At 43.9% G+C, this 61,328-nt stretch overlaps 1 protein-coding gene across 2 annotated transcripts; it reads left to right on the top strand.

Moving 5' to 3' along the window:
• The first annotated feature begins 8,854 nt into the window (after positions 1–8,854).
• On the top strand, positions 8,855–38,671 carry Prrc1 (proline rich coiled-coil 1). 2 transcript variants are annotated; one of them, XM_057789179.1, is made up of 9 exons: positions 8,855–8,980; positions 16,241–16,360; positions 16,946–17,311; positions 18,658–18,818; positions 22,403–22,505; positions 26,220–26,383; positions 29,903–30,006; positions 32,930–33,032; positions 35,199–38,671. In XM_057789179.1, exons 2-9 carry the CDS (start codon positions 16,261–16,263, stop codon positions 35,406–35,408), a joined length of 1,311 nt encoding a protein of 436 aa, XP_057645162.1. In that variant the 5' UTR covers positions 8,855–8,980; positions 16,241–16,260; the 3' UTR covers positions 35,409–38,671. The 2 variants fall into 2 exon arrangements, with proteins under 2 accessions (XP_057645162.1, XP_057645161.1); XM_057789178.1 differs by having other exon boundaries at positions 8,855–9,048.
• The last annotated feature ends 22,657 nt before the right edge of the window (positions 38,672–61,328 follow it).

Below are 61,328 nucleotides of genomic sequence, written 5' to 3'. Positions count from 1 at the left end.
GGAAATAAAACTTGTCAAAACATGTGGGCATTGGCAAAGGCTTTGACTCAGAAGAAATTTATAGCTTTGTATATGTATATGGGAAGGCTCCTCCAAAAATCAATAGCCTAAGTTTCTATTTTAAGAAAATAGAAAAAGAAGAGCAAATTGATTTAAAGTAGAAAGAGAAATACTGAAAACCAAAAGCCAGTGAAATTTAAAATAGCAATAAAGGAAATCAGTACATCGGAACATCAGTTCTTTGATAATATCAATAGTGATAAATATCTGCTTAAGATACTAAGAATGAAAGATACCAGCTAATAACATCACAAATGGGGGGAGACCATCACTCCTTGTTTCATGGTTACTAACAAGTGACCAAAGGAACCTTGGAAACAGTCCTGCGCTCACAAGTCTCCTATCTTAGACAATATGAGACAACACATGGAAAGACATGGAGCCCTATCAGCAAGAGGGATCGGAGAGCATCACTTTCAATGCAGCACAGAAGTCCCTATGTATCCTTTTTAACCCTTACATCTATTAACAGCCTCCACTCTTGCTGTGACTCTCAGGATGGTTTTGCTTTTGTTTGCATACTGGTCCGTTAGGGTCTAGATTGTGGTGCAGGTTCCTTCTCCCTGTCTACACTCCCCCCAAGCGTTCTCTTTTAGACTCTTCAGCCACATCTCATCCACTTGCACTCATCCACTTCCTACATCTTTTCTTCTTCATTGTACGTTATCCCCTCTTCTTTTTTTACTTCTTAAACATAATTTTCCATAGCGTCAACGCTAGAATCTGTGGATCCTAACACTATCTCAAGTTTCCCCTCCTACCTCCCTAGTTACATCCTCATTTTGTTTTGTTTTCAAATTCAGTCCGAAATTCCTTATCCTTAGCCATCTTACTTCTACTCCCCCCCCCCTTTTGAGACTGGGTCACACTGTGTCTCACAGAGGGCTTGCCTGGGGTTCACAAAGATCTCCCTGCCTCCCCAGTTCTAAGATTAAAGGCACTTGAAACATGCCACCCCACCCCTAATCTTATTGACTGTAACTTATCCTCCAACCGTTATTGAAGTCAAAGTAGACACTGTATCAATACATCTTCTGCCCCTTCCCAGGCTCAGGAAACATCAAGAAGATGAGATGGAAAGAATAAAAGAGATAGAGGGTGGGAAAGAGTGCTATGTTGTGCTGTGCCTTCTCACACCTTGTCCACTGCATACATGAACTCACTGCCACTGTTGGTAACCTGTTGCCAGAGAAGAAATACAGGTGGCATATATACCTATTATATGATGTCCAACACCAAATGTTATTAGAGATTTGAAAATTAAAACAATATGTTAGTCAAGCCCACAATAGCGAAACACCAGATGCTGATGAGGATGGAGAAGAATAGAGGTCCTTGGACAAAGCCAGGGGGAAGGCGAGATGTTTCGGTCACTTCGGTCAATAGTTGTCGAGGAGGTCTTTCTTTAAACAAAACTAAATGTGCTTTTACCTTCCTCTGTGAGCTGTAAAAAGAAATTTCTTTGTTGAGGGGTGAGAACTATTCTTATCTCTAAGTATAAAGATTATACTTTAGTTAGGTATTGAGCTGGTTTAGTAAAGCGACTTTTAGGTTAGGTTCAGCTCAAATCTTATGAGTCCTGTGTCTTAAGTGGGTGGTGTCTTCAGCAATTGGAACTTATTTTCAACCTTGGAAGCAGACAAGGGCAACACCAATAGCCTACATTGTTTGGGGAGTCACTTGAACTACCCTGACCAATAGATGGAGATTTCTCATGCATTCTGGGTGTCTGGGCGATTTTCTTTCTTGAGGTTTGCAGCTGTGCACACCTTTCGTGCCTATTTGAGCTTTGAGTTAGGCATTATGCATGGAATGTTTATGTCCTCACTACATTCAAATGTTGAAACTCATACCTCAATTACCCGAAAGAGAGACTTGTATGATGTGGGATGGCCTTCTGTATGCTGCAAATAAGTGTTACCTTTATTGGTTGATAACTAAAGTTGCTTTGGCCTATTGGCAGGGCAGAATATAGCTGGATGGGAAATCCAGCCAGAGATACAGGAGAAAAGAAGGCAGAGTCCAGGGAGATGCCAGCATCTGCCAGAGGAGTAAGTTGCCTGAGTATTCTAGTAAGCCATGGGGCACATGACAATATACAGATGATCAGAAATGGGTTAATTTATATGTAGAGCTAGCCAGTAAGAAGCCTGAGCCATCAGCCAAACAATTGTAATTAATACTCCACCTTCTAATGATTATTTCACCCGTGGTTGCAGGAACTGGCAGGAGGTGGGGGAGAGAAACAGGTCCAGCAGGACTGTCGTGGACAGAGACAAGGCTTCCAGCTACATTTGTGACTCATTTCCATCATTTTCACACCACCTCACTTCTCTGGAGAAAAGCGCGAAGTGGGTATCCATGCAAGCCAGGCTACGCACTGAAGGACCTTCACAGAAATAGTGGTTGACTTTGTTGGGCCCACAACATGGCAGACTCATTGTGAAGAAAGTATGTAACAAAGCAGAGAGCAAACCACAGGGCTAAGACACAGATGCCAACTGTATGCACAGTCCCCAGTTGAGGATGACAGTATAACGCAGTAGGTAGCAAATGGCCACATATCTGTCATAAGCCATGACAACAAAGAAGGTGCACTCAGTAGCAGCCAGGGCACTAAACACATCTGCATCCAGCAACCAGCAAAGGAGATGGTTTTAGAGTGAGCAAGAAGATGCACCAACATCTGGGGCATGGTAGTGGTGACATAGCCCATATCCAACATGGCGAGTATACAGAGGAAGAAGTACATGGGAGTGTGCAGCTGTGTGTCCAGGTAGATCAACAGGATGATGAGCCCATTGCCCATGACTGAGCTCAGGTAGATAAGAAGGAACAAACACAACAAAGAGGATGCTGTTGGTCGTGGGGTCACTGGAGAAGCCAAGCAAGATGAATTCAGAAACTCTAGTTTGGTTCTGTCCTGGAATCATCCACATGGTAGAAGCTGTAAGAGAATCACATTCATCTATGTATCACCTGACATGTGCAGTTATAGAGGCAGAAATGGGAGATACAGGGTGGAGAGAAGTCTCGAAAGTTAAGAGCACTGACTGCTTTTGAAGGGGACCAGATAACTCAGAGCTGTGTGATGCCAATTCCAGGTGATCTGATTCCATCTTCTGACCTCCACAGACAAGACCACACATGGTACATGAACATGTATTTAGGAAATACCTATATACATAAAATTAAATATACTTTTTCCTTAAGGAAAGGAAGGCTGGGGTGTGGGTTCTGAGCATACTGTTCAGTACTTGTGAATCTTCTCAAGTTACTGAACCTCCCAATGCCTCAGTCTTCTTCATCTATCAAATAAGGCCGATGTCACTCATTTCTCATGATTAAGATGAACATCTAAAACATCCCACAACCTCCTAGAAACAAATGTGACATATGGTATGTCATATGCAGTTTCACGCTCTCATTCCACCTCTGGGAAGGCAGAGACAGAGGATCCCCAGAATTAGGCAGCTAGCTATACTAGATGAAGTGATGAACAGTGGGTTCAACTAAAGACCTGTGGGTTTGAGTGGTGAATCTATAGAAACTAAAGTTGTTTTTTACTTTGGTTCTTCAAGACAGAGTTTCCTAGTATAACATCTCTGGCTGTCTTGATACTCTAACTTTATAGAAAAGATTAGCCTCAAACTCAAGAGAGCTCTCCACCTCTGCTTCCTGAGTTTTGGGAATACAGGCATGCAGCCAATGGTCTTGCTGCAACCAAATTTTTAACATCGAGCAGGATAAATATATTTATCCTTTTAGGGGAAGCAAGAGTAAGATTTCTTTAAAGGACACTTTCCTTAGGGGGAGAAAACCCTCCATAAGTGAGAATAACAAAAAAACAAGTACTCAAAATTTATACAAGGACTTAGAAAAAACAGAAACATAAAAACAGATGCTACAATGGAGTAGGTAATCATATTTAAGGTCACAAGGAAGCTCTCTGGGAGTTGCACGAGAACACCACAGCACCAATGCTCACTCTCCTCTTCAGAGTCTCACATCCCCACATGCCTACCAGCCTGGCTACAATAACAGTAATCAAGAGTACTTGGATCCAATTGAAGGGTAAATTAAAATGATCCTTTTAGTGTGTGCCTGGCTGTGTTTATTAACACTCTACACATTTAAAGCTTTGCCCAGCAGTACAAATATCAACAATATTTCTGAAACAAAATGTAAACACATAGGGCACATTTAAACATATGCTCAAGGAAAGATATATAAAGGAAATTTCCTAACACTGCTCAAAATAGTCTAATCTAGGTCACCGCCCAAATATTAATCAGCAAGACAATGGTTAAAGCAGGATTGCTCTGATGGAAGAAATATGAAAGAGACTATTAGACATCCCCAGTCTTCACTTTCCCTGTCCCCATCCCCTCTCCTGACCAGTCTACTGCTCATAACCCTCACAGCTGTCCTTCCTTCCCCCCCAGGTCAGGAGCCCATCTCTCTTCTGACATTTCTGCATCAGTGTTTCCATGTACCTATGCCTCTAAATCTTCCGCTTCAATACAGTCTTATTTATTTTAATTTAAATAATTATTTTCATATAATATCCTTTAATCAGATTCTTCTCCTCCTCCAACTTCTCCAAGATCCTCCCCACCAAAGTTCAAATTTTCTTTTCTCCCACTCTCTCTTTCAAGAAAAACAAACAACAAAAATTAAAAAAAAATTACTAAAAGAGAAAATTAAAACAAAAAATACTAAAACAAAACAACAACAAAAAAAAAACCTCTCAAATGTGGAGTCCGTTTCCTGTTGGCCCACTACTCCTGGCATGTGGCCTGCTCTGGAGGGTAACTGATATATACAGTGACATTCTATTGGAGAACTGGTTTCCTCTTTCATAGCAGGTATCACTGTAAACTGCTTCGTTTATATGTGCAGGAGCTTGTTCACTTTCCTTTCTCAGTGCTGGCTTTGTCTGCATCAACACGTTCTCCATTGGATTGTTTCAGAATTTTTTTTCAGTAATTTCACTTTGGTCCTATCTGGACCAATTACGATCTCCCATGTCCTGTCCTTTGAGGCCAGTGTACAGGTCATTCACTGAAGGAGGTATTCTTACCTGTATATTATAGGTGAACACCTAAGTCCTGGAGAGGGCAGTTAGTTTAAGATTACAGAGCATGGGGAAGATGGGTGTGTGGTGCTGTGATGTCAGAGTCTGACTCCCTCAAAGAGCATTCACTTCTGGAGAGCTGCCAGGGTTGGGGGACTAGGCAGCCTTCTGAATTACAGAAAACCAGTCATGTATAACCTCCTATGGAGAGCTGAGAGAAGGGTGCTTAAGAGCTGTTAACATCTGAAGAGTTGCCTTAGTTGCTGCCCACTGGTATCAGATCTGCTGTAGGAGATATTTAAAAAGAATATGGATTAACAATTCCACCCCACCAATTAATGCATATGTGAGCATCCAGGAAGGATCAAATAGCCTTTCTATAATATGACAACCCTTTCAAAAATGAAGTTAAAGGCTATAACTTCTGCCCTTAATAAATTAATTTGTTTGGGGGTCGGGGAAATGAAAGCAAGAAAGGGGAGTATATACATTATCCATCCTGGACTATTCCCTCCTTGGTGGGAGCAGGCTGATCCTTGATCAGGCAAACACAAGCATACCTTCTCCCATGGGTTAGCAGGGGGACTGGCAGCTGCCATTGGAGGGAGATAGGATCTCTCCATTTCACCAGGGGGAGGGGTGTGTTCCTTGGCAGAGATGCCCAATGCTTGTAGGCTGGGTTGAGCCCCTTATCATCAAACTTGAGAAGGTTCACATGGAAAAAGACCTCTGTTAAGGCCAGTTGAGGATCTCTCCTAGTCTCTAGCGAGACAGTCCTGGCCAATAGCTCCTTAAGAGCGCTGCTGGTCCTCTCAACAATGGCTTGTCCCTGTGGATTGCAGGGGATGCCAGTGGGATGGAAAAATCTATGTAGGAAGTGAAGGCCTACCAGTTAACGACCCAACTTGGTGTCTGCCTGGTGTTGTCAGACACCAGGACTTCATTGTGCCTAGTCAACGAGGGGGGACCATGTGATGTCAACAGATCGGAATGCCTGGGTGCTGGGAGGGTATATAAGTGTTTCCCACTTGTTAAATAAACAAGTCTGCTATATCCCATTCACGGGGCTCCCATCAAGGTGTCCATTTATGTTGTGCCTTCTCATCCCCTCTTCCAGGAATATGTTAGGACCCAGGTACACAGGCTTGTTGGCCAGCCAGCCTACTTCCCTGGTGTATTCCAATGTAGTGAAAGAGCACGTATCAAGAAAGAGTTGGAGAACATCCAAGGTGCAACATCCAAAGTTGTCCCCTGGCTTCTACGTGCACACTTCTCAAGAAGCTCGAATATAAAGTGGTAAGAAAGCATACCGTATGTTGTGGCTGGGATGTGAAATGCTCCTCATGGGTTTATAAGTGTGGACACACGTTTCTAGCTAGGGACAGAGCTCCAGGTGGTGCCCAGCTAGAGGAAGCAGGTCACTGGGGAGGACCTTGAGGTTTCTTAGCATAGTCCCACTGCCTGTCTTTTCTTAGATTCCTGATTGGGGCATATTCTCCCATGACATGCACTGTCTGATGAGATGGTCTACACACTTAAACTACAAAACAAAATGAATCCTTTCTCCCTTAAATGAATTCTTGTCAGGAATTTATGGTCATAGTCACCAAAAAGGTAATGGATACATTATGTTATAAATGTTATTTGTGATTGACAAGTTCAAAATCTATCTTATATGTTTTTCATTCATTCCTGTATCTTTGTCTATACAGCCAGTTGAATAGTGAGCCCCCCAAAAGATATGTATATCTGTGATCTTATTTGTAAATTCTCTGTAAGACTTCCAAGTTTCTTCAGACTTAGACCCTCAATGCAATGACAGATATACTTAGGGAGAAGTAAAGAGAATTGAGCCACAGTGCATGAAAAGAGGGGTGGCCAGATACACACAAGGACAAAGACTGGAGGTAGTTGGGACAAGCTAAGAAACACCTGGTGCCACCAAAGTTGGAAGGGACATAATGGATTCTCCTCTAAGTTTAGAGAGTGGCCCTGTTGACCCATTCTTCTTGGACTTTTGCTGGCCTCTGGAAATATGACAGAATAAAATCTGTTGTTTTGAGCCACGGGCCATGGCTATAAACAATGAAGAGGGCCTAAAGCTAAGCCATCAGTTAACTAAAACAGCTCACCTTGTAAGACATGCCTAGCCTACACACCTTCACCCATCAGTCTAAGCCATGGCGGTCCCTCTGCTGGTCATCTTTTCGCCCCTCCATGTGCTACAGGCACACGGTGATACGTGTGATTCAAAGCTGAAATAAAACCTTGTCAGTTCTCGGCCCCTTCCCATCCATGTGGCTCCCATTTCATTCTGATTTGATCCACACCATAGGCTTTGCCATGGCCTGCTGGCTGTGTTTGACCTCACTTCCTGCTTTCATTGCCCCCATTTCTTACTGGTCTCTGGCTTCCTTTGTGTCAAAGCATATGCGCGCGCGTGCGCGCGCACGCGCGCGCGCACACACACACACACACACACACACACACACACACACACACACACTCGCCCCGGCCCACCACTCCCTGTATGTTCTTCTTTTTGCCTAGAAAACCACAGCCTGCTTTGGGATATGTTTCTGCTCAAATCTCATTTCTTACACAAAGCCTTTTCATCCCACACCCCTAAGTGGTGAACCTAAATTATGGTCCAAGTCACGTTACCCTTGGGTTGTCTTGTTGATTTTCTAGCTCATGGACTTTTTTTCCTATTCAAAGGAAAGGCTGTGCACTGAGACCTTGCCTGTCTTGTTCATGGCAGCACTGCAGCCATCAATTTATCTCTGCTAAATGAATGAAGAAATCAACACACCTTATAACTATTGAGGGTGTGAGCCAAAGGGATGGAGATGGTATCTGCTTTGAGCACCGCCCTAAACAAAGCTGTTTAAAGAGTAACCCAGTCAGCCACCTACACACATTCTGAGTGGATAAGGTAAGGAAGGGAACAACCCACGGTAGCTGCGGAGTCGAATATACAGTCAGGGAGCTGCTAAATAGTACTAGTTTTCAGTGAAGCATTGTAGAGTATTTAAAGCTGCCAAGTTCAAGAGCTGCATCGACGTCATACGTATGACTCAGTCCCTGAACGGAAATTTCCAACTAAAACGAAAGCTGTAATTCTTCCTATATTGACCGCTAGGCAGCTTGAAAGGCCCTTTCACCTATCTTGTTTTATTTGACTTTGTTACCAACCTGAATGAGTGCTGGAAAATATTATTCCCATTTTATAGATGGAAAGAAGAATAGGTAGTTCTTACAAGGGGATGCTGCAGAGCAAAGGGTCTTTAGATCCAAATTAGGACGTCTGACTGTGAAATTCTTTTCTTTTCCTTTCCTTTTCTTCTTTTTTTTCTTTCTTCCTTTTACACTTTTTCATTCATTGGTTTCTTTAACATATGTCGTGGGAATTGTTTCAGGTGCCTATAAAATAAGGAAGTGGCTCCCGGATCTAGCTTTAAAAAAAAAATAAAATAATATGCATTACTTAAGAAGAAAATCGGCAAGTAACTTGCCACCAGTACCTCTCTCGGGAGGGCAACGTCTGCAACGTGGAAAGCTTTGATCCCTGCCTTGCCGGGAGGTGGGGCTGAACAACGAGGGCGGCCGTGCACCCGGGCCGGTTCTGGGTGGGTGTGCGGCGGCGCGGCGGAGGCCGGCCGAGGGGCGTGGCGGGGCGTGGCGGCGACGTGGCAGCGGGGCGGCGCGGAGGCCATCTTGGCGCGGGACGCGCGCTCCCCCGGTCGTCCTCGTCCTCGCTGAGCCGGATCCCCGCGCCGGACACCCGGATCCCGACCCCGATCCGCGCTTGCAGCTTCCGCATAGGCGCTCGCTCGGAGCCAGGTGAGCGCGGGCCTGGCGGTGACCCGCGCGGAGCGGAGCGGCGGCGACGGACCGCGGGCGAGTCCCAGGTGGGCGGGCCGGCAGGCGGCGGAGTGCGGGGGCTCCGGGCGGCGGGGACAGGCGGCGGGCGAGCCGGGTCCATCCCTATGTCGCTCCAGCCTCAACCCCGGGTCCCGGGCCTGCACCTTCGCCCTTGTGCACGGGTGGCCAGGCCCGCGGACCTTCGCCCGGCCAGCCCGGCCTGCAGACGTGGCACAGGCTGCCCACACTGCCCAGGCCACTCGCTCCGGTGGGATGCAGCGTCTGCTCCTGGGATCCCCGCGAGTGTCCAGCGCCGTCCTGCAGGGCCCGTCACCCCGGACCCGCTTCAGCCAGCTTTGCAGGATTGCGTACTTTCTAAATGGCAGGATCTCATGTCCAAGAGTTCTTGTCACAGTAGTTTATTCGGGAGGCAGCTTTGACGCGATCCTGACACTTTTTGGCACTCCAGTGCTGTGTGAGCACTGCTTGAATCAGTGAGTGTTTAGGGAAGTTTATTTTTGGGCTCCACACAGAGTGACAGACTGCTGACCTCCGGCTGGTGGTATTCGAGGCAAACCCAGGGCATCAATAAGATCAATAGGAATAGCTTCGAATGCTCTGAATCTATCAAAAGTCCACACTCTCTTATCTCCTAGCAGTAATCGTCTATTTTCTAAAAGCAGACCTGAGTAGGTGCAAGCAGATTCGAAGAGCAGTTTGATCAGAGCCTGAGGACGAATCTTCCAAGCTCTTTCCATCTCTTTTCCCGTAACATTGATGCATTTGGACTACTTTTCTTCCTCAAAAGCTCGGTCTACTTTTGATGTTTCTGAGTTGTTTATCCTAGCAGGCTTCTTTTTTTTTTTTCTATATTTAAGAGGGTATGCTCATGTTTGCGAAGTTTATTTTAGTATTGCATTCAAGTCATTCCTCTAACAGTAAAGCTTTTAAGGGCCGAAAGAAATTGATCATGTATCTCAGGTGAACTCTTTTGCCCATGCAATTGCTGAGAGAGCGGGGTCATCTTTAAATAGGACCTGGCTATAGCAGGGGGTATATAGCTTCTGCCACAAGAATATGAGTGACAAATTAAGGGATGTGGGAACGCTGGTAGAAAGTGATGCAGTTGGTGGAGGAGCCTTTTTCTCAGGTTATCTGACTTTGTCCAGGTAGGGAATATGTCTAGAGTTAGCCTCTTAGGTGCCTTGTTCTTCCTCTCTTCTCAGCCAGACTTTGGTGGGCAGGTTCTTATTTGTTCCCACTCCTCCTCAGTTTGATCCTAGCGGTCCCCTAGTCTCCCACCTTTGGGGAAAGCTCTGAGAACATCCGTAGTTGAAGCAACCCAGGGAATCGTCCACAGCATCCCTCCTGGCTCCTCTGCAGTATTTAGTGCCGTCATCCATTCCTGCTTCGAAATGCTGGCCTCTGGGTGACACGGTGACCTCCTTTCTCCCTGTCATTCTGCTGGTTTTACTTTCTGCACGTTGGCCACATGACTGGAAGAAGGTTTGTAGTCGTTGTCCCTTTATCTTGGCGTGCCCTTCTTGGCAGAGATAGCGCAGAGCACGGTCTCAGAAACTGTTGGTACGTCGATGACACTTGCGGTTTGTGGTTTATGAACTCCAGACCTAGTTGGTGTCTCTATTCAGGTGTTTCAAGGAACTTGACCCTGCTGGGTTAGAGGGGAAGGAAGCACTTTATGACCCCACCCCAAGACACCATAAATGTCCTTAGTCTCTTGCAGAGCTCTCTGTCCTACCTGTTGACACCACCATCTGTCTGACCGATTGTGTAACTCATGCCTCGCCACACTTCCTTTATGGGCACTCACTGAGTCTTACCCCCTAAGTGTTTCTCAAATCTTGCTCCTTTCTTATCCCCATCATCACCTTAGTTTAGGCTACAGAGTCTCAGCCTGGCACTATGGATGTCTGGGGACATACGATTCTGTGGGTTGTGAGATGTGCGTTATGGGAATTTGAGCCACCACTTAATATGAGCAGTACCCTGTGACAAACAGAAGTTGACATGGGAACCCTAGGGAATATGAGGTTATGATTATCAGTAGTATAGGATATTGGCAGACTTATTTGAACTTTTCTGTACCCCTGAGTGCTCTCTCTGCCCAGTGGTCCAGTATACATATTTCAGCCAAAAGAATCCTTTTTTTAATCCCCCCCCAATGGTATTGGAGGTTGAATTCAGGGCCCTTGTGTTTGCTAGGCAAGCATTTCACCACTGAGCTGTGACCCCGGCCCAAAGGACTGTTCAGGACACAAATAGGGATTGTCAGTGACTGGGATCAGCCCAAGTCTTCCAGTAGTTGGTGGATGGACCGACATCTGTGAGGTGGAAATGCCATTTATCAAGAATGGAAGTGGACCAGCTCCAGTGAATCTCAGGCACTTTTCTGTGTGCAGGGGGTAAAAAAGGCAAATATTGGAGTTTCTTGGGGTATAATTTTGTTTATTTTACCTTTATGAAGGAAGGAAAATGAGAGAACAAGGGAGTGTTTTGTTGCTGGCTCTGTTTGGAGGGAGGATGTGACATTTGCAATGATGATGTGGTTCTGTGTCCTAACTGTGGCGATGACGGGCGTCTGCGCATGATTCAGCTTTACAGAACTGTGCACACACAGGTAACTAACAATAGCTAGAGTCCAGGGAAGATGTGCAGAGTGGTTCCTGTGGATTTCTGCACGCGGCTGTGACTGCAAATGCATAGAGCACTCTACTATGTTTTTGTCTTTCGGATTTAAAATCTCAGAAGAGTTGGAATAAAAAGACAGATACTTCCTCCAACTCGAGTGCCTTTCTGTTCATCGAAGGGCCAGCTCCTTACCTCTGTCAGGAAGGCCAGGCGTCCGGGCCCCTGGCTGGGTTTTCGTGACCATCTTACTCCCTTTGCCACATGTAGCATTTATACCTGCAGCGTGCTCACTCTTCTTCTGGAAGCCTCCGCTTTCCTTGTTTAGTTCTTTCTTTCTTTCCTTGGCTTATGAAAGTTTGGTTTATCCTTCAGAACTGAGCTCATCTCTGAGTTGGGATCCTTCTCCAGACTTGCACTTGAAATCTTTTTTCTGCCCAGCACGACTGTGTTCTTGGCTTCAGAGAATCCAGCCTTGGGGTGTATTGCTGTTGCTGTATTGAATTCATTGTTAGATATTGGTGCTTTTATTTGGTTGTGGCTTGTACGAGTCTCTAAGTTGACCAGATTTTGCTTAACACTATATTCCCAGAGGCTTGCTTCAGCGCTTGGCAAACAACAGACTTTTGCTGAACATTTGTAAAATGAGGAAAAATATCAAGAGCTGGTTTTGCGTTGGTTGTGTACTGTCTGAGTTTCTTTTCCTGTTGTATAAAACACTCTAACAGACAGTAAAAGCCACTTCAGAGAGAAGAGGGCTCATCTGCTTCATAGTTCAAGGGCATAGCCCACCTGGTGAAGACTTCCAGGCAGGAGCTCAAAGGTCACAGGACATCCAGAATCAGGATGCTGGGGAGATTGATGAATGAATGCATACAGCTGCTTGGTAGCCATGGTCACGCCAGTTGGGAAAGTTTCTGTTTTGGTTAAGTGGTGGCATTCTCCTCCAACTACAGTGACCAGCATTCTAGACTTGTTTCCTGTTGTGCTCTCTCCCCCGCTTCAGGCCCTTGTTCATGGCTGGTCAGAGAGATAGTTAGGACCAGCCTGTAGTCCAGTCTCTCACTCACCAGTCTTGGACCATCCCTGGCAACGGATGCTTTTGATCCCTACTCTAAGTGAACAGTGAGCGGTCTGTTTTCCTAATCCAGAGACCTCCCTTCCATGGGTTTTCTCAGATTAAATCTGTTCTGTTCTGTGCCCCACCCCCACCCCCCACCCCTAGCAATTCCCACAGGGACCTTATCCATTGACTTCTCATCGGCCAATGGCTGATTTAGCCTTGGGTGAGTTGTGTAGAATTTTCCCATTGGAGACTCCTCCTTTCTGATCCTTAGCCAGATGACTCTCAGAAATTCCAGCTCAGTGGAGTTTTCCCTCAGATCATATTGTTGGTTCCTCTCCAGAGGATCTGAAGAGATGCCCCAGTCCTCTTGAAGGCGCTGCATTATTAAGTAGGACCCCTCAAGGAAAGGGGTGGTCCTCCTTTTGAAGCCTGCTTATTGTTTGGAAAGATCTCTTGATTCATCTCTCCTTATGACCATGGGCCAACACTGTTCTAAACTGCCTAGAACACTGGTTCTCAACCTGGGGGCCAAACAACCCTCCCTCCTGCAAAGGTCTCATAAGACCTTGGGTGTTTGAGATATTTACACTACTATTCCTAACAGCAGCAAAATTACAGTTACATAGCAACAAAATTTTATGGTTGGAGGTCACCACAGCAATAGGAACTGTATTAAAGGATTGCAGCATTAGGAAGGTTGAAAACTACTGGCCTAGAGGGTCTGCTATCTCCTAAAAATGTGTGCCTTTTGTTTAGAAAGATGACTCAGTGGTTAAGAGTGCTCACTGCTCTTCCAGAAGATATAGGTTGGATTCCCAATATCCCTATGGTGGCTAACAACTGACTGTAACTCCAGTTCCAGGGGATCTGATACCCTCTTTCTGGCTTATGTGGGCACCAGCCACCCACATGGTACACAGATATGCAGGCAAACCATTTATAAACATAAAATTAAAGCACAGTGATCTGCCCTGGGACTAAACACTTCTGCTAAACCTACATGTCTTATCATTTTCTGCAGCATGGCCTGGCTGCACTGCCCTTTGACAGTGGTTGCTCCTGGACAGAGTACAACACATTGCACTACCAGATTCAAAGAGACTTAAGATGATGGATTATAGTCCAAAGTTTCCTACTTTCCAGCCCTTTATCTTCTTGGCCTCTGCCCTGCTCCCTGCTTATTCCACTCTGCCTCTCAGGTTCTCCTGTGAGGCATCTGCGTGGCTCACCAAATGAAGGCTGAGCAAGAAGGAAAGACAGGCCAGGGAATGAGACTTAGGGTAGTGCAGCCCATCCTTATTCAGGGAGAAAAGCCTGCAGAGAGGTCTCGGCATGATTCAGAGACCACCACCAGCTTACTCGCTGGGGTAGTTAGAAGGAAGGAGACGGGGGCAGGGAGTTAAAAAGCTTCTGACTAGAGAATGGTGAGCAGTGATAGAAAGAATGTCAGGTGATCAATAAATGTCTTTCCTGGGGTCAACAGGGCAGAGTAGCCAATATTCTATAGAGCAAGTTAATTTACTTCTAGAAATCAAATTACTGTAGTTACTGGAATTGTTTCCAATCAACCAAGATGAAGTTTACAAATGAGATGATCCTGGGGCTGCTAAACCTCCGTTTTCCATTTTTACAGTAGAAGCCCGACCAGGCAATGCCCCTTACGTGGGCATCTCCCCACTTCAGCAAACACAATCAAGATAATGCCCACAGCCGTGCTCAGTGGCTGTAACCCAGGTGATTCAGTGTCTGTCAGGTTGACTAAGGTTAACACTAGCATACACTTAAGATGAATTTTAAGATTAGTATTTTTTTTATAGAATCATATCCACCCCAGCCACGCACACCTCCTCCAGATAGTGCTGCTCCCTCGCCCCCGTGTGTGTAGGTATGAGACCTACTGCAGGGCGTATCCCTGCAGAAAACAAACTCTTCCCTCACAACCCCTGAGCCCCTCTTCCATCAGTGCTGGGAATTTGACTGGCTTGATTTTGTGCAGGTCTTATGGCCCTGTCCTGTCTAGAAGACACTGCTTCATAGCAGCTCAAGCGCTGGCACTTACAGTCTTCCTGAGCCTCGGTGAGAGGGGTGTTACTTAGCTGGTCCTTTTAGGGCAGAGCACTCCCATAGCTTACTTGCTGTGATTTCAGGACTTCCGAGTCTCTCTGTTAACTGCCATCCATTGCAAAAAGACCTTCTCTGATGAGGGCTGAGAGCCGCACAGACTATAGGTATATAACTGAGTGCTTAGGAGGCAATTTGATTTGTAAGATGTTTTCTTACAGTTGGTGTGCAGCATCATCTCTTAGGACATTGCTTTCTTGTGCCTTGTTTTCTACAGTCAACTTCTACTACCTGAGCCACACCATCGCATTTCATAAAGCTGCTGTGGACCAGGAGGCCAGAGCTAACATGTTTATAAAGCTGAACACTTCCTGATTTTTAAAAAAATTGTTAATAGGCATAGACGACATGGAATGTATTGAGGGAAGAGAGTGCATTTGTAAAGTCAAGCAAATTTAATGTTTAAAAAGAAACGTCAGTAGAGTAGGCCACGTAGAATGTTTGGTGAGGGAAGATGTGGAGTTTCAAAGTTAAATTAGATGATTGCATTTTAAGCAGTTTGACTGAAACTGGCATGTGACTCTTACCAGGACTCAAGTGGCCAAACCAGCTTGGCTCTCTAGTATTTGAAATATATAGCTTCATTAATGAAATGGCTACTGTAAAATTATTTCCAAGTTGTAAAATATGTGTATGGACTTGTCACAGGATATTGGTGCATTAGTTTCATGCAGTGTTTTTTAATTTATTTAAACTTTGTTATAAAAATTGTTGCAAAATAAATTACACACAGAAATGAACAAGACCCAAAGACTATACTAAAGCCTTAATTAATTATTAGGCTAATAATCAATAAAAAAAATTGGGAGTCAGATATTGGGGTAAGAACCTGAAAGATCTGAGAAGCAGGGGAACAGCCACTAGTCACCTACCTCTTTCCTTCCTTCCTCCAGAAGGGGCCAGAGATCCTCTCTTAGCTCCACCTTACTATGTCCTATCTCCTTATTTGTCTAGTCCTCCAAATCTCAATGGTTAATTTTGGTCAGCTAGTGGCTGGTCCTCCCTCTGACTCCAAGCAAGCTTTATTTGTTAGAACACAATCAAAATATCACACAGCACTAAAGAGTCTTTTTTCAGATACTAAAAGAACCTATTTTTAAGTATTGTATGTACGCACGTGTGTGTGTGTGTGTGTGTGTGTGTGTGACATGTGTATCTAGAAGGTAGAAGAGAGGGTCAGATACCCTGAAACTGCCGCACAGGTAGTTGTGAGCTGTCTGATTGGGCACTGGGATCTGAACTCGGGTCCCCTGCAGGAGCTCTGAGGAGCTGTGACAAGCCCTTCGTCTAGACATTGCTGTATTCTAAGGATTACAGACAGATCGCTTCTTTCTGATCATCCTTAATTGTTCTCTAACCACGAGAGCTGCCAGCCCTGTGCAAGCTTATATTTTTCTGTCTTGCAGGCCACCGTAACTGAGGGAAGATGATGGAAGAAAGTGGAATAGAGACCACTCCACCTGGAACCCCTCCCCTGAACCTTGCAGGCCTGGCCGCCGCCATGCCCTCCACTGAGGTTCACTTAGGTGGGTGTTGTGCCTAACCGCTGCTGGGTTGGAGAAGCTGGGAAAGACTCTGGTCTCTCTGAATCAGTTAGAAGACTGTTTGTTCCTGCTTTGTTAGTCTTGTCTGTGTTCAGAGAAGTAGCCCTTTAAACTTAAGCACAGCACAGAAGTAGTCTTGTAACAAGTAAGGAGGCTGACGCTCGCTACTAGCAGGCTTGCTCTCAGTCACTGCAGACCTAGCGGCCTTCAGAGTTCTCGTCTCTGATGTCCTAGGACTTTGTGGGGATTAATTTTTTCGAGGTGTTAGTGTCTAGGTTTTTATGTTCAAATCAGGGATGAAAACTGACCTTCTTGTCTAAGAAACAAAATGAAAAGGAAGGTCTGCTCTTGGACGGCACCACCCTCGAGTTGTGCTGTTTATCCGGTGGATAAGCGTGGGGCCTGCACTCAGGTACAAGCGTTGTGCATTGGAAATTACACCTTTAAAATTAATTAATAAGATTTGGCTTACCACATTAGGAATTTCCCAAGCAGTGAAAGTTTGAAAATGAGATGAAAAGCTTTTTCAGCCTCTGTGTTTTATCCTCTCTGCTTTTTTTTTTCTAGCTGCAACCAGTTCCTTCTCATCTCCCAATGTGTCTGGGATGGAGTCCCTGACACCACATGCCTATTCCACGCCTCAGCCATCCCTGCCCCCTGTGCAGCCGTCAGCACCCCCTCCGTCGGCTCCCCTGAGTGGCACTTCGGTGCCGCCCTCCGTGTCTCCGTCCCCTGCCATGGCCTTCAGCAGCCCGCCTTTATCCTCCTTCCCACCTGCGACTTCTGCCTCCGGTGCGCTTTTATCTGCGCCCCCTTCGGGTCCTCCTATATCAGGATTTTCTGTCGGTACCGCTTACGATATCACAAAGGGCCATGCCGGGAGAGCGCCCCAGACACCGCTGATGCCGTCCTTCTCTGCGCCCCCAGTCACAGGTGATCTCTTACTTTCCTCAGTATGCAGCTGCCTTTGGCGCTTTATTGCCGCGTGCCGGCTTTGAGTAGTGCTGCACTGTGCTTTGTTTACTAGACAGTGCTTGGAGGTGCATGGTATAGTGCTATTTAGTTTATGGGTGGATGTGGGCACCTGCTGCTCCTGGGGCTTTGCTTTCTCGACATTCATGATCTAGGCTCACTCTGACTTCCAGAGTTTCCCACGCTCATCTTTTTGCCACTTAAATTATTAACAGTAAAAATAGTATAACTTACTGTGTGGTTTTTGTGTGGTATAAAAATTGATATATGATTGACATTTGAGGTGTGAGAAAGACTTCTCATATTCCATGCTAATATTTGTTACTTACTGATAGGCTGCAGGTTGTAATCCAAGAGAACCAACTTCCCTAGGGAGTACATTTTATCTAGCCAGTTCCATATGCCAGAAGTGGTGATACTAGGCCATTTCTTTTCCTAGGCCAGCTACATTCTCTCAGTCCCCTTCTTTAGTGTGGTTATGGAAACAGATTATCAAGACCCAATCTTTGTTGTCTCCTGTTCATGGTTTTAGGGTAAGGAGCACTTTAGCTTTGATTATTTAGTATCCAAATTGACCTATCTATCTTTCCAAATAAAAATTTATTATGGAGCATAGACATTACATGCTTACCTGTGTTTACATGTGTTTTAAAAAGATTTATTTATTGTGTGTGTGTTTGAGTGTATGTGTGTGTGAGTTTATGTATGGCCATCATATGCGCACATGCATGCAAACAGCCTAGGAGGCCAGGAAGTTGTTTTATCGGCTACCACTGGAATTACAGATTGTTGTGAAGTCATCGAATTGACTGTTGAACCTGGGTCCACTGCAGGAGCAGCCAGTGCTGTCAGCTGCTGGACTTTCTCTCCAGCCCCAATGGGTCCAAGTTTTCCTTTGGAGAAGTAAATGGAGTATGTATGGTGATTGTTGTTGTTGTTGTTGTTTTTTTTTTTAATGATGGGCTGAGAACTCAATTATTTTTATGGATTAAGGAGATTAGAAGTCCACCTGTCATCCAGATGCTGAGTAGGACAAACAGGAACATGCACACACAGACACCTGAGTGTGTGTATGTGTGCTTGTATTTGTTGTTTTTCTGGACACTTGGTATAAACCTGTGTAAAGGGGAAATACCTCTTGAGGGATTTTTGCATTTTGTTTATAGAGGTCTGAGTTATAACTTCATCTTTAGGTGCTTCAGTAGTTCTGTGGGTGGATTTGTCTTAAGCTTCTCACATGATTCATCTTTTTATAGGAAAACATTTGTGGAATAAATGACCCAACTAAATGTTTTGCCATTGACTAGGTATTCTGCCAGCCCCCATTACTCAGCAAGCCAGTATGACATCTCTGGCACCGGGACCTGGAACCACATCAGCCATTACTTTCCCTGAGGAGCAGGAAGATCCTAGAATTATTAGAGGCCAGGATGAGGCACCTGCCGGTGGGATCTGGGGCTTTATCAAGGTAAGGGTGTTTGTCTTTCAAATCACTGTTCAGTTGTGAAACTGACAGGGTATCCAGTAGAGAAAGGCAGTACAGGGTAGGAAGGCATGCTCTGAGAACACAGTACAGCGTAAGGGAAAACAAGCCCCTTACGGCCAGATTTTTGTAGTTGATGCTTATCTTTTGTCTATGTGTGTCTACCATGTACTCATTCTCTAAATAAGAATCCAGATGGATTAGTGATGTGGGCTTTGTGTTCTTTGTCTTTTCTAGAAGACTTCATTAATGTCCTCCCAGCTGTAAAATTGTCTTTGTTTCTTGTGTATTTGGGGTCTGCATATGTTTGTATGTATGGACGGATGTGCACAGGTGTGTGTGTGTGTGTGCGCGCGCGCATGCATGTGAATGTGAAGGCCACCATAAGGGGTCTTCCTCTGTTCTCCACATTATTTTTTGGGACAGGTCTGTCACTGAAATTGGAATTTGTCAATTCACCTTGCCAGGGATCCTGTCATCTGTGCTCCGTCCCAGTGCGAGGGCTCAGACACGTGCTGTCGTGCTCTGCTTCTTACATGGTGCTGGGTTCTGCATAACCATGTTTTATTTTATCAATCTGTTATCACTATTACCCATCCGGTTGTAAGTTTTTAAGTCATTTTACTCTATTTAATTGAGAAAAATGTGTAAACATGTACATTTTTTGTTGTTTTTGGGGGTAGTGTAGACTGAACCTGGGGCTTTACACACACTGGTAAGCACTTCATTACTAGCCTGATCCCCAACTCTCTTTTTGACTCTCAGTCTTAGAAAGGCTCACCTAGTATCCCGGGCTGGCCTAAAGCTTGCAGTCCTCTTGCCTCATCCTGGCTTGTAACAGGATCACAGGCCTGCACCCTTAGGCCTGATTAACATGATACGGCTGCTGAGCCATACAGCGGTCCCTTCTGATTCTAATTCTTAGAAATAAAATGACTTAGCACTCTTGTATGCACGTCTTGCTGGGCATCTCTGACCTCATTAGTTCCGGACGAAAGCCCTGTGATGCCCTAGATCTTCCTGCATGTTGCCTTCCAGCAGCCACACCAGCACATGTGGTTCCGTCATTGCTCACACGGCCACAAAGGATGTTAATTTGAAATATTGTTTTTTTTTTTCTGATTCAATAGACAAAAACATTTGAAACCTTTTTGGGTTTTTTTTTGTGTTTTTTTTTTGGTGCCTGAGTACGTGTGCGTTTGAGAGAGAGAGAGAGAGGGAGGGAGGGAGGAGTCCTTGGGTTGAAACACAGTGGCTTATGAGTGATGTCTACCATATATATTGAGGTCCACTTTCTTGCTGTATCCAGAGCTTGTGGTTTGAACTGGCCTGGCTTGCCAACTTGCTCTGACTCTCCATCCTGAGCATTGGGATTACATATGGCCACCACACCCATGTGTGTGGGTTCTGGGGATCCCAACTCTGGTCCTCATGCTATGTAGGTGTGTTACCTTAAAAGCCAAACTCCCAACCTTGAAACCATGTTTTAATTTTTCATTTCTTTGCTATTAATTTTGGCCTTTCTTTTCTCCATGAAATTTTGTTGTCTTTATTCTCTGTTCATCTTTACCCACTTTGAAGTTGGGAGACTTGCTTCTCTAAGTGAGTTTGTTAAGAACTCTGGCTAAAGCAATGCTATTTTAAGATGTACACATTATGGCCTTTCCTATTTTGATCTGCATTTTAATTTTATTATGCTTTTTTCCTCATAAAAGTGCTTGTGTTAAGAAGTCATTTCTGTGCATCTCTTTCAGTTCTGTGTGTGGAAAGAATACCTTTACATTCCGTTTAGGTTTTTTAACCACTTCAGCTCTAACCCCGAGCAGCTCCGTGTAGCTGATGTATGTCAGTACACTGTGTACAGCAGAGATGGAATTTAAATGTTTTCCAGCCTCTTAATGGAGTATTATGAGGTCATTCCCTCAGCAACCCGATATCCCCCTTATTTTGTTTACTAAATTACACATTAGTGTCAGTCTTTGGGCCTTGTCTTTTATCCCATTGAACCTGGCTCTGTAATAGTAGCACACCATTTAAACTGTACCTAGGCTTGGTCATTCCACTGATGCATGCTGAATGCTTGCTGTGTGCTCCGGTTCTGGCTCTGTGAGCCTCTAATAATGTTTTCTCTTGACATTCACTTTGCTGGTCCTTCCCACTTTTTTCTTAAGAAAAAAAAATTTGAACTCATTCTGTCAACTTCGTCCCAGGGTTCTGCCGAGAAGCTGTTCAGTTTCATTACGTACATTAAGCACAGGTTTAAACTAAGTGGTTAACATGGTCATGTTTCAGGAATCTGTGCTTTCTACACTTGCTTTTATGTTTCACTATGCTGTGAAATCTTTTCTTATGTAGAAATGACAGCCTTCTTCCTGCTTTGTAAAGAGACTAGTTGTAATACCAAGTTCCACTCTCTGGGACTTGTCACAGTAGTAGCAAACATGATTTTGTCGTGAGGTTGCCTGACACCTCATGGTGCTGTTGGGCTGAAGAATCCGGAAGGAAAAGCCACCTAAGGAAGAGGGTTTGGGAATGGGGACAACAAGAAAAGGAGCTTGGGTAGAACATGTGAAGGACAAAGTTACGCATTAAGGCAGTCAGGAGCTATTCTGAGGGATAAAGGTGAGAAATATTTTTTACTGCCTTCATCTTTTTAAGGAACAAAGTGTGGCCTTATATAGACACATGGCTGCAGTCCTCATTTGGAACCCCGAGGGACAAGTCTTCCTATAAATGTATTTATAACTGAAGCACACTTTTCAGACTAACACTTCGAGCAGTGTTTGCTCCAGAGCCCTCCACAGACTGCCCGGCCTGCTTTCTATGCGAAGGGAAGAAGCCAAGAGCAATACTTAGAATCGTAGTAGGAGTTTGACACTGATTGACCTCATTTTACTCAGAGATTCCAAAAATACCATTTGCATTTTTTTTTAAAAAAATATTGGTATACAAATGCCTGAGAAACTTAAAAAGAAAAGTTTCCTGTGTTGGTCTCGCCGGTAACCACAGCTGTTGTGAGCATGGTTACAGTAGCCGGCCGTGTTTGGGAGGCACCATTTCACAACACTCTTTCCCAGCCTTTGGCTGCCACGGTTTTTCCACCTCCTTTTCTGTGATGTTCCCTGCTCCTGGGTAGTAGTGTGGTTAATTCAGGTATCCCATTTAGGGCTGAGCACTGTGAGTAGCTGTGCAACTCTTCAGTGACAAACATTTAAGCGTAGATGTGGTAGAGGATCTCCAGGCTCTACCTGGAGGAGTCATTGGCAGTGAACAGTAGCTGAGGGACGGAAGATCATTCTTCTTTAGGAGGTGACCACTGGCAAGTTGCCTGTGCTCCAGGGGATGTCCCCACATCTGTGCACATATATGCAGCACTAACTGACATGAAGTTGAGAGTAGTGTGTTGAGACATGGGGGAATTTGGAGAGGGGAAGGGAGTAGAATGATAATACTTAATTGTTTTCATGTATGAAATTCTCAAAAATAAAGTTTTAAAAAAGTTCTGTCATGTTTACGAAAGTCAAGGTATTCCTTGCTTGAACTGAACATTTGAATCTTGCTTTGTCCAGGGCGTTGCTGGGAATCCTATGGTGAGATCTGTGCTTGATAAGACCAAGCATTCAGTAGAGAGCATGATCACGACGCTGGACCCCGGCATGGCTCCCTATATCAGTATGTATAGAACTGAGCCCAGTATCAGCCACGTTTCTAAAGTGTTTGTCAGTTTCACTCACAATTGTAGTTTCAGTTCATTTCTGTCATGCAACTGATAGAAATTCCTCCTGTGCTCATAATTCAAATTCATTCTCAGCCTGAGTTTTGTGTAACTGATTTATCTTTTGCTTAATCATCATCATATAAGTTTTAGAACTTCATAGTATGAACTTTGGAAGAGGGAAGGAGTAATTTGATTGTGGGTGAACTTTTCTGTGTGTCCCAGCAGCTGCTCCCAAATAACCATATAGAGACTTAATTATAAATGCTCAGCCTACAGCTTAAGCTTGTTACTAACTAGTGTGGCGTTGCATGAATAATAAAAACCCAGAGACAGTATTGGGATTCAAGCTGAAGATCAGAAAAGCAAAGCGACCTCTACCTCAGACTGAAATAGGTGATTCTTTCTCCACAAATCTTCAGACTGAGACTGAGCGTGAGACCTGCTTCCTCCCTTCTTATATTCTCTAGTGCTGGGATTAAAGGCATGCACCACCACCACCTGGCTTCTATGGCTAACTAGTGTGGCTACAGGGATGAAAGGTGTGTGCCACTACTGTCTGGCCTGTATGGCTGACTAGTATGGCTGCTTTGCACTCTGATCTTCAGGCAAGCTTTATTCATTAAAACACAAATAATATACCATTATAAATTAGCTCTTACATTTTAAATTAACCCATATTTCTTATCTACACTCTGCCACGTGGCTTGGTACCTTTTCTCAGCTTCTTCTCTTTGTGTTCTTTTTGTCTGCAAGTTCTACCTAACCTCTACCTCATGCAGCTATTGGCCAGTCAGCTTCTTTATTAAGCCAATCATAGTGACATAAATTCACACAGTATAAAGGCATCTTCCACGTTTCCTCCTTTCTGTCTAATTAGAAAGGGTAGTTTTAACTTTAACTTAGTAAAATTATATACAACAAAACTAATTATCAAGTAAGAATTATAGTTATAATAGCTAGTTCGTTTGTATTTGGAAAATTTAGAGAAAATACTGTCTATCTTACCTTTGTGAGTCTTAAAGATTTATACCTAATTTACCTTTTTATCATAACTAAGGAAATCTTTTAATTATTTAATCTTTAATTCCCTCAAAGAACCCAGAAGGGTATAATGTTACCTAAGGACAGGGACATCTGACTACCTGGACAGTCACCCAAGTTCTTTGTAATATTGGGGCATCGTACATGCTTAGTATATCTGACCGATATTTTTGAGAAACGGAGTTTTGAAGGACTGCCCTACCTTGTCTTGGCAAAGTTTGGCAGTTGCCCTTTTTGTCCTGCTGGTTCATATTCTCAGAAATTAAGGCAAGGGCAGTTTCTTTTCCCCAAATGGCTAGCTTTTACCATAAAGAAAACAAACTCAATATGGGTTTTCTTCACTGCCCATCATCCTCTTTTGAAGCAAATTGTTGCTGTCAGGAGCAGATATATTTCACTGACATGAAAAGCCTTAGGTTATTAAACATATTGAATGCCACATTCTATAGGTCTTTGAAGTGTTTGAAGACTGTTTATCTGTCTAAATATATCTCCGTATGACCTTGAAAACATAGTTACTATGGCTACAAGTGTGATTATTATAGATAACCAACTACTAACTTGTACTTTAATTATACATTACATTTTTTAATGAGTGATATAAGCACAATGCCCCAAACAAGAGTAGAAACCATAATACAGTATAACAAAATTAACCTTAAATTTGTGCCATTAAACCAAAATCCATACTAATGTAAACTACTTTGAGATTAATAGTTGAATTAAAGTAGATTCAATAATCTACCTTTTTATCTCATCATTTTTGTATCATATTGCCGTTCTTTTTTTCTTTAGAAAGAGATCTTTGAATTTAACTCTTTTTGTCTAGCTTTTTTTTTTTTTTTTTTTTTTTTTTTTGCTGGGATTAAAGGTGTGCGCCACCACTGCCCATCCAGAATATAGATTGTGTTGTACACAAGTTAGTCAAAGATGATTTTTTATTTTAGTTTGAGCAGATAAAATATACTTTATGTTTTTTGTAGGTTTTTTTTTATGCTTACTTTATGTTTGTAGCCAGGATTTTCAGGGGATCTTCCCAGAGCAAACCTAATCTGTATCAACTTGGAATGAATTCACAGTCTCTACCCTAAAGCAGCACACTTTTTATTTCCATTTTGAAGTCAAGATATTTTTAAAATATGTAGGTTGATTTAATCCAGCAGTTTCCATAATGCGGAGTGTCTTAGCAGCTGTCGTTCATTCATCAGCAGTCAGAAAATTCAAAGACAACAGTAACATACAGGATCCAGACTCCCCATGTATTTTCCATCTTTGTGTGGATTTTTACCATTATATTACTTTATTCCTTCTTTGAATATTTCATTATTTTTAAACTATTTTTTCTATGACTATCTATATCATTTCTCTTTGTCTCACGAGCTTATGTATATATTAGACACATTGTCACATTGTAGCTCATTAAGGTTTTTTTCCCATCTGGATCTGTCTTTACTTTCTGTCTGTAATCTTTTGTTTGCATGATAAAACTTAAACCCGCCCTGTGGCTTGTTCATGGCATGCTGGCAGGGCTCACTCTGGCAGTGCTCTCGGCTAGTATGAAAGATTTGAGAGTAGGAAGCCGCATGTGGCTTCATTTTTGTGTGTTTAGAATCTTTGTGAAGCTTTCTCAGGTCTTAGGTGGATGTATGTGTCAGATGTTTGGGCGCCATTTGTAGGTGGACTTTTCTGTGTGTTCAGCAGCTGCTCCCAACAGAGACTTAATATTAATTATATATGCTCAGCCGATACCTTAAGTTTTTTACTAGCTGTCTCTTACATTATAAGTTAACCCATATTTCTTATCTGTGCTCTGCCATGTGGCTTGGTACATGGCAAATTCATGGTCTCAAAAATCAGCAAAATACAAACAAATGTAAAAACCCAAAGAATTCTTTATGTTTGTAACCATCCAAAGGACTCATAAGTTTGACTTTACTCCATGTATTTATTTTCATATTTATATATTCATACCAATCTAGTTGGAGATAATAATTATATATTTCTTCTTGTGTACATCTTTGACATTATGAAATGAGCATTTTTGGAGCTCTTGCTGTTCCATTGGGCATACTATATTAGAAGTCAGTTCTTAGAGCAAGCCCACTGAGATGGCAGGTGTTTTCCTACAAAGAAACCAACCCTGTCTTCCTCAAGGTAATGAAGCTGGTTAATGAGAAAGCATAGAATTCAGCCGTTGAACTCTCCTACTGGTACCCTCTCCTAAGGTTGTTTGACTGTAGAAGACTTGCTTCAGACAGAGTTAATGTGTTCTGGAGTGTTCATAGAATACTGAAGAACTGTGCTCCGGTTACCATAGGTGACTTGGAGCCAGTAGGAGGTGTGTGCCGGCCTCGGCTTGTGACCACAGAGAATGTGCTGAATTCCCATCCTTAAAATGCCAGGGAAGTTGATAGTTTGATCAGAAGATGTGATAAAAAGAGGATTTGTGTCTGACCTGGGTTTGAGTTCTGACAAAGTGCTTAGCTGTGTTATGGTGGGTACATACGTGTATGAGGCTTACATGTATGAGGCTGGTACAGTAAATACAGTGTAAGCTTATGATATGGTAGTAATTACCAGAAAGTTACTGTTAAATTTGGAATTGAAGTTCCCTTTGGTTTCTATAGAATCTGGAGGAGAATTGGATATTGTTGTAACCTCAAATAAAGAAGTGAAAGTGGCTGCTGTCCGAGATGCCTTCCAGGAAGTCTTTGGCTTAGCTGTGGTTGTGGGGGAAGCTGGACAGTCCAATATCGCCCCACAGCCAGTAGGCTATGCAGCTGGATTAAAGGTGAGCGTAAAAACTTTTCCAGAGTTTGGGACCTGCAGTTTATTTGCCAATAATTGTGATAAGGAGCCTGTGGTCTGTGGGGACTACTGCAGATTTATATTCTGAAGTGCCAGCTTTATCCTTAGTCAACACTGTAATGTTATGAGGGATGTAAAGGAGTTTTAATTAAATAAGTCTCAATTAGGTTTTGATTATTAGAGGAGGATGGCAGTTTCATTAAGAAAGAACAAAAAGAATAGATGATCTTGAAAGGAATCTTTGTAACTTAATATTGCCTTTCAAGTCAGTTAATGAAATTATAATATCTGTTGGGTCCCAGTAGACACACACACACACACACACACACACACACACATACACACACACTACTCTCTGTCACATTGTTACAAAGACACAATCATTCAAGAACAAATGAAGTTGATGGCATCCAAACACTGGGTTTTGAACCTACTGTACATACTGGCTTTGTGGGAGCCTAGGCTGTTTGGATGTTCACCTTAATAGACCTGGAAGGAGGTGGGAGGTCCTTGGACTCCCCACAGGGCAGGGAACCCTGATTGCTCTTAGGGCTGATGAGAGAGGGGGAGTTGGTTGGGGGTTGGGGAGGGATGGGAGGCGGTGGCGGGGAAGAGAGAGAAATCTTTAAAAAATAAATAAATTAATAATAAAAAAAAGAAGAGCCAAATAAAGGGGGAAAAAAAAAGAAGGGGAAGGGAAATCCCAATAGATTCTTTGGCCTCACCTCCCCTGTATTGTTTTGTGACCTCACTTCCCCTGTGTGGTTCTGTGACCTCACTTCCCCTGTGTGGTTCTGTGACCTCACTTCCCATGTGTGGTTCTGTGACCTCACTTCCCCTATGTGGTTCTGTGACCTCACTTCCCCTGTATTGTTCTGTGACCTCACTTCCCCTAAATTGTTCTGTACCTCACTTCCCCTGTATTGTTCTGTGACCTCACTTCCCCTGTGTGGTTCTATGACCTCACTTCCCCTATGTGGTTCTGTGACCTCACTTCCCCCGTGTGGTTCTGTGACCTCACTTCCCCTGTATCAGTCTATCATGCTTGCTTTCTTCTGCAGTAAAAATTCCTGTAAGAATTTTGAATATTTTTCTCCAATTCTCTGTTGGGTTTTCAGTTGGCTAGCTCCACTTCTTCACTTACCTGTCCTAATCAGAATACACTTAAAGCCCACCAATAATAGGCTTGCTGTGTATTTGGTTGGTCAGGAACTGTTGAGGCAGGTGGTCATCTTCTCTGTTGTTTCAATAGCCTTTTGAATAGCCAGGCTGGCCTCAGACTTGCTTTGAGGCCAACACTGGCCTTGAACTCCTGATTCTGCTTCTACCTCCTGAGTTCTGGAATTGTAGGCCTGCAGCACCATGCCTGACTTTTACTTCAGTCTGTTAGTCTCCCTGTGGCTTTTGAGTGCACACCTTGCTTTTCTCTCTAGCTTCCTCTTGGCCTCTGTCTCCATACACTTCCTTTGCTGACCTCATGTCGTCCCTGGCCTTAGCCAGCATCTTATGCTGACGCTTGCAGCTTCATATAACTGCTAAGACTGCTCGTGAATTTTGAATTTACGTAAAAATTGTCTTTTTGACAACTCTACTTGAATATCCCAAGCTCAGTATGCCTAAAATGAAACTTTCCTTTTTTCTTATATGTAGTCTCAGTCAATGGCAGTTCTGCCCTTCCATTTTCTTATATGAGAAAGCTTGACACCAGTTGTAGACTCTCCTCTTGTTTCTATTCCATCATTTGGTCTTGTTTGCAAGACAGACCATAGTTTTCTGTAGTTTTTTTCTATGAGGTTGCTGTACATCATACTAGTTATTATGGTACTCTTGCTGTGAAAGGAAAAAGGATTAGGTCAGTGTGGGCCTCTGGCCACAGTGTTTTTGGCTAGGCTATCAACATAGAAGTTTTGTTGTTGTTGCTGTTTGTTTAATGTTTGATTCTGTTTAGATACAGCTCTATATGTGCAAATAGATGCTAGTGTGTATATACATTATAATAAAGTCATAGCCAGCGGTCTTGTAACCCCTGTTGGGATGCAGTTTATTTAGCACACACGTTTTACTCCTAAAGTATTTCAGAGCCCTCCTATGCTTAGCCTCAGATAGCACTTCAGTATTACACATGGGACCATTTGAAATGGTGGCAACTTTTTATTAGGATTTTTTTAATACTACAATCTTTTCTCATTTTACATAGTTTCCCCATTACCACTCCCTCCCTTTCTCCCACTCCTCCACCTTCCCACACCCCACCTCCCTATCCACTCCTCTAAAAGGATATGACTTCCCTTGGGGAGTCAGCAAAGTCTAATACTTCACTTTGAGGTAAGACCAACGCCCTCCCCCCATATCTAGGCTGAGTAAGGTATCCTTCCAAAAAGAATGAGCTCCTAGATGTCAGTTCAAGCACTAGGGATAAGTCCTGGTCCCACTGCCAGTGGCCCCACAGACTGCCCCAGCCTCACAACTGCCCCCCACATTCAGTGGGCCTAATCTGGTCCCATACAGGTTTGCCCACTATCAGTCCAGAGTCAGTGAGTGTTGGCTGAGGTTTCTGTTCTGCCTGGTCCCAAAGAAATACACAGAGGTCTACATTAATTATAAACTGGTTGGCCTCATAGCTCAGGCTTCTTATTAATTAATTCTTACATCTTATATTAACCCATTATTCTTGTGTGTGTTAGCCATGTGGCTTGGTTCCTTTGTCAAAGAGGGATTCTCATCTTGCTTCCTCTGTGACTGGTAACAACTGCAGACTGAATCTTTCCTCTTCCCAGAATTCTCCTGTTCTCCTCACCCCGCCTATACTTCCTGCCTGGTTGCCCCGCCTATACTTCCTGCCTGACTCCTGGCCAATCAGTGTTTATCAAAAATAATACGAGTGACAGGATAAAAAACTATTGTCCCACAGCACTTCCCCCCTTAAAAAACCCAAGAACTCTGAACCTAATCTCCTTTGTTTACCTTTTCTCCTGACCAGTATCCATAACAACTTGTAACCAACATTCTAAACAAAAGCAAACATCCATAATTCAGGGTTTTTTGGGGAGGAGGGATGTGGGTGTAGTTTTCCAGGCTACTTCCTACTGACTGAGGGCACTGGTAATCTTATGGGAACCTAAAGAAAATTTAGACTTATGATCAAGTCCTGACTGGAGTATACTGTGGGGCTTGATCATCTCAGCTAGCAGTCTTGAAACTGTTCTGGATGTAGAACTCAGACATCTAGACCTCTATTCCTACTGGAGATTTCTAAGGGGGTCTTACTTGATCAAACCTTTTTGAGACTAGGTTTCTCTGTGTGTCTTTGGCTGTTCTGGCAATCACTCTGTAGACCCAGCTGTCCTTGAACTCAGAGAGATATGCCTGCCTTCCAAGTGTTGTGATTAAAGGTGAGTGTATTGTGTTAAATACCTGCATGTACTGTATAGCTAAGAATAGTATATTTAACATTAATACTGTTTTAAAAACTGGTTGGCAACCTGCGCTGCTTTTGCTCTAGGGCGCCCAGGAACGCATAGACAGCCTGCGGAGGACCGGCGCAATCCACGAGAAACAGACTGCTGTGTCGGTGGAAAACTTCATTGCTGAGCTGCTGCCCGACAAGTAAGAGGCGCAGGGCACCCTGGGAATCAACACAGCCGTGTCTGGAGTCTCTAGGTCCTCACATGGAACACCTAGAGAAGGTGCCTCCTGTTCTGAGCCAGAGTGGGAGTCTGCTCTGATAGTGGGACTGTCCCGCGCTTAGCTGGTACTCTGTCCTTACTTTTCTTTTGTAACTGAGCAGTGCAGAACGATGCCTGCCTCTCAAGCTGTGCTGACAACCACTCGATATGTTAGGACTGAATGTAGGAAATACACTGTGCATCAGCCTGGCCAGGTCTGATAGAGCCTTGGGAGTAAGCACACTGCTCCCATGTGACTCAAGTGTTGGAAGATGGGCAGGAAGACTTGATGGTCCACACAGGCTGGAGATGCATAGTACAATGTGTGTAGCTTTACAAAGCCTCCGGAAGCACAGTTCAGCATTGTTCTTGAGGGCTCTATGACTCTGTTTTTAATAGATTTTTTTTTCCATGGGAAAGCCTGTTTGGATATGCTGAGAATCTCATGGTGTTGTCTTAAATTTTTTGTTTACTTGTTGCCTAGCATTTTGTAACCATAATTTGCAAAATGTGGTCTCTACTGAGCTGGAACATCTGCCAGGGAGAGCAATCAGCTAAAAGGGAAAACATCTCGAAATGTGCTTGCCAGGTGCTTGCCAGGTAAAACGAGTAGAACCATATAGACCTGGTTAGTGCTCTTCAGATACTGTCATTCGTTCATGCAGAGTTGGAAAAATTAGCCTGTTGTCTTCTTCCACGTAAGAATAATGCCAGTGTAAATATTCTGAGATGGACAGGTCTAGACTTTGGTCTTAGTTTTGGACATGTTAAGTGCACAAAAATGTTATTACAATGTGTTAAGCATCAACTTCATTGTGGCTTGACTGGTGATGGTAGGCGATCTCTTTGTGGCTTCTGAATCTAGTGTGAACCATTCTCTGCCCTGGGAAATATAACTGTCTTGGGACCACAGTCCATCATGTTCCTCTAACCTTGTCTTATACACGGGAATTAAAGATCGAGATCCCTAGTGACCAAAAGTGATCAGCTGAGATTCTCCCCACCCCTGGCCCCAGTTGTGATCCTGTTGAAGGACTTTATGAAGAAGAGGGAAATCTGAAAGTTCCCTTAGCTGGCAGGGCCAGGGACCGAAATGGAAGGGCGTTGGGCATGTGGCAGGGATTGCAGGTTCACAGAGGGGATGGGAAAGCAGGTTCCCGGTTGCAGTGTCTGGTGGAGGTGGTACTCTTTTTTTTTTTTTTATTAATTAATTTATTTAATTATTAAAGATTTCTGCCTCTTCCCCGCCACCACCTCCCATTCCCTCCCCCTCCCCCAATCAAGTCTTCCTCCCTCCTCAGCCCAAAGAGCAAGCAGGTTTCTCTGCCCTGTGGGAGGTCCAAGGACCACCCACCTCCATCCAGGTCTATTAAGGTGAGCATCCAAACTACCTGGGCTCCCACAAAGCCATTACGTGCAATAGGATCAAGAACCCATTGCCATTGTTCTTCAGTTCTCAGTAGTCCTCATTGTCCGTTATGTTCAGCGAGACCGGTTTTGTCCCATGCTTTTTCAGACCCCGGCCAGCTGGCCTTGGTGAGTTCCCGATAGAACATCCCCTTTGCCTCAGTGTGTGGGTGCACCCCTCGCGGTCCTGAGTTCCTTGCTCGTGCTCATTCTCCTTCTGCTCCTCCTTTGGATCGTGAGACTTCAGTCTAGTGATCCAATGTTGGTCTCTGTCTCTCTCTTCTTTCATCGCCTGATGAAGGTTAATATTCAGGAGGATGCTTATATGTATTTCTTTGGGTTCACCTTCTTATTTAGCTTCTCTAGAATCACGGAGGTGGTACTCTTTAGAGGTTGACTGGACTTCTGATGTGTGTGGCTTAGAGCTTCTCAGGACGCAAAGGTGCAGTCTCCAGTTGGGTCAGTGCAGTATCCGGATGGACACTGCCCACAGCAGACAGAACAAGGCAAAACAAGGTGTAGCTGAGCTTGGCTGCACTTTCTTGAACGAGACTTTGTTAAAATAAAATATGAGATTTTGATTAGTAGTCAAGTGGAATAAATATTATTTAGTATTCGTAAGTTGAAATGTTTTTAAGATGTAAATGTTGAGACATTTCAAAGTACCACTTTAATATTCTGTGGAGTTGCTTATGCTGCCTTGTGTCTTATTTAGTGGTTTTTTAAACGTGTTATTTCCTTATTCGTTTTGTGGTTCTTTGTGCTTTTAAAATCTACTTATTTTTTAAAAGATGGAGACATTGAACAAACATAACCTTGTCCATGTGCCCTTAGTGCTTACATTCAGGGTTGTCTGATATTTCTGGGAGCTAGAATTCTGATGCTATCCCAGTTATCTTAAATGTGTTTGTGGTGCCTTGGTTTTTATAATCTATGGGTAAGTATCTGTCATGAGTGTGCTTTCAAAGTCTGGCTCCTGGCTACAACTGTGACTCGAAGATTTCACGTTCATGAGGCTCAAGCACACAGTTATTTCCTCTGAATGAGCTTATTTCTTGATTTAGTAACATTGTTAGATGGTTGCATGCTGTTGAGAGTTGGTATTACAAATTTCCCCATATTTTAGCAAGTATTGTTTAAAAATATTACCCACAAGAAGCTCTTTGCATGTTCTGGTAAGTTAGCTGTGTATTTGAGAACCCCCATTCCCGTCATCCCCACCTTAGTTCTGTTTTCTTTTTTGTTACTCTCTTTCTACCTTCTTGAAATTAAGACAATAAAGTAATTTTAGTTTTGCGTTTATGACTTGTCCATGTGCAAACTAATTAGACATTTTATTTCTGGGAACTGTAGTACTTTAGTCTGAACAGTGAGAGGGAACTTGCTTTGCCATTTTGTATCTTCACTCTCATTTTATTTAGCATGTAAACAGTGTGCTGCTTCTGTTTCTCTTCTAGATGGTTTGACATCGGCTGCTTAGTGGTTGAAGACCCGGTGCATGGCATCCGCCTGGAAGCCTTTACTCAAGCCACGCCGGTGCCTTTGGAGTTTGTGCAGCAGGTTAGTTTCTTTGCCTTTTCATGACACTCCATATTTATTGTGAGGATTATGCCCTTGATTCTTTGCTTTTGTTGTGCTTGTCGGTTTTCTGATTGTACCATGTTGTTATTTTCCTCTTTTTTATGTTCATGGCCCCGGAATCAGAAGAAAACTGGCCTTTAAATCTATTTCACATGTACTCCTTGTTTTCATTTCCCTTACTCACCTGTAGCTGTCTGGTATGGATGCAGGTGCTGGTGTGTGCCGGTGTGGAAACCAGAGGATGCCAGCCTCAGATGTCTCAGGAGCTCTCCACCCTGCTTTGTGTTATTTTGAAACAAGTCTCTCAGACCTGAAACTCACCAGTTAGGCAAGGCTGACTGGTTAGTTGTCCTAGGAATCCCCCTGTCTCTACTTCCTCTGCACTGGGATTTCAGGCAGTTGCTTTCACATTTGGCTTTTCTTAAGTGGGTGCTTAGGCCCTTGTCTTACTCGGTGGTCATTACCAGTTGAGCCGTGTCCCCAGCCCCTGTTTATCTCATCTTCATTTGTGTTATTTTATCTATTTCTCTTCTCCTTGATCTGATCATCTTTTTTTGTTGTTCATTTTAGTAACAAGTCAATATTTAAAAAGTTAAATGAAAGCCGGCATGGTAGTGCATACCTTTTAATCCCAGCACTTGGGAGGCAGAGGCAGGTGGATCTATGTGAGCTTACGGCCAGCCTGGTCTACAGAGCAAGTCTCAGACGAGTCTGGGTTACACACCTTGTCTCTGTAAACCAAAATAACAAACAAACAAAATTTGGATGAGTGCTGGAGAATTGGCTCAGTTGTTAAGAACACTGCTCTTCCAAAGGACCTGGGTTCCATTTCCAGCACCCACATGCAACTCACAGCTGTCTGTAACTCCAGTTCCAGGGGATCTGGTTCTCTCTGCAGACACCAGGTATACATGGGATGCACCTGCATTCAGGCAGGTGTAAGCATACAGGCGGGCAAAATACCCATACACAAAGTAAAAATAAAGTTTTAAAAGAATGTAGCTGATAGGAATATATCTTTAGATTTGCTGGCTGAAAACAGACCTAATGATGTACCCCTGGACAGTTTCTAAACTGATTTGTACTTAGATATATTTTATAGAAATCTTCTCTTAATTCTCTAATGAATGAAATGTACTGTGCCTGCTGTCATCGTTAAATGAGTAGTTAGTTGTTGCCCCCATTTTACAATTATTTGAAATGTAAGGACATTTGTTGGTATGGGAAGACAATTGATGTTCTCTGAGAAAATGTGTCTCTCTTTGGAGCACACTGCAATGCTGGTAGTGCAGAGCATGGCACTGTCTCTGTCAGGGTTGGTAGGAAGCTATTTGATGTAACTCTTGACTATTTGTCTTGTAATCATCTGTAGTGTTTCCAAATTGAGCCTAAGAAATGGTTTTTGTTTTTCTTGTTGGTTTCATTTATTTTCTTTGTTTTTGTTTTTGAGGTAAAGGGAAGCCCTTGGGGTGATTGTGAAGCAGGTAGAGGGGCATGCGTGTAGAGTGCAGGTCATGCTGCCTGCAGATATTCTCTGGACTCTAAACCAGCCCTGGCTGTTGAACCCTTGAATCTGTTTGCCGTTCACTTCTGTGTGAGAAGTAGTGTTCCTACAGGCTGGGTAAAGGTGGGGAGCGACAGTGCTGGTGGCTGCTGGCCTGGGTGCTGTTTGCGAGCTGCCGACTCGTATTATCTGTATCTGCAGACACTGTCTAGGAACTACTAAAGACTTTCTTAAATGCGCTAAAAACTCAATATGTAGTCTCTCTCTGCTTGGAATTCTGTGGCTCTAAGAACATGATTTTAGCAGAAACCTGTTACTAACATGAAGTGACCCTGAACGTAGAACTAGAGCTTAAGCCCTCAGCGTGAATTGTGAGAAGCTGGGGTTCTCACTGGATGTGCACTCACCCCTGTTGAAAATGTAAATTGTGAGGAGATTAGATTCTGTGTGACCCGTGAGTGTGCTGGGCTCATTAACACAGTAGGCATGTGCAGTCACCCTTGTAACTTTATACTTTTGAGGATTTGTCATAATCTGTATTAAAATAAACAGAGTTGAGACACCACGGAGTCTTCTGTAACATAGCGAGTTCCAATGCTGTTTCAGCGTGTGACAAGTAACTCACCTTCCTTTTTCCATAGGCGCAAAGCCTGACTCCCCAGGACTACAATCTGAGGTGGTCAGGCCTTTTGGTGACAGTGGGGGAAGTCCTGGAAAAGAGCTTGGTAAACGTCAGCCGGACTGACTGGCACCTTGCTTTCACTGGCATGTCTCGCCGACAGATGATCTACAGCGCGGCCAAGGCTCTAGCAGGCATGTATAAGCAGCGCCTGCCACCCAGGCCCATGTGAGACCAGCTGCTGGGAAATGGAGACCTGCCGTCACCCTTGGCTCTGTGTTAGAGGAAACTGGATAGTTCCAGAGAATCCAACAGTTTTTACAATTGTCCTTTTTAAAAGAATAAACAATTAAATAAAGGCACAGTGTCATTCCAGTAAAACAGAAGAAGTAGGTCCTCTTTTCACTGTCATGATTTCATACGTCCTAGTTCCCCAAAATATACACACATATTTACAGCACAATTCAGTATACCAGATTTATAAAGCAGAAATCCATGTTCACAAATGGATGATTGTTCTTGGCTCTTCTGGTTTCTTGAGAACACGTCTGTGTTACTTGCCCTGTTAACCCTGTTGTCATCTGTGTGTGCACATGCTCTCAGGTTTGGCGGTGAGCAGTGTACATCCTCAGCAACGGACCTGACATGCTTGCTGGGGCATGGGGGTTTGTGCACAGTTCCTTGTGTTTTATAGAATATGGGCCAAATTAACAGAATGGATAGTTTTGTCATTATGTATGTATAGTTTAGAAGTTATATTTGTTTCCTTTTTGTTTTAAACTTTGGCATTTTGTAGATTCATAACTATGAACATCAGAAAATAACGTTTTTTTTTTCTTCATTGCTATGTGAGAACTAAAGGGCAGATCATCCAAATCTATTTTAGATCAGATATGTATTTGTGGTTTTATTGTTGTTGTTGATATTTTTTTTAAAAAAATTTTGTGTATTGATGTTTTACTTATATGTCTATATACCATGTGCACAGTGCCCAGGGAGGCCAGAAAAGGGCATCAGACCCTGAAACTGGAGTCACAGATGGTTGTGAGCAACCATATCAGTGCTGGGAATCGAACCTGGTTCTTCCAGAAGAGCAATCAATGTTCTTAACCCCTGAAGCATCTCTCCAGCCCTGGTGTCATTTGTGGAAGTTGGCACTTTCACAAATTGGCTGTCATGACAACTGTTCCTCCTGCATCTGCCCACCGTCTCCAGACTCTAAGAGGGGATCCCCTTCTCTTGGGATGGTATGTGTTTTCTTTAGTGAAAGTTCCTTTTTATTATTATTTGAGAAGTTCATGAAGTATGTTCTGATAACACTTGTCTCCCACCCCTTCCCCTCCATGCTCCCCCTTCTTGTCCTCTTTACCGAGTCCAGTTTGTACTGCCCAAATAGGTGTTAGGCTGTCAACCAGTTGACCTATGAGGGACTACATCCTTGAAAACTGACTATCCCTCAGAACCCATCAGCTGCCAATAGCTCCCCAGTTTGGGGGCAGGACTCATGGGCTCACCCATGCTGGATGTTGATCAACTGGATCTTGTGTGTGTCTAAGGTTGTTTCCTGGTTTGCCTTAAGCACAGCTTGACTTTTCTAACTGTGCTCTTCTGCCTTTATTTCTTAACGATGTTTTCAAGGGAATGATTTTATATTCGATGTAGTTTATTTAATCCATTGCCTTTAGCAAATGCTTTTTTCTCCCTGAAATAATATATTTTACCATTTGGGGATTTACATAAGTCAAAATTAAGTAAAAAATTTTCTTACACAGTTAAACTCTGTATATGCAATTCAGATATCTTCGTGAAGATAATTTGGTACTGAAATGTAATTTAACTTTCTTTTCCTTGTTGATACAGTTCTGTAGATGCCAGAGTTAGTCGACTCTACGCTCATCCTCTGTCCTTCCATGTACAGTGTGCTGTGCCGTAGTGCTTTCCAGTAATGACATGATTTCTGATACTTTTCCAGAAGGAGAATTATTACTTTAGAGGTGGGTGTTTGTTAATCCCCAAGCACTGTGTGTGGTGCTTAGTTAGACAGGAAGGAAGTCTGTGGCTGTGGTGATGTGCCTGGCCCAGAGTGAATCGGCCACAGTGACTCTCATTGCTGGGGTCTTTCTTTACCACTTGCTGCTGTGCTGTTTTTAAGAGCTGTTTGGGTCGGGGGATTTAGGCTATGATGGAACACTAGCTGATGTCAGGCCCTAGGGTCAATCCCTGGAAAACACACACACACACACATACAAGACAGGGGGAACTAGTAGCATTTGATGGGGCATTGCCTGGGTAATAGTATTTTATTATACTCCAAAGGCAAGTTTTACAGACCTTGAAGGTACCCTATTTTTCCCTTGTCTGATTGAGTCTGCATTACCTTAGTTACTGTTTCGGAGGGTCATTCCAGTAGAATCACTGGGGTCACTGACATCTTATTGGGTGATGGTTTTCCTTGAGTCCTAAGACTTATGCCATGGCTTGGTTGAAACTGGATAATTGTTGTTACCTAGTCTGCCTACTATGAGGGAGGGAGGAGAAGGGAGGCTGATGGAAGAGAGAACTGTTTGATCCAGTCTGATCTCTTTGTAGACAGGTTCTCTGGCCTAGAATTCTCTTTGGAGGATGTCAGAGCAGGCTGACTCTACCGGCTTGTTTCCCTGACCCTTGTCTTCTAGGATTCCCCTGCTCAATCTGCCTGGTGACTTTTAGGCCTGAGCGGTCCAAAACCCTGGTTTCCTTCCCGGCCCATCTGTCCCTGTGCCCTTTTCTCCTCCTGCCTGTTTTTGTGTCCCTTCCACGCTGGCATTTTTAGCGAGTTTGTGGTGGTGGTTGCATTTATCAGTAGGAAAATAAAATTTAAGATCAGCCTCTCAAGACTGCTCAACTATTTAGTTCCAAGGGTTCAGTTTTTGTTGCTCTCCTTGTTTCCCTCTGGCTTTGTTTGTTTGTAACAGTGCTAGGCAGAGCCTCATTTACTCTGGGCAAGCATTCTCCTGAAGGGCCACAGCCCCACTTCCCTCCTCAGCTGAATTTGAGACAACTCTGGACAGAAACTGTATCAAGGGCTTCTGAAGTTGGAAACATTTTAGAAGCTGGAAGTTCTTTCTACTGATTTCCATGTTGTTTTTCATTCTTCCTCAGTCTTTAGAGATAAGATGCTGCCATCTTAAGTATAGGCAGGTAAGAAAACAAAGGAAAGCACACACTACACCTGTTCTGAATTATGCAAATTAGCAGTTACTCAGGGTCAACTCAATACTTCAGCCTGCCTGCCCTTTAGTTTACTTTTGTTATTTGGCAAAAAGAAGAAAAAAACAAAACTAAAACTAAGGACAGTGATTTGTGAAGCCAAATTGATAATCTGTTGTAAAAGTTGTTGAGTTAAACATAAATTATTATGAAATGTAGATTTTTTTCCCTAGGATATTGTATTCATTTTATAATATTATGTAGAGTGATATATTGGATAAAATCAATTTTGTAAGTATGTAAATATGTCAAAAATAAATACTTTGAGTTCTCAAAGGTGTGCAGTGATTTAAATGCTAATTTGTATTAATATATCAGAAGACCACATACTCCTTTTTGACTCTAAGTTGGTTACCAGCTTCCACACATGACCAGATCTTAAGCTCCTTTTTTTCTGGAGAAAATTTTAACATTCAGATGCGCCAGCTTCCAACCTGGAGGCCGGGGAACTCAGTATAGAGAGAAGACCTGTTGGAGAGACAGGAAGTGATGTGAAGCCAGGGGCTCATGAAAAGTCCCGGTGCCTCAGCAGAACTTCTCCTTTCTCCCCATACCTGTCTTTTTTATTTTATTTAGTCTTATTTTTATTTTTTGTAATTGTTTTAGGATCAGCAATATCAATTGGGGAGAAAGGTACGGGGTTTTTGAATTTCACCCATCTCCACAAGTCTTTTATCCTTACCATGGTCAGTATCTACTACCAGAGTAGTCCACATCCGTCTTTGACATAGCGTCATCTCCCGTAATTTACCGTAATTTACATTTAGACTCATTGCGGTAGGTAAATGTGTGACGTTGTATCACACAGTATTGGTACTGTTCTGAAAACCCAGGGCTTTGCCAGTTCGCCCCAGTTCTCTGCCCACTGGCAAGTGTGAACCTTACTGTCTCCTGAGCATGTCTCTCGCTGGATTGTCAGAGTTGAAGTCTGTGTCGCTCCCAACAACTATATCCTCCCCACCTTCCCACTCACCCAAATCTACACCCCTTTTTCTTTCTCATCAAAATATAAACAGGCAAAACAACAACAACAGCAACGAAAAAAACAATATGATAAAACAAAATTAGAGCCAAAGAAAAAGCACAAGAAACAACACATTCCATCAAAACACAAAATCAGAAATCATAATATTTCTAAACAAAGATCTTACAAGGTTAAATACAATAATGAGATAAAGTATTATGAGTCAAAAAACCTGCCACCACCACCACCACCACCCCCCCAAAAAAAACCATTAAGTTTATTTTCTGTTGGCTGTCTACTGCTGGGTTGGCCCTTAAGTGTGGTTTGTGTACCCAGTGGGACGCCAATGGAGAAAACCAATTTTCCCTTTGTGAGCAGTTGCCTATTGGAGATAGTTTCTGGGTCAGTAGAAGGGTCTTAAGGTTTTTACATATATCTAAGAACTCTAAATGGACTCACTAAATAACTGGGGAGACCAAGCCCCAATTAGACATCTCTCATCACCAAATGAAGTATCCATTGTCAGGAATGGATTACATCTGATTGAGTTGTTGACTAAAGAGGTCCCGTGGGAACCTGCAAGCGACCCAGACAATTGTCAAGGCTGTGGCTCTACACAAGTTGGCGGTGAGGCTCTATTCCTGACGACACCTGTGGAACTGAACGCATGGAAGTTGACCCGGTGCTTTCCTAGAGCCTTCACCCCAACTGACTAATACTGACAACTAATCTCATTTTCTTGGCTCCTCTGTGCCCCTTTCATCCTCAAGACAGTGAATTGTCCAGCCAGGCATTGCACCCTGAATCTGACGCTGTGAAAGAGGGTAGTGTGTGTGTGTTGTGGCTGTTGAAGCCTCTTTCTTTCTCAACGCTCCTCTTCGGATAGATGATAAGTGTGTTGGCAGCAGGTGCTTCGGAAGCAGGATGAGAAAGTAGCCCTTCGCTTATACACTTTTTTTTGTTTTTTGTTTTTTTCCCGAGACAGGGTTTCTCTGTAGCTTTGGAGCCTGTCCTGGAACTCCCTTTGTAGTCCAGGCTGGCCCCGAACTCCCAGAGATCCACCTGCCTCTGCCTCCGAGTGCTGGGATTAAAGGCGTGTGCCACCACCGCCTGGCCTACACTTTTTTTTTTCTCAACTGACTTGGCTCTGGTGCACGTATACGTATACCTATAGGAGGTAAGAGGAAAAAATGATGAAATGACCTATTCATAAAAACTACACTTCCGCCATTTTTTATATGAAATCGAGGCATGGTAGACATGTTTCTATGAAGTAATACTTGACCACCGAATAACCTTCCATTAGTTAGAATAAAGGCATTAGTTTATGTCAAATGCAGATGGAAATGTACGTGTGTATAAGGGCTGTGGAGAAAAGAGATCTGTTCAGTGTGAGCTCGGACCTAGACTTTCCAGCCTTTATTTTTACAGGAAGATTAAATCCTCTTTGCCTTGTACGTGTGTATATTGTATATGAGATGGACGGACAGATAGGTGGACAGGTATAGGTATACAATAGCTAGCTAGATGGCCCTGCCTCCTCTTACCAGCTGCAGCACTGGGCAGAGTGGCCCCAACACCTTGCTTAGGCAACACGGCAGAGCTTGCCCTGGTGGTATAGATGTGGGCCAGGAGAGCAGGAGAAACAGCTCTACCCCTCACTGCTCACTAGGGTGAGCTAGCCTAGCCAGGGTAGTGCTGGGGGGCTCATCTGGGTGTTGAAGATGAGGGAAAACTGGGGGCTGACCAACCCATCAACCACCAGACCCAGAACTAACCAACCTATAAACCACCCAGACCCAGAGCCAGGTCTATGACTTGACCCATCCCATCATCTATCCATCTATGATCTGCTGGAGCACATGAAGGGGCCAGCCCTGCAGACCCAAAGCTGCAGGATCTCTATGACACAGGACAATAACAGGATATCCAAGAGGAGCCCTAGTGTGGGCCCAGTATTGATGCTGCAGCAAAAACCAGAGACCTCAAAACCGGACCAACTCTTTGTAATGAACACTCGCGAGTAGCGATATATGAACTCAGGGATTGTGTATCGCACTCTGTCATGCTACAGCTTCCCCAGTGAGAGTTTTCTTTTTTCTTTTAAATTTTATGTTTTGTCCTGGTGGGGGATGGTTTTCAAGGGTAGAGAGTGGTTGATTGAAACGCATGATGTGAAATCCACAAAGGATCAAGGAAAAGTTAAATTTGGAAACAACACCCAGCTAGCTAGAATAGAATCCAGCAGCATTCGGCAGTGTTTGAGGACTCTTCTTTCATACCATATTGCAAATGCTCAAGAACTTTACATCCGGTGTCTTCTTTAGTTCACCTTCTGTGGATGTTAACTGCTACCTCATTTTGTAAGCCAAACACCAAGACTCTGTTACTGTGTCGCCTAACGTCACACAACTGGGAAGAGGTAGAACAAAGATTTAAACTATGTCCTGTTGGTTGCTGAACCATATGTTCTTTCCAACATGTGTTTTGTGTGGTGAGATATAGATGAAATAAACCTTAAAGGTTAGATCCATGTATCTCAACCACATATATGCATTTTGATACATTGCTCTGTTTGCACACATGTATGCATTTTGAAACATTACTCTGTTTGCACATGTGTGGGAAACTCTGGGATGTATGTACAAAAATAAGTCCGTTGTTTTGCTCTGAAGTAGACTGCAGTGAGACAAAAGTGTTCTTCTAAGGCAGCGCTTCCTTAGTGGTGCCATCAAAGCGCTCTGGAGGCTGATGTGGTACCCACCAGGGTAGGGGTGCTTCCTGAAGATGAAGGAGGGCCAGGGGTCACGACCTAGAGATAAATTGTCACTGTAGGACAGGGTGGACAGTGTACTGAAGAAGGGGAGGGAAAATGGAAAGAAACCCACTGGATCACGTCTTTCTCAAGGTGGTCAGACAGTCGAGCAGGGGTTTACATTGTGGAAGATTGCTAGTAGCAGTTTAACAAGTGAATGGCTGGGGAGAGGGACTCCGGTTTGGGAGAGGAAGAAAAGCCATCCCTGTGGGAAGTGGCTAAGATGTTTGGCAGCAATGGTGTCAAGACTGCTACATGGAAGCCAGCTTGGTGGTGATGCCACAGGGAGAGAAGGAATGGGGAGGACAGCATGGCCTTTGCCTGGGGATGGTAGCGGCCATCAGCACAGGTGCAGGCACAGACCAAAGAAGGGGTATTGGGAGGGGAGAGGAGCTTACAGTGTTCCCTGTGGAGAAAACAGCTGTGTTGATACTCTTTGGTCCTCTGCTGACCTGAAAGGAGCTGGGCTCACAAAGGGCACATACTCTGTCCCAGCTGATATTGTGGGATGTTTATAACCGCTCTCTAATGCCTAGTATACAGGAGCTGAGAGGATTGGGTGATTTGGGGAGCATTTCTGAGTTGCTTGAGGGAAACCCTCAACTCCAAGTCAGAGAGTTCCCCAGAGACACAGGTGGAAAAGTCCCCTTTCCTTTTTAAGAACAGTGAAACTTCAAAATCATGGGGGATTCCTAACCTGTAAAGCCCAGGATGCAGCCTGACATCCAGCCAGCTGAGTTAGAAAGGCACTCCAACACAGGCCTCTCTATCCCTCTCCACTACCAGAAATACTGGTTGCCTCAACTTTAATGCTACTGAAGAGCTGGCATGCTGTCACTAGAGGGCGCCAAGTGCCCACAAAATACCTAGGCACCCGAGCAGGAACCATCTTTAATATCCAATGGCAAGGACTCTTAAAAGGTGACTCCCCCACTTCTATCCATAGTCGCCCCCCTTCTGCTACTGAAGGAAAGGAGCACCCTAGTTGTCCTCTGGATCTAGTAAGTGGGAGACTAGAAGACCCTATGCTTTCCACAAGATCACAAGACTACATATTAATTTTGCAGTTGTTTTCCTGACTCCTCTTATGGATTCATCTAATGTGTGTGTTGATTTTATTACTGACATTATTATTGTTATTATTATTCAACAGGAAGAAGGAACTTCAATTGAGAAAATGTCTTCATAAGATTGACTTGTAGGCAAGCCTGCAAAGCATTTTCTTAATTAATGGTTGACAGGAGAGGGCCCAGCTGCGTGTGGGCAGTGCTATTCCTAGGCTGGTGTCCTGGGTTGTGTAAGAAAGGAGGCTGAGCAAGCCATGTCGAGCGTGTCAGTAAGCAGTGCTCCTCCACGGCCTCTGCTTCAGTTCCTGGCTTGAGTTTCTGCCCTGGCTTCCCTTCATGAAGAGCTGTATTAAGCTGTAGGCTAGAATAAACCCTGCCCTCCCACATCACTATTTGGTCATAGTATTTATCAGTGATAGAAAGCAAACCAGGACAGTGTATAAAGCCGCCATGGGTTGTTTTTCAACTTTGTTTCCTGTCCTGCAACAATAGTTGGAATCTATAGTTATCCTCTATATGACAAAACTGTAAAATATAGCATGTAGAGTGTCCTTAGGCCTCTGTGGAGCCTGTGGATCACACTGTTCTACAATGGGGAAAGAATAGGTGCTCAGGCAGCAGCTTAGGGGGTGCTGTGTGGAGCTGTGCAGACGCAGATCCCCCGAGGAAGCAGCGTGTGTTCCGGCTTCCATGGCTTTGCCAGAGAGAATGGAACTCTGTGCTAGCTGTGCTTGCATTTGCACACACAGAAACTGGACTCACCATTGCCTTTCTGTGATATTTTCTCAGTCCCTATTCTTTATCCAATAAAAAAAAATAAGTAAATAAATAGGTAAAGAATGGGAAGTTTAAAAAAAAGGAAAGAAAGTGAACATTCACAGCAGAAGAAATCGAGGCAGGTAGACCATGAGTTCAAGACCAGCAGGGGCAATTCAGCTAGAGTCCAGCTCAAAAGGGAAGCAAAGTTATAAATTCCACCTGCCTTTGGAATCTGTGCTCCTCCTCTAGGGCTAAGGAAATGAGTTGAAGAGGGGAGGGGTCCTGTGTGGATGAGGACTGGCTGAAGACAACTGGATGTCGCATCGTTTGAAGTTATCGTGTGCCTGCACTAGACCAAGGTTTGTGGATAGAGCAGAACTCTATTCCTATTTTTAGAAGGAAAAAATGGGGCTACACTTAACTTCAAGGTTTAGTCAAGGCCATGATACTCACTGTAAGCAGCAATGGGATAAAGAATGACAGTCACCAGCGGCAGTGACATGGCCCTCATTATAACCAACATCACCTTTTCTGACACTGCCCTGCTAGCCCTGTATAGGACATAGTGCCATACCCATATTACAGACTAGAAGCCTGAGAGCAAGCCCCCCCCCCTTCTCCTCCCTTCTTTCAGCCTTATTCCCAGAACCCCTGGTTCTTTCTAGAACAGGGGAGCAAGATCTAACAAATAGTTTACTTGCATAGCATGGAAAAATGTACTAAATTGATTTACCAACCAGAGCTCTCCCAGAGGGTGCCTGGCAAAACAATGGTCCTATGCTTCTTTTTACTTCTTTCAATCATTTAGGAAGTTTAAAATGTTCTATCTTCCCTGAAGAAGATCTATCTATCTATCTATCTATCTATCTATCTATCTATCTATCTATCATCTATCTATCTATTCACCCATCCATCCCTATTTATCTACCTACCTTCCTATCATCAATCCATCCATCTATCCATCTGTCTGTCATCTATCTATCTATCTATCTATCTATCTATTGATCTATCTATCGTCTATCTATCTATCTATCTATCTTCTATCTATCATCTATGTAGCCTATCTATCTATCATCTATCCTATCTATCTATCTATCTATCTATCTATCTATCTATCTATCATCTATCTATCTATCTATCTATCTATCTATCTATCTATCTATCTCTATCTCTCATTCACAGTCCCTCACCTCACCCCCTCCCTCAGAGTCACTCCTCCTTCCCTTCAGAAAAGGACAGGCCTCCCAGGAATATTAACCAAACTTGGCATATCAACTTATAATAAGATTAGGCATGCCCCATCATATTAAGGCAACCCACTAAGAAGAAAAGGGTCCCAAAAGTCAGAGACAGATCCCGCTTCCACTGTTAGGGGTCATACAAGAACACCAAGCTGCACAACCACTATATATATGCAGAGGTCCTAGGTCCGTCTCATAATGCTCCCTGGTTGTCGGTTCAGTCTCTGTGAGCCCTATGAACCCAGGTTAGTTGATTCTGTGAGTCATTTTCTTGTGGGGGTCTATGATTCCCTACGGCTCCTACAATCCTTCCTCACCCTCTTCTTCAGGATTCCCTGAGCTATGCCTCATATTTGGCTGTGGGATCCCAGAGAGGTTCTTAACAAATATTGCCATATCAAAAGAGCCAAGAAAGCCTGGATTAGTGACTCTAGACCGCCCCTCTCATTTTCATCAACACCTGTGTCCTCGTTCAGTCTGTAAAATAGGTGCATGTGTACAGCATCTACAATACCTTTTGGTAGTTAGTAGATTCTATGTAGACAGATTCTCAGTGTCACGACCTCCAGAACATTATAGGTTGGAATACAAGGTTGTGGGGCCCTTATGGAAGTAGACTTTCAACAGAGCGTCCTGATGGGTGCATTTAATTGTAGGCAAACCATAGGATTCAGGGAAAGAAAGACAGGGACTCCCTATTACCTGGGTGTCCATATCCCAGCTCCACAGTCTACTAGTTGTGTGTCCTGGAGATGTTCCAAAAGGACATAGCAGTCCCCCACCTCTTATGGGCAGAGCCAAGAACTCAAGAGCCAGGAGTGGTGGTTCATATAAGCCAGTAGCTATGGTGTGGTAGACCTAGGCGATAAGGACTGCAGACTGAGGGAGAAGTTTGGCTTGGGCCTGTTGAGCAGAAACTCAGCTTTCCTACATGCAAGTCTACAGACAACATCAGATTCCCTCTGCAGGAAGCCATAGGGTGCCCCTACATGAAGGTCAGTTGAGGACTGGGCCTATGTGTATAGAAATGGGTCCCGTGAGGGACACCTCCTTTTCCACATGTCCTAGTTTGCTTTCCATTGCTATGAGAAACACCGCGATGGAAACAGCTTGGGAAGAAAAGGATTGTTTCATTTATAGGTTTTAGTCCATCATTGAGGAAAGCCAAGACAGGAGCTTAAAGCAAAAGTCACAGACGAACACCGCATGCTGGCTCCCTCGCAGGTTCTTGACCGTCTGGGGGATAGTGCCACCCACAGTGGTCTGGTCCCTTCTACATCAAGATGTCCCCCAGGCATCTTCTAAGTTAGTCTGACCTGTTTCCACTGGAGTAGCTGTTTCATTCTACATAGGTCATAGTTTTACAGTATGCTTTAGGGATCTTGATTACTGGTCACAAGAACAGGGTCTGAGTGATGTCTTTGGCTTAGGGTAGAGATAGGGCATATCAAACTGTCCCTCAAAGAGGGGCAAAGGATTACTAACTAGCGGGAAGCTTTCTGGTTGATACAGCCTTTTATGTCCTTCACGTAGAGTTTATTCAAATGGGCCTGTTTACCACCTAGACAGGAAAACACTCCCCAGGAAAGCTGTCTGTTCCAGGAACTCTGAGAGAGAGGAAGAAGCCTACGGGGGCATGTGAGTTGGCACAATGGTCTCTTTGGTCATTGTCCATTCTTGCCTCTTGAGTCAGTGACTGGTACAATGCTTTCTCTGGCCATGGTCAAGTCTTGCCCTGTCAGAATGCTTCCCTCTGCAATGGTCCTCTTAGCCATTGCCACAGCCACCCCTCCAGGAGGCCCCGCTCTACTCTGTAATACACCATACTCCATCTGTCCTTTACACTGTTCTGCCAGAGTGCTGTCTGGATTTGTTCTGTGGAGTTTAAAAGGACCAAGGGACTGAGGGGAGATCACAGTAGATCTTGGTAACAGTGCCCCATGCAAGCCCAGAGTCGGGAAGAACTGAGCTAGGCAGAGGAAGGGTGGGAAGGAGCTGACAGAGGTCACAGAGGAACCTTGAGTAAGGGAAGGCTGGAATTCAGAATGTCATTTGGAAGGGTGCAGGAAGTCTCTTCTCCAGCTATAGCTACCTCTGCACCTGTCAGGCACTTAGGCAGTCAAAGTCGTGGAGGTGGGGGGGGGGTGATAGGCCAGCCCATGAGAGCTAATATCCACGTCACAAGTTGAAAAGAAAGGATGTGTCTCTGAGATGCATGTGTGTTAAAGACAGAGACTGTATGCCCTACAGAGCATGCAGGGAGGGCAGATTTTAATATATTGGACATATTGAGGACTTTGATGTCCTAAAATAGAGTACTTAATAAATTGCCTTTGCTACTTAAAAAAGTTTATTAAAAATGCTTCCATTGGGAGCATGCCAAGATTCTTTTTCAGATTAAGTCAATGGAAGGAATGAGTAAATAACACTTGGAAACCCCTTGTCTCAGAAGTGGGTGCTTAATAAATGTTCCTTCCCTCGCTTTTCCTTGATTTAAGAACAAGAGTTGAAATAAAACAAAGGCAGGCAAAAGCAGCACCAAATGGGGGAAGTGGGAGAAAAAAATAGAAAGCAAAAAAGTGTAAGAAGAAAACTCCCCCAGGAGTCTTTATGCCAGGGACGGGGAGGGGCTTCTGGGCATCTACATAGTGGCTACTCAGTGATCTTTTCCATAGTATCTTTTCCGGGGAGTGTGGTCCAGCAGTGTGGGAGGTAATCTGTGTGAACTTTTTAGCTAATTCTCTAGATAGCACAAATCACATATCTTAAAGAGATAGATGCACCAATCACATTTGATAATTCCTTTTGTGTTGGTTTCTTATCTCTCAGTGTTTGTTTAAAGGGACAAAAATGTGTCTTTAGCAGCAGTTGTGAAATGTACTTTTAAAAATCGTACTGTGATCACACAGTTGGACCATGGACTTCTCTGGAAGCCCTAAGGAATCAATAGGTCTCTTTGTAGTCTCAGTCCTAATCCTCAGTCAGCCTGGGCTGATTTGGTGTTGCTTCAGTCACTTCCCATTGGGGGCATGAATTGTTCCTTTGCTTAGAAATACTAACTCCTGGGTTATCTGACTTGTGTGTGTGTGTGTATTTTATTTCTTGATAAGATTATATTATGAACGAGGTTGATTGGGTCCATTCCAGTTGGGGAGACATTTTCATTTTATCTCATAAGCAAAGCCTATACTTCACTATCTCATAGACTCAGTATCACGGAGCTGGCTTGGCAAAGGTTAGCAAGCCTGGCAGACATAGGGAGAAGTGCTTCAACCCTAGGTTCCCCTCTCCAGGCAGCCTCTGGGCTGTCTGGATGATGGCAGTGAGGAGCTCAAGGATACAGCATCCCTCAGCACAGCACAGGGAAATGGTGGCATGACAATGGGTTAGCATCCCTAGGACCGGGGACGTGTCAACTGCTCAGGGCCATAGGAGAGCCCTGCACATTGTCCTTTGTTCCCCGCACAGCCCTGAGACACAAAGAGAGCTCTGTTTTTTGTTAGTCGGCCTCTGCAGAGACTTCTGCTCTCCTCCTTTCCTGAAACCATTCCTGTGACCGGAAGGTGCTGAAAGAAACACATTCCAAGTAGTAAAAACAAGTGTCCAGGAAGGAACTTTCGTCGGCTTATAACAAATGAGAGATTCATGTTTTTCCACCTGCGTCTGGAATGGACTGGGGAGGAACAGCGCTGAGCTGGGAGCAGCTGCTGGCAGAAGCCCTGGGCCAGGTACCCTGCTCTGAGCAGCACTCTCTGGCTGCTTGGTGGCCACTATTGGGCTTTCCCCCTCTTTCTGCTCTATGTCCCTTCCTCCCAGCTGTCCCTCTCTCAGTCCTGACCATCCCTCTCCTTCCTTCTTTTTCTTTTATCTTTTCAGTCTTTGTTTGTCACACAGGATCTAGCTCATGTAGCCCAGGCTGTCCGTGAATGCACCACGTAGCTGAGGATGCCCATCAATTTCTGACCCTTCCCCCTGTATCTCCTGAGTGCTGAGGTTCCAGCTGTGAGCCACCAAGCCCAGTCTATTCCATGCTGGGGATCGGGCGGGCCCAGAGCTTTTCCTTTGAAGGCAAGCACTCTCCCAACTGAGCTCTATCCCAAGTCTTCATTCTTTTCTTTTCCTAGAACTCTGTTTCAGGGGCTGGAGAGATGGCTCAGTGGTTAAGAGCATTGCCTGCTCTTCCAAAGGTCCTGAGTTCATTTCCCGGCAACCACATGGTGGCTCACAACCATCCGTAATGAGGTCTGGTGCCCTCTTCTGGCCTACAGACATACACACAGACAGAATATTGTATACATAATAAGTAAATAGATATTTTTTTAAAAAAAGAACTCTGTTTTAGATGGGGTCTTGCTATGGAGACCACATTGGCTCTCAATTCATGATCTTCCCAGCTCAGCCTCTGTAGTTCTGAGAGCACCAGTGTGTACCACAGCTCCTGGCTAGCTTCTCTTCTTTGTTGTTATTCCCCCAGTCTGCTGAGAATTTCTACTACTCCTGCCTTTGTGATTCCTTCTACTATCTGCCTGCTCAGCACATCCCCTCTAGTTTTATCTATGTGTGTGCTCACGTCTTTGTAGTATGGCAACGATAGCAATATTGACTGCTGGTTACTCAGAGGGTTTCATGATCTCATTATGTCTCCAGTCAGCCTCTGAGGTTGAGATACATTAATCAGGAACAGGCTGATGGTTACAGAAAGAAGTTTCAGAGTTGCTATGAGGTTGTTTGTTTTGTGTTTTCAGTCAGGAATGCTTCCTTGGGCAGCTTGTCAATGCAGGCTTCTAAGAGCCCTTTCCAGCATGGCTGGAACATCTAAGTTGTGGTGGTTTGAATGAGAATGGCCCTCAGAGGCTCCTGTAGTTGAATGTTTGGTCTCCAGATAGTGGAAGTGTTTGAGAAAGATTCGGAGGTGTGGCCTTTTTGGAGGAGGTGTGTCCCTGGGGACTTTGAGGTTTCAAAAGTCCACACTAGGCCCAGTCTCTCTCTGTCTCTGTTTCTGTCTCTCTCATGGGTATGTGTATGTGATTGTGTATGTGTGCACCATGCATGCCTGCCTGCCTTCCTATCTCTCTTCCATTGCTCTTCCTGCCATGATGATAATAGATTAATCAATTTTCCGAAGATATAATCAAGCCCCCAGTGTTTTTTGATTTGTTTTGTGATGTGGGAGTGTCACATATCAATCTGTTGATTTCATTGGTTAATTAATAAAGAAACTGCTTAGCCTGATAGGATAGAACATAGGTGGGTGGAGTAAACAGAACAGAATGCTGGGAGGAAGAAGGCAGTGAGGTAAGACACCTCAGGCAGACGCCATGCCTCTCCTCTCCAGGGCAGATGCGATGAAGCAAGCCTCCAGGTCAGACATGCTGAATCTTTCCCTGTAAGACTGGTGCTACACAGATTATTAGATATGGGTTAAAGCAAGATGTGAGAATTAGCCATTAATAGGCTAGAACTAATGGGCCAAGCAGTGTTTAAAGGAATACAGTTTGTGTGTAATTATTTTGGGGCATAATCTAGCCAGGTGGCCGGGTGGCAGGAACGCAGCCCGCAGCTCCCTCAACAGTTTTGTTTTGTTGTTTTTTTTTTTTTTTTTTTTTTTAATAAAAGTTGTCTTGGCCATGGTGTCTCTTCATAACAATAGAACAGTGACTGAGACATCAGTCTTTTGCATAGAGGGCACAAAACATGTAGCCAACTACCCGATGTTAGGGGGTGGAGCCTACATTTTACCCGCATTTTTATGACCCATAGTGTGATATATGGTCCCTTCTGGCTGTAAGGAAACAGGGAACACAACTGTGTGGTGCGGGTAGCGTGGTCTCTACAACACCACTTTGTCATTTAGAGATGTGTGACTATTCTGTAATTGGCTAGAACTCCAGCCCTATACCTATGACTAGCTATGCTCTTAGTTTTGTATTCTTCCTTCTCTGCCTTCTAGGAGAATAGTGGCTCCCTCTCTTGTGTTAATACTCTACCACTTTTAGCAGACTTTGCCCCCAAGTTCATGACATCCCTTGCACCTGTCATAACTGGTACACCTGTCTGCTCCAGGGAAAGATAAAATTCTCTTTCCTATCTGCGTCATCAGCAGATAACAGAGTGCCCGGGACACAGTGAGACTCAATAAAAGTTTTATGAATGAAGATTACTCTGGTGGTTTGTTAAGGGGACCCTGAGGTGTTTTGTAATGGTTCTATCATTGAAAAAATGCTTCCCAGAGTAAAGAAAAGGAGTCGGGAATCGTTTATAGCAATCACAAGCGACAAGCCAGATCCTCTGAATTCATCCGTTAGACACGATGGCAAGATGACACAAGAAGAACGTTCTATCATCACCCTTCTGTGTAAGGGCTGTGCACTGTGCCGGCTACTCACAGATGAGACTGCCTGCATGGGGTCAATGAGCTCATCAGAGAAGGTGAAGGAAACTGCACAAGGAAAATAACCCCAACCCTGATACCAGACACACTGCAGAAGGTCAAAGCCCTTTCCCTTCCAGTGCCAAGAAATCCATCTCCACCCAGTCAGTTTTCCCGCCCATGGAGGGCAGTGAGAGTATGGAGAGCAAGCAACCATCCCATGTCTTCTTTGTCCCACCAGATTTTATGGGTAATGACTTGAATGGATGAATGGCTGCCAGAGGCTGGAGCAGGGAGGAGGATCCGCAGACTCCACTGGAAGGCCCTGATAGCAACCCTGTATATTACCAGCCAGCCTGTGTGTGTGAGTCCTGATCTTCATGCCTCAGCCCCACCCACAGGCTAGTAGTTCCCTGCACACACCTGCAGATGTCACTATCAGTGTAAACGTGTAGTGTGCACAGCTGGCTTTACTTGATCGAACTCTTCAGGGCAACAGCCTTGGGAAAACAAATGAGAGACTCCTGGCACCCAGCTTGACTTTTTAAAATCAAGAGAGAACGTATGGTGTTGGGAACTATTTCCAAGGGAAGCAAGAGGCGTGGGACAGGCTTACCCAGAAGAAAATGTGTGCTAACGAGTTTCAGAGTCGCCCACTGGGTTCAGTGAGCTCGTCTCTCTTGAAGTCAGTAGAAGCTAGAAGAGGCAGCTGCTTCTTCGGTCACAAAGGCAGCAAGTAAAAGACTTTCTAAGAAGAGAAGCATAAATAGAAAGGGTTATCATTGAAGAAATAAAAATATTCCAGTAACTAATCCTAAGGAATTGGATGTCTATGACTTGCCTAACCAAGAATTTAGGATGGTTGTTTTTAAGGATGTCCAATGCTACAAGGGAATATAGACAACTTAAGGATATCACAAAGTAAATTAACAAAATTAGAAGTTCAATAAAAATTTAGAAAATTTCAAATATAAGTAAAATTCCTGATCTTGAAATGGAAACATGTAATAAAATCTGTCAACAGCAAGACTTGTTCAAGCAAGAAATGACATGTGAAAATGTCCCATCAGAAAGAAAGTAGAGAATAAATAGTCAAGAAAACTATTGTTAACATTGTAGGGGTTCATAAAGAGAAGATATAGGAAGAGGGGAGAAAGCTTTTTAGAAGACATAAGGTCCAAAAATTCAAATCATCTATATTGCGATACATGAAGTTCAAAGCTCACCAAATAATTTTAACCTAGAAGTTCACCAGTGAGAAGGGATGGTGGCACACACCAGAAATCCATCCTCCCAGGAAGACTGTGGCAGGAACACTATGAGGTCTAGGTCAGCCTAGGCAACATAGCGAGACTGACTCAAAACCAACAACAACAACAAAGGGCTCAGCAGGACGTACGAGAATGAAGCTGTCAAAATTCAAGGACAAATAGATTCTTAGAAGTCAAAAGAAGGAGGCTTATCTTGTAAACGTGGTAAAAAAAAAATGCAAAAAAAAAAAAGAAGAAACAAGCAAGAATAGTTTACTCACCAGAATAGTTACCATTCCAAAAAAAAAAAAAAAAAAAAAAAAAAAAAAAAACAGACAAAAGATCACAGAGTTCATCTCTACTTGAGTCTTTACGAGACATGATGGAAGAAGCTCTTCAAACAGAAGTGAAAGGAAAGAAGTTAGCAATGATATGGAAACTATCAGCCTAATAAAACTCTAGTCCTGTAATGCTCTATGTGGAGAGGTAAAAGTATAGAATTTTTATACATACAAATTGCTGTCTATTTTATAAAGATGGCTATAGGGCTGGAGAGAAAAGACAGTTGGTAAAGTTCTTGCCTTGCAAATACCAGTATCTAAGTTTGATCCCTAGAACCTATATTTAAAAAGTTGGGTGTGGTGACATGTGCTTGTAATGCCAGCCCTGGGAAGGGAGAGACAGGTGGCTTCCTGGGACTGTCTATTACGGTTGGCAAGTTCCAGGCCAGTGAGAGAGTCTGTCTTGAAACAAAGAAAACCGTTCACAACACTTGTTCCAGTTAGCACTAATTTGTCAATTCAACACAGTCTCGGGTGATGTGAGAGTAAAGGCCAGAATGAGGAATTGTCTAGATCAGATTTGTCTGTTAGAGATTGTCTTGATTACTAATGCATACAGAAGGGGGATGCCTGCTGTGATCAGCACTGTTCCTTATCAGATGGTCATAGGCTAAGAAAGGTAGTGAGCAAGGCAGAGAATTATGAAATACAACTAGAATAATATCTGAAGAACAACACTTGAATTTGGACTCTGGCCTACACACACACACACATATGCGCATGCATGCACACACATACTCACATACACACACATCCTCACACACATACACCCACTCACACACTCTCACACATATGCACACATATATGCATGCATGCATACACACACACACATACACGCACACTTACACATACATACCCCCCACACACTAGACTGCTATAACTGTAAGATATGCTATACCAGACTTATCTAAAGATAGCAAAAGATGATAAAAAAAAGCAAGTCAGACACAACACTGAAGAAAACCAGCAAATCACAAAGGAAGACAGCAAGAGAGAGAAAAAAAAAGAACTGAGAGAAAAGAGCCAGCAGAAAATTAAAAAGATGGAAGTACAATCTTATCCACCAATAATTTAAATGTAAATGACTTAAATTCTGCAATTTGAAAAGCACACATCAGTTGGCCCCAAGTCATCCACTTGTATGCTACCTATAAGAAACCTCAGCTTTAAGGACAGATATTTGTTAAAAGTAGAGGCGTGAGGCCGATGGGAAACAAAAGAGAGCAGACATCTCTTTACATGTATTGGGACAAAGTAGACTTTAAACTCGAAACTATGTCAGAAGACATCAGAATCATCGCATAGTCATAAAGAGTCAGTTCATAGAGAGGATATAGTCCTACGCACATGCACCTTACATTATAGCAACAAAACACTTGAAGAACATTGTTTAAACAATAGGAGAAATAGGTCTTACTACAACAATAGAAGGGGACTTCAAAACCTTATTCTAAACAATGGATGGATCATCCAGACAGAGATCCACGGGGAAACACATCCAATGGTAAAGGGGTAGTCTCTTCGACAAATGTCTAGGAAAACTGGATATCTATAAGCAAGGGAATCTGACCCCCACCTTTTCTAACATTATGGTCAAAAGTCAGCTCAAAATGTTTTAAAGAATTAGTGTAAGACATGTACTGTAAAACTCATTGAATACGACTGTGCATGTTGGTACAAACGTGTAGTCTCAGCACATGGGGGGCAGAGGCAGGAGATCAGGAGTTGAAATTACATAATGATATTGTATTGCATTCAGTGACATAGCAAGTTCCAGGCCAGCCTGAGCTACACGAGACCCTGATTTTTCTTTCTTTCTTTCTTTCTTTCTTTCTTTCTTTCTTTCTTTCTTTCTTTCTTTCTTTCTTTTTTTTTTTTTTTTTAATTTTCGAGACAGGGTTTCTCCTTAGCTTTTGGTTCCTGTACTGGAACTAGCTCTTGTAGACCAGGCTGGCCTCGAACTCACAGAGATCCACCTGCCTCTGCCTCCCGAGTGCTGGGATTAAAGGCGTGCGCCACCACCGCCCGGCCCGAGACCCTCATTTTAAAAACTAAAATAACAACCCTGAAAGAACACCCCCCCCCCAAAAAAAACAAACTCTTTACAGATAACAAAGGGGCCAGTTTTCTGACTAGCCCTTTCCAGTAGTGGAGTGGAGCGGGGATGGGTGGGTAGGATTCTTGGGAAGGTATGCTGGGGAAGCCGGATTATGGATCTATGGGTCTCTGCTGCTCTTTGTGTGGAAGACTTGGCGGAGTGTGATATTCTCATGGCCTTAGAGCATGCGTTCTCATCCTATGACTTGCTGCCCCCTTGGTGGTTGAAGGACCGTTTCCCAGGGGTCCACTAAGACCATCAGAAAACACGGATATTTACATTATGATTCAAAACAGTAGCAAAATTAGAATTATGAAGTAGCAATTAAAATAATTTTATGGCTGCGGGTCACCCCAACATGAGGAACTGTATTGAAGTAAAGGGTCACAGCGGTAGGAAGGCTGAGAACCGCTGCACTAAAGGATGACCTCTAGAGTTCTCGCTCATTGCACTAGTGTTTGCAACTTACGTACATACATTCTTTGGTACTTCTCACACCAACATATAGGCCTGATATCTCCTTTCCTTGAGTGTAGCCTGGATTTAAGTCTCACTTATCATGGAAAGAGTACAAGATGGTGTGGGGGGAGGGCACTCTATAGATGAGAAAAACTGTCAGGCCCCAGCTGATGTTCATACCTCTGGCACTAAGCTATCTATGGTGATGACCCTGTGACATGGGTGTGAACAGAGAGACTTTTCAACTATGCCATTCTCTTCCCAAAGTCATCACTGAGTAACTGTAAGACCAATTTGATACACCACATTGTAGAACATTCTATATAGGCCTGACTGGTGCTTCTCAAAGGTGCCAAGGTCATGGAAAACAAGCAAAGCAGATTCAGCTGCAGACCCTTCCAGCAGGGCATCCTGGATGGGATCCAAGACCAATAGAGGAAGGTAGCTGAAAACTCAGTGATGTCTGAAGAGTGCCTGCATGGTTCTGGACCAGTGCCAACTCACACTGATGGTTGTGTTCTGTTTACAGACACTGTGGACAGACAGTGAAGTTGGCACACGTGGGAACTCCCTGGAGTATATAAACTTAAAATAGTCTTCCGAAATCATCTTTAAAGAAAAAAAAAACACTTCTGAAAATGTTGAACAAAACTCCTCTACGCCCAGTGAAATGCAAAGTCCTGGCTGGTAACCTGTGATTGTCACCTGAGGCTCAGCATCCTCTTTGTGTTCCTCTCCTCTCTTGGTCCCCTTCTTGGTGACTTCAGCTCCAGCTCCTCCCTGCTCCCCCAACACTCCAAGCAGGCCTGCTCCTTTGACACTCAGCATCGCCTTCCCTGGAAAGCTTCCTTCATAGATGGCACCACAGCGATTCTCTTACCTCTTAGTGCCTGTTGTTGGGTTTGCTTGTTTGTTCTAATTTTGAGAAAGGATCTCTATTGCCAAGGCTGGCCTGGAGCTCCCACTGTAGTCCAGGGGAATTTTGAACTTTCTTGGCAATCCTCCTTCCTCAGCCTCCCAAGTTCTGAGATTGCAGGAATGAGCCACATTGCCTGACATCTTAGGGGAATTTACTTGCTTGCCCTTCAGCCTTGAAGACATGTGTCAGCTGTGCCCTATTTCCTGTGTCTCTGCTTTATGTCCCCATATGCCATCATTCACCTGTCATCCAGTACATTTTATCTGTCCTTGTTTTCTTTCATTGTAGGATAATGCCCACAAAGAGGCTTGTGCCAGATCCCTGGAATCTGCAGATCCCTGTGACAGAGGAATATCAAGCTTGCCAATGGAATAATGCTTGTCAGACAACTGACCTTGAGAGCAAAAGATTAGCCTGAATTATCCGGATGAGTCCAGTGGAATCCCCAAAGGCACTTGAAAAATGAGAGAGAGTGGCAGGGAAGAAGCCAGAGTTGACCAGGTGACTTAAACCCTCAGTGAGACAGAAGGACCCCGTGGACCAAAGGCTGAGCATCCATGCCGGAAAAGATGCATCATTCTTCTCCAGTGCTCCCAGAAGATGACAGCTCTGCTGGACCTTGAGCCTAGTTCAGTGAGGCCTGAGTCAGATTTCTTACTGAATGGTGAGATGTAAAATTTACCCAGGTTTAGGTGATGACATTTTCAGCAATGGGAAACTAAGTCATAGCATAAACCAACCGCCACTGCTAATGGCCAAGTTAAGACTTCCGGTCAGCACAGATATGCAGTGCGAGGGGTACTTTTTATCCGACCTTCCAGCAGGGATCAGTAAATCAGAGAGACGCTGTGAACACGGAGTGTGCGAGAGAGGGACTGTGTCTGTTGTGTGAAGTATCCATGCTGTATGCTCAGAGACCCTGAAATCGCCTGCCCTTCTGTTGCATGCTGTGAACCCGCCTTTATCACTTTTAGTGTCTACCATTGAGGTCTTGGAGGTTGGGAGATGTCTGAGTGGATAAGACACCTGTTGTGTGAGCATGAGAACCTGAGTTCAGATCCCTGTGGGTGTGCCTGTGGACTGGGTCAAGGTGTTTTAGCCTGGATCCCAAGGAGAGAGCTGGGATAAACTCTATAAGAAAAACATTATGTCATTTTCTAGAAGACAAATGTAACTGGAAAGTATTATCTTTAGTGCGATAACTCAGCTTAGAAAGACAAGTGTGCACATTCTCTCTCATATGTTACCTTGTTTGTATGTATGATACTTGTGTGTGTGTGTGTGTGTGTGCAGTCCAGGAAACCTGAAAGGGGATTGTCAGAAGGAAAAAGGAGGATTTAAGTAAGGGTTTGAAGAGGGCAATGGAAAGGGGGAACACGTCTGTAGAAATGGACAAGCAGGGACAGAGAGCAGGGAGATGGGGGAGAAGAACTGGAGGAGGTCAGCCTAAACTAAGTATGTGTAAAAACATGCCACAAGGAGACCTATTACTTGGTATGAAAACATAAACTAAAAATTAAAAAGAAAGAAACTATCGGGCATGTGGCTTCCATCCAGCTGATAACAGGGAGACATTGTTGATTTCTGAATATTGCAAAAAAAATATGTGTGGTGTGTGGAATTTATCTAGTGCCTCGGGTTGGAAGGTAGGAAGCTGAGACACTTCATTTTATTAAGGATAAGGAAGAGAGCCAGGCTTGGGTGCTCACACCTGTAATCTCAGCACTTGGGAAACAGAGGCAGAAAAGATGTCGTGAGTTCAAAGCCATCGTGGGCTATGTGGTGAGCGCTAGGCCAGCTTGGGCTACAGAATGAGGACTTATCTCAAACAGCAACTATAAAAAACAATGAAAAAAACAAGAATAAGAAAAGACAGAAACAATTCAGTCTAGGTCCAAAGAAGCCTGGCTTACCAAGGAGCAATGTCAGCCATTGGTTTAACCATCCAGAGACATCGATTTCACGAGAAACTTCATGGGACCTATTGTTGAACCATGGCATAGTTAGAAAGAGGATTTGTTTGCTTTCTTTTAAAATATCATGGGCACATCAAAGGACTCTAACTACCTGGTTATCATGCCGCACGGTGCACCTGATGCCAGATGTGTGCTGTTTTCCCCATCAAACCCTTCTCCAGCTCTCCAGACTCCAGCTAGAGATACTACAATTTAGTCAGTTCTGGCACCACCTGGAGTCAGCACTGGTCCCAGAGGTAAAGCACCCAGCCACCCAAGACTGCCCTCTCTTCAAATGGCATTCGTCAGTCTGAGGCTCAGGTGTTTCTTAACTAGGTGTTCACATGTCTCTCCCCTGCCCTGCTCAGGGATGATAACTAGCTGGAAGGATTCACAGACCTCAGGGGAACCCTTCTGTGTACCGGCTTGTTATGAAGGACACAACTGAGGGACAACTGACGGAGAAGCAGCAAGGGGAGCGATGTGTCCTCAGAGGAACCAGAGCCTCCATGTTCTCTAAGTGTAGCCTCCTCCCCGACATCTCTGTACATTCGGCATCTCCAAACTCATCTGATCATGTTGTTTCATGGCCTCTGTGGAGACTTGTCTCCCACCCATTTTGCCTGTGTCCTGTGTAGAACAGTCCAGTTCCAGCCTCACAGATGGAGCTGTGAAATCACCCCTGTTGCCGAAACTAGAAGGGGGCTGTAAGTGCTACAGCTCTGAGGAGAAAGGCTTCCCCAATGGAAGCGTTGCACTCCTGAGGGGAAAGGTGTCCTGTCAGTCAGGAGCCAAGAGGTAACACAAAGTGACGCTGTACAACAAACCTCACGGAAGAGACTTATTAGGTAACACACAAGAGGGTGGCTGCCTTGCTTGGGTGAGAAGCAGCAGGAACTGAGCAGGAGACCGACTTATATAGGGTTTCTTGGATGAGGAGTTTTTCAAGGTGATTTCCAGAGTAAGGATTGGTGGGATTTCAAGTCTTGAGCTTAGGACAAACCCAGAGATAGGTGGGTTTTCAAGCTCAGAGATTGGTGGGTTTTCAAACCCGGGAGTGAGCTCCGGCCTTTGTCCTACAGAAGTGGGTCACTCCCAGCTGTGGTGGTCCTGGGAAAACAGGATGTGAGTGTGGATTGGACTCCTGAAGGCATCCAGACTTACTGGCCTGGCCATCTTGGCTTTCACTCTTGGCTCTCCCATCAGTGGTGAGACAAACTGTTAACCAATTATTTTTCATGTTAAAAAATAGCCTAAATAATACATACCTATTTGGTGTTTTAATTAACACTTACAATATAATTATAAATAATATATTATACTATAACTACATTATAACTATAATATATTATAATTGAAATTCTTGTACTTCCATCTTTCCAGGTCACCTACAGTATTTTATTTCTAAACCTCTGCCCAGGAAGTAGCATTGAAAAATCTTTCTGTTCTGTGCTATTTCCTTCACTTCCCTGAGAAGGTGGTTTAATAAGTTAATTTGTAGATTATGATAGACTATGAATTACCTTTTAATGAAGAGTTTAGAAGATGGGAACTGGAAAAATCTCAGACTTTGACCTTTCCACCTGGATAGCCTCTCAGGAAAGCATAGGGCTGACGGGCCATGCTGAGCAGTTGCAGTGTCTGAAGGATGAGCCAGTGTTTTGACTAGCCACCTGCTTGGTACCCCCTCTGTGCCTGGCTCTAAACTGCGAGCTTTGAGATGAAACTGCACTTCATGGTTGCAATGTCTCTCAAAAGGGCAGGTATCCTCAGCAGAGAAACTTCGATGGACTTCAAAGGAATTTCTTATCCCAAACACACCCCTGCGGCAGAAGGTGTTGAAGCTGTTCAAGGTGAGGATAAACAGTAAGAGATTTCTTTAAAAAAGATGAGAAAGTTAAAGACGAACATGTGGCAAGAGGAGCTTGGGGGAGAGGAGGTGTCAAAGATGAAAAGAGAAGTTACAAACTGTCAGCCTGAGATTGTCCTTGACCGCTCCATCCTCCCTGCCTGCTCGTTAATACCTGTTTCTCTTCAATCAGCACACTGCTACTTCCAACAAATCTGCCAGGTACTAAAATGGGTGAAAAGAGGTCAAACAGAAATGAGCATTCATGCTCTTTAATTTGGAACTGGCATTTGGAGGTGTTTGTGAGGGCTTAAGTTTAATTAACCGACTCCTTAGGAGTAAAGCCAGCAGGTTCTTGTCCATGGATTTTAGAAAGTTGAAGTTTTTTTCCTTTAGACCCTTGCAGTTCCCTAAATCTCTTGGCCCGTGGAGGAGGCTATCTTTAAATAGATGGCTTGTTTCCTAGGAGTCTCTTCCCACAGACTGTGTGTCGTTTAGCCCATCTACCTTGCAGGGGGGATGTACAAAAGTCCACACAGGGCTATTTTGTGGGCATGCAGGATGGCATTAGCTATTTTATAACCGCGCTATGTTTTAAACCTTTCTCCTTCTTCTTAGGAAAGACTATGCTGGCTTCCTATTTCATCACATTAAACTCCAGGGAATGACTTCAGTTGTGATCCAAAAGCTTCAGCTCCCAGAATTCCAAGCTCAGAGCCGTCAGGTCACATGCTAATCACAGGCAGGAGAGCATAGCCGATGTGAGGAAGGTCGGCAGTAGAAGACCGAGTGGTGCTGGTCTCAGGCAAGGTCTAA

The sequence above is a fragment of the Chionomys nivalis genome, chromosome 14 (assembly GCF_950005125.1).
Source record: "Chionomys nivalis chromosome 14, mChiNiv1.1, whole genome shotgun sequence".
Classification (NCBI taxonomy): Eukaryota; Metazoa; Chordata; class Mammalia; order Rodentia; family Cricetidae; genus Chionomys; species Chionomys nivalis.
The sequence above is the reverse complement of the archived record's forward strand: the minus strand, read 5'-3'. Positions and strand labels throughout refer to the sequence as shown.

Bases quoted from the DNA above. Each gene is read 5' to 3' on its own strand.
- Prrc1 (XM_057789179.1), top strand. From the start codon at position 16,261: ATGATGGAAGAAAGTGGAATAGAGACCACTCCACCTGGAACCCCTCCC. The intron at 16,361-16,945 runs GTGGGTGTTGTG...TTTTTTTTCTAG, and splicing joins CTCCACTGAGGTTCACTTAG to CTGCAACCAGTTCCTTCTCA. The intron at 26,384-29,902 runs GTGAGCGTAAAA...CTTTTGCTCTAG, and splicing joins GCTATGCAGCTGGATTAAAG to GGCGCCCAGGAACGCATAGA.